Source organism: Ochotona curzoniae, unplaced genomic scaffold (genome assembly GCF_017591425.1).
Source record: "Ochotona curzoniae isolate NIBS_2020 unplaced genomic scaffold, NIBS_Ocur_1.0 scaffold_2587, whole genome shotgun sequence".
NCBI classification, from domain to species: Eukaryota; Metazoa; Chordata; class Mammalia; order Lagomorpha; family Ochotonidae; genus Ochotona; species Ochotona curzoniae.
The window spans coordinates 1,900,305-1,972,072 of record NW_024467096.1 but is presented as its reverse complement, the minus strand read 5'-3'; the positions used below and the strand labels follow the sequence as shown (position 1 = coordinate 1,972,072).

General features: G+C 44.8%; 1 protein-coding gene across 2 annotated transcripts; it reads right to left on the bottom strand.

The window, feature by feature from the left end:
- Window positions 1-15,099: 15,099 nt before the first annotated feature.
- Window positions 15,100-43,900, bottom strand: CASR (calcium sensing receptor). 2 transcript variants are annotated; one of them, XM_041002808.1, is made up of 6 exons: window positions 43,697-43,900; window positions 40,986-41,292; window positions 36,063-36,947; window positions 25,520-25,750; window positions 18,270-18,393; window positions 15,100-16,725 (listed from the first exon to the last, which is right to left on the bottom strand). In XM_041002808.1, the coding sequence occupies exons 1-6, from the start codon at window positions 43,879-43,881 to the stop codon at window positions 15,239-15,241; spliced, it is 3,219 nt and encodes a 1,072-aa protein (XP_040858742.1). In that variant the 5' UTR covers window positions 43,882-43,900; the 3' UTR covers window positions 15,100-15,238. The 2 variants fall into 2 exon arrangements, with proteins under 2 accessions (XP_040858742.1, XP_040858741.1); XM_041002807.1 differs by having other exon boundaries at window positions 15,239-16,725; window positions 18,270-18,419; window positions 25,516-25,750; window positions 43,697-43,881.
- Window positions 43,901-71,768: the final 27,868 nt, after the last annotated feature.

The following is a 71,768-nucleotide window of genomic DNA, read 5'->3' as shown; positions in this document are numbered from 1 at the left end:
TTAAAGCCAAAACGTAAAATGTATCAGCCAGAGTCCAATAAGCTGTTTTAAAAAAAGAAATCCCCCAGATTTTGTTCAAAAATTTTCCAAACATCCAGAAAAATAGTGCTGCACATGTTTCTATACTTCCATTTAGGCTCAGCAATTACGAACATCTTGTCACATATTTTTAATACTTGTCCATATATATATATATATTTTTGTGGGACCGTTAGAAGTAACTTGGTGATATTGTGACCATTTTCCCCCTGAAAAGTTCAGCATGTATCCTTTAAAAATAAATAATTTTTTATTTCTTTAAAAAATTTATTTATTTTTGTTGGGAAGGCAGATCAGATTTATGGAGAGAAGGAGAGAGAAGAAGATCTTCCATCTGCTGTATCACTCCCTAAATGGCTACAATGGCTGGAGCATTTTCTGTGCCTCCCACAGAGGTGCAGGGTCCCAAGGCTTTGGGCCGTCCTCTACTGCTCTCCCAGGCCATAAGCAGGGAGCTGGATGGGAAGTGGAGCAGCCAGAAGGTGAACTGGCACTGATATGAGACCCTGGCATTGCAAGATGAGGCCGTAGCCACTGAGTCATTGAACTGCGCCCAATAAGGAAAATCCTTATATAGCCACATTATCACTCCTAAGAAAACTGATAATATGTTTCTTAATGTCATCCAAAAGTGAGTCGGTATTCACATTTTCCAAACTAAAAGTGCACAAGTGATGTAGACTGTTGTGTCTCTTTTGACTTTTAGAATCCAGAAAGCTTTTTTTTTTTTAAGGTCATATACCATATTAGCTTTTGAAGAGACCAGGAATGTTGTCTCATAACATTAGTATTTTGGATTTTTCTGATTTTTCATTGCAGTGTCACATGATCCCATGGGCATACTGTCAAAGTTAATTTTATCTCCACATGTTCTGGTTATCATGCAAGGGTTTTAGAGGTTGCTGTGGTTTGAACCCACAAAGTCTTCCAGTCTGAGTGATTGTTTTGTGGTTCAGAAAGACATCACCAGAGAGCCAGCACAGGGCAGCTTGGTGAGCATAGCTACCCAGAAATGGTGAGCTCCGTGGCTTCCTGTGGCTGCTGAAACCACCTGCCATCAACTATGGGCTTGGAAGACAGACATTTGTTGTTCTGGAGGTCAGACGTTCAAAGCCACCTCAGCTCAAGGTGTTGGCAGAGCTGCATTCTTTTCTGGAGACCCAGAGTGGGATCGGCCCTTGCTTTGTGAAGCTGCTGGAGGCCACCTGCCTTCTTCGGCTGGTGGTCACTTCCTCCTTCTACCAGGCTCGCACCAGCAGCACCACCAGCAGCAGTGTATCTTCAGATCTCTGTTTCTCTCTGACTGCACCTGCTTGCCCTTCAGCCGTTGGGATCACATTGGGTAACTGTAATATCCAGGGCACGCCCCCTCTCTGACCAAGGCCACCATCCTTCATACAACCTGTGTGTTGCAATGAACACGTAGATTCTGAGCTTTAGGACAAGGGCAGTTCGAGGTGTGAACCAGTGTTATTATCTGTCCTTCACAGGAAGTGACCAAAAATTCCACTGGGCTGCTCAACAAGACTTTTTCTTATTTGCAACCTTTTATATCTGTTTGTCTTAAAATGGAAAATCTGTTATAAGTAATATTAGCTGGACCTTATTCAAGAAAGCTTCATAAAGATAGGCATTGCAAGAATTTTATTTTAAAGATTGTGTTCTGATAGTTGGGCACATCCATGGTTTGGTTCCAGAGTTGGGAGCTGATTTGTGCTTCTGATGTCAGACTGTTTGCTTTTGCTAAGGAAGCTAGTGCCTTTTTTCACTATTATTAGGGAATCCCAGTGACTTTCATCTTAGAACCCACTTCAGTTTGACATCTTACATTTCAAACATCATTTGAAGATGTCACTGCAGGGTGTAGTAAATGAATCCTGAAAGATAAAAAGTGCATCTCCTTGTGTGCTATTACTCAAATCAGATGCAAGGTGGGACATGCCATTGACACCTAGGCTTGTGTGGTGTCGAAGCGCAGCGCAGTCTCTGTTGTGGCCAAGAGCCTCGTTCAGTGTTCACCAGGCCCCCTTTGCTGACATCTTGTTGTAGCAATCTTCATAACTGCAGTCTTAAACAGAAACATTTTCTTGTGGCTTCAAATGGATGTTTTCCCCAGATTGTGTGGATTGAGGAAAGCAATATAAAAGGCAGTCCATCTTGTCCCACTGCTGGTGGGTTTTTCTGAAGTGGGTGGAGCCACTGGGAAAACCTCACTGATTGGGATATGGGCATCACTGGGTTGGGGTTGGTAGAAGTGCAGTGTTTCAAGTTAATGATTTTTGGTGGCTTCTTGAAGGAAATCAGGTGAGAAGAAAAAACTACTGAATCTTGAATAAGCAATCAGGAGGTTAAGCCATGAAGATAACGGGAGCTTAACCAGCGCTATCAGAGGGTTCAGTTCAGGCCTGGACTCTCCTCCCAGTTGCCCTGATTATGGGTTTTCTCTTGGAGGATTTTGTACCTGGAGGAGCCGCAGCCTCCACTTGCAGGGGAGGGTCCACAAGAATTTGTGAGCAGCTTGTGCAGCTGGAGCCCGGGGAGTGATCTTCAAGGGAAAGGTCTTGAAATTACAGCTGTTAAAACGAAAGTTCACCGAAGCACCTGTTGAAGGGGATGAGGTGGACCTATTTATTTAAAGCTGGGGGTGAGGGGTGGGAAGAGGCTTGGTGACAGGTGCGGGGATCACAGTAGCCAGGAACTACCCAGAGGACTCAGCTCTGACTCCTACAGGGGCTCACAGCCAGAGGTGGTGGGCATCAGCTGGTGGACAATCACCAAGAGGAGAGGTCAAGGATGAGGGGCCTTTGGCTGCTACAGCATGCCAGGGGGAGAGAATCTTGAGAGAGGTGGGATAGCAAGGCTGAGAGGTTTCCTCTTCTCTGTCTGAATGGGATTGTTGCTCCAAGGACAAGGAAGGAGGCCCCAGGCTGGACCTAGTCTAGCAGAGGCCTCAGAGACTCCAGTTTGGGTCAAAGGCGAGCACTTCAGTCACAACGTTGCTACAAGAGCATCCTGCACAACTCAGCCAGCGGGCAGTCTCCCAGCCAAGTGGAATGTCAGGGAAAACACGGAGGATTCTTGTGCCTCTGCCTTGGACCATTGATTCTCCCCGATGGCTACTGCTACCTAGGCTAGAACCCCAGGGCAGGGGGAATTTGGAGAGTGGTCAGCTGTGTGGTTTTGGATCCTGTTTGCAAGGGCTTCCTACAGGGGTAAATGGAAACTAGATATGTTGCAGGAGAGTTAGGAGTAAGCAGAGTGCATCTCCCCCTGCAGCAGGGAGGATCCACAATACGAAAGTGCAGGTTCCCCACACTCACTTCCTGGGTTATCTGCTCCAGCCGGATCCAAGGTGGGTCATGTACTGGACACTTTGCTGAAAGGTGTGTCCTGTAAGGAGGCTGCAGGGGCGAGGCCCCCAGACATCGAAGGGCTCCCCTCCACCTGAAAGTGTCTATGGCAAGAGTCAGCTGGAACACCTGCTGGACAGCCAGCCAATAGGAGACTTTTCTGTGCCACTTCCTTTTCTTCCTCCCTGTGCTGCAGCCTTAGTGGGGTGGAGAGAGCACAGCACATGTGGGGCGAATGGAAGAAGGGTTTGTGTATCCTCACAAGCAGGTTGAGATTCCGACAGGCCAAGGAACAGTTCAGAGATGTTTGTGGGGTTGTGACTCCTTTGCTCACAGTGGAGGTGAGAAATACACAGACAGCAGCCACCAGCTTGCGAGGGACGGCAGACTGGCTACATACATGTGATACTGGACTTTGTGATGGTGGTCAGAGATACACTCAGAGGTATGTTCTCGAGTCTGCATATCTACCTCTGTAGGCGTGGATCGTCTATGCACATCTGCACCTCCTCCCACATCATCTACCTGCTTGCATCTGCCAACATTCCCATCTGCCCCTAACCAGCCCTGCCCCCATGTTGCTTCTATGGGCTTATAGAAAGAAGTGACTCAGAGCCAACCACTTACATAATGGGGCTTTGGGCACCTAGCCAGGCAGATGGGCTTGTTGGTTACCATCACGCTGGTTGCCATGGAGGCAGAGATAAGTCGGCAACTTCACTTCACCTTCCCAACAGGCCTGAACACACCCTGGTCCCTCACCACGGACCTGGCCCTCTGTAGGAGGCCTGAGCTGAGGAGTGAGCTGGAGCATAAATGCCAAGTGCTGGCTATAACGGGAAATTGGGTATTGAATCGCTTGCTCTTTGGGACTTTGTGTCACTTGGAGTTAACCAGAAATGCCATACTCAGGGTTTTCCTTAGGAGCAGGGGAACCGCCTCACGCAGCTGATGGAGGCAGGGAGCAGCAGGAGATGAGAAATCACTGTGGGGTTATAGCCCAGGAGCCTTGCTTACCCTGCTGTGGTCCAGGCTGCGGGGGTCTGATGCCTTATTTATCATGCAGGAGAGGGAGAGATAATGGAGATGAAAAGAATAATGCTAATAGTATTTTGCTTGGGTAGTATTTGCTTTAAAGTGTGTTTAATACATCTGCGTAACAAAACATGGTTTTTAACAATTCATTTTTATTTTTGGTTATGTTTACATAGTTGATCAGGGTGGGAACGATCTAGGGTTAGGGAAAATGAGTGTGATCGTTGTTTCCAAATTTTCTATTTTTTCCTGTTTCTGGGGGAAGAAGGGAGATAAGGGAAGATACCATACCCAACCTCCCAACTGTCACAGTACCCAGGGATGGGGAATGGCCACCTGGTATCAACCCAGGGTCCTGATGTGGCACATGCTCTGAGGGTTCTGTCCAGGTGGTTTTGATAATTCTGAAATGCTGCCAATTTTGCTGATCCAAGGATGAGGAAGCCCCATGTCCATTGGCTGACATAGTTGACCTTAGAGTCTCCGTTTACCTAAATTACTAGCTGTCATCATTTTGCTGGGGTAGTTGTCTAATTTGTTCTGTCCTCCTATGGTACTAGATGTCCCCTGTAGATCCCGATGGACTGCCATATCCTCCATGTGCATCGGAATGATGCTGTCAACTGCTCTGTCTTTTCCGCTGAGGAGGACTTTTCTCACAGACGGGGCCAAGGACCCAGGCCAGGCGACTTTGTCCCTGGGGCTCATGGATCTGGCACCCTCCATGCAGGTGGGCCCAGGGAGCCAGGTCAGGTGACCTGGGCCCCACTGGACCCCCCCACCCTCATGGCTCATGGACCTGGCACCCACTGGGTAAGCAGGCCCAAAGACCTGGGCCAGGCAACCTGGACTCTATCAGATTCCACACATCCAGGCTCATGGACCCAGCACCTATTGCCCCAGTCTGGCATAACAATTAATCTTGATTTTTCTCCCCCAAAGGTTTATTTTTTATTGGAAGGACAGATTTACAGAGAGGAGAGATAGAGAAATTTTTCCTGTGCTGGTTTACTCCCAAAATGGCTGTAATGGCCAGAACTGAGATGATCCGAAACTAGGATCTAAGAGCTTCTTCTGGGTCTTCCATGTGGGTGTGAGTGTCCAAGGACTTGGGCTTTCCTCCTTTGCTTTCCTAGGCACAGGCAAGGAGCAGGCTTGAAAGTGGGGAAGTTGGGACATGAATTGGTGCCCATGTGGGATGTTAGCGCCATAGGTGAAGGATTAATTTGCTATGTCACTGTGCAGGCCCTTTTATTGAATGTTTTATCACATTGGGCAATGGGTGGTGCAGGCGATTATCCCTTCCCAGAGCTGATGGTGTTGCCTATAAGAGGTGATTTGAAGTAATACAGATCCTCAGGGTAGAGACGCAGTGAATGGATCCTGGTGGTTTTGTAGGAACAGAGAGGTGGACCTGTGCTACCTCGCCTCTTTGCCAGCAAGAAGAGCATCCCAGGAGCATCCTTGTGAGTCGATTCAAAGCTCTCCTTTATGGCTTATCCAGTCCTGGGTATTGCATTCTAAACTCTTAAGGTCAGGATCCTCAAGGGTAAGTTAAGTTGTTTATAGGTGCTAACTGCAAAAGGACCAGGCTGGATCAGGCTGTGAAACTCCCAGATGCTAGGCGAGACAGGAGCTGGAACCTCGCTGGCCAAACCTAAGAACTATGAGCTCTTTCATAATGAGAACCTGGGGGAAGTAAGGCACCAACTGCTTAGGTTGGGCCTATACTGGCTGACATAAGAGGAATCGGAGAGTTTTGCGATGGGAGGGAGGCCACCCCATGTTAGGAAGTCCTGCTGCTTTTGGGATCAGCAGTCCTGGATGTGTCTAGGGAAGCAGGAGGTGGTGACCTCTGGGGGTCTGTTGGCAGGGGTTTGAAATCCAGGTTTTGACATACATTCTAGAATGTGGACCAGTCTTGCTGGTTTTGAGCCCGGCCTGTATCTGTTAACTCCGCTCATCTCCCTCGCACTAGCCTCCCGCCTCTGTCTTTGAGTTTAGGACAGCTCTGAATTCTTCTAGCATAAGCTACAGAGTGGAGTAAGATGTGTGTTTGGATACAGTTTGTACATTTGCACATCTAACAGTTGTGGACCTGGCCACCACCATGGGATTCTGATGCCATGTGGTGAGCCACGGTCTGGTGTTGAGTGTCTGGATGGGCTGCTGCTCTCCTCCAGGGCCCCAGCTGCTGTTGGTGAGGCCGGGATGCAGCATCTCTACAGCCTGGCCCAGCAGGTTCCTTTTCACTTTGATATGAACAAATATGTTTGTCTCTACAGGCCAGAAGAGAATGGAGTGACATATTCCAGATTCTAAAAGCAAAAAAAATCGTCAGCCCAGGATAACTTTTCCAGCAAAGCTTTCCTTTGTCTTTGAAAATGAAATAAAATTTTTCCACAGTACAGAAAAGTTAAAAGAATATGTCTCTTCCAAACCTGCCCTATAAATGATGGGATGGTGTGCATAAAAGAGAAGCTACTGGCACAGACGGCTAGAAGGATAACTTAAGGATTTTCTTTCTTTCTTTTTCCCCCGGCCCCTCTCCCCGTTTTTAAAAACATTTTTTCAGAGGACAGTCAACCAAATAGAACTAGCCAACAGTAGGTTCATCTCAGGGAAAGGTTAAAATTGCAGCACATGTCTTTCCAAAGCCTTTTGGATGTGCTTAAGGAGTCACATTTTAAACTTTATTGTAAAGACCTTCATTTGATAGCTTCTATTTTTCAGCTGAAATTTTAGCTACATGCCTGATTTTTCAGGTTCTTTTTGTGGGTGTGACTAGCTGACTAACTTTTCTGGTGACTAACAGGACCAAATTAGGGAAATTCTTTTATGTGCTATTTTTGGACATAATTAAAAAAATCCTTAGCTGCTGTTTAATATTGACTTTTAAAAAGTTGTATTTATTAAAAAGCAGAGCCATCCCTCTGCTGGCTCATTCTCCAAATATCAGCAATAGCAAGGGCTACCAGCTGAAGCCAAGAGCCTAGGATTGAGCCTGGGTCTCTCACGGGGGAGGGCATCTAGCACTTGACCCAGGATTGTCTACTGCCTTTCAAGTTGTGCGTTAGCAGGAAGCTGGAAGCAGAAGCAGAGCCATGACCAGAACCGAGGCAATGAAGTACAGGTTGTGGGTGTCCCACACAGTTAAACTGCTGTGCTGAATATCCATCCCAACATTGATTTTTATTATGGAAAAAATTTTAAAGCTCACACAGAGGAAATAGAAATATCAATTATCAGATTCAGCCACCATTTAATTTACTGCTATTCTTGTCTTATTTGTTCCCCCTGCACCCTTGTTTTGTTCTCCATTGCTATTTTCCGAAGAAAATTGTTGACATGATATGACTGCACTCATAAATCCTTCAGTGAGCATCCTGTTTTGTTAACAGACCATGGCACAAATGACAAAGCAAGTGGAGCAAAGCAGTCACCCTAGTCAATCTGGTTAGACTGGGGACTCCACTCTTTGTGCTACTTCTGCAAATTCTCTGTAGGTTCAGAATTAGTTTCAGATAAAAACTAAAAGCCCCTCCCCCCGACATGACTATAATTCACATATCTATTAACCCCAGTAAGAGATTTTTTTTGTTTTGCTATAAATCATAGAACCAAATTGAATCAAACAAATAGAAACCCAGAAAAATATTAAGAAGAAATTAGAAGTCACTGATAACAATTCTAGCCCCCAGAGAGCATCACCTTGAGCTAATTATGTAATTTTTCTGCAGGGTAATAGACACTAACCTGTACCATCCCACAACACACAAACAAGCACATCGTTTCTGTGGTGTTAATGGGCTCTGGCGAACATGTTATCTCCTCCTTCCAGTGCTCACGGCTGGTTGCTCTCCACCGTTCCTGCCACTGCAGCTGTCTTCCACACAAGGGTCCTTCTGATCTACCACAGCTAAGATGAAAGGCAATCATATTTTGCTCATCTGTTTCTCAGCAGACCGTGTTTTCCATTTTGTGTTTGATCTTAAAAATATTTGCCTTGGAGGTAGATGCCAGATGGGCCCTTTCATCATCAACGTTGACCTTCTGGCTCGTCTTTCTCTGATCCCTCTCTGAACTCGCAGAGGTGAGGGTTCTGCGTGGGACGCATGTGACGCCTGGAAGGTTGCTGTGAGTGGGGCCACGTGCACTCTGCCGCTCTGCTGGCTGAGTTCCAGGTGCCAGGGGGAAGGCAGGGAGAGCGAGTGACTGCTTTGCCAGAACACCCCCTGCAGCTGCAGTGGCTGAGTCAACCCTAAGCCAGGAGCAAGGAGCTTCTTCTAGGTCTTCCATGCGGGTGCAGGGTCCCAAGGCCTTGGGTTGTTCTTGACTGCTTTCCCAGGCCACAGGGAGCTGGATGGGAAGCGGGTCCTCTGGGACACAAACTGGGAACCTGGTGCGTACAAGGCAAGGATTTTAGCCATTAAGCTATCGCACCGGTGCTGTCCCCCCCTCCCACTTTTTTAACTTTTGTTTTTTTGTATAAGAACAGCTAAAATCTACTCCTTTAGCAGACAATCCAAAGAGAGTAGAATTTTATTAACTGTAGCACTCCTATTGCACATTAGCTCTCTAGACTTGCTTATCCTGTAAATACTCAGAAAATTCCAAAGAAGCACAAATAATTGCTGGTTAGCCCACAACTGAGCAGCACTCCCTGTTTATAATGTGGATGTTGAAGGAGCTAGGAGAACATAGGAGATAGAGAATACAGAAGGTTTCGAGCAATAGCAAGGTTGTCAAGGAGGACACTTCTTATTTTTTTTTTAAGATTTATTTATGTTTATTACAAAGTCAGATATACAGAGAGGAAGATCTTCTGTCTGATGATTTACTCCCCAAGTGAGAGCAACAGCCGGTGCTTTGCTGATCCGGAGCCAGGAGCCAGGAACTTCCTGCAGGTCTCCTACAAGGGTGCAGGGTCCCAAGGCTTTGGGCTGTCCTTGGCTGCTTTCCCAGTCCACAAGCAGGGAGCTGGATGGAAAGTGGAGCTGCTGGGGTTAGAACTGGTGCCCAGATGGGATCCCGGAGTGTTCAAGGTAAAGACTTCAGTTGCTAGGCCACTGCTAGGCCACTGCACCAGTCCCAACACTTCCTTCTTTTAAAAACATTTCCAAATGCTTTGTTGGGGGGAGCAAATACTGTGTTGACTCCCAACAATTCTTGGGTTTTGATTTATTATCTGTTTTTACTCATTTTTTTAAGATTTATTTTTATTATTTTTTTATTGGAAAGGCGGATATACAGAGAGGAGAGACAGAGAGGAAGAGCTTCCGTCCGATGATTCACTCCCCAAGTGAGCACAACGGCCGATGCTATGCCGATCCGAAGCCAGGAGCCTCTTCTGGGTCTCCCACGCGGGTGCAGGGTCCCAAAGCTTTGGGCCGTCCTCGACTGTCTTCCCGGGCCACAGGCAGGGAGCTGGAAGGGAAGTGGAGCTGCCGGGATTAGAACCGGCGCCCATATGGGATCCTGGGCGTGCAAGGCAAGGACCTTAACCACTGCGCCACTGTGCCACCGCGCCAGGCCCTGTTTTTACTCATTTTGCAAGCATTTGGCCTCCTTGCCCTGAGGTTTTAGTCCTGGCTTAGGACTAGGTTAGGTTAGGTGGTAGCCTCCTGTACTAGTCACTCAGCCAGGTGGCTAAGGCCAGATTTCAGAGGCAAGCAACTCCACTACTCCAATGACACCAGTCTGTGTCGTGTCGTAAACAGATGCCCTGTTGGTCTCTACTCCACCCGCCTCCACATTTGCACAGACCTCAGGGGAGGAGAGGGAGAAGGTGGCCCAGCCCAGTCCCACTGGATTCTGGTCTACTCCCATAAAATTCGAAAGAAGCACAAATGATAGCTGGTTAGCAGTTTCCCATAAGGCTAAAAGCCTCCTCCCTTCCTTTGGAACACACCATATGTGATTCCTGTGCCTGATCCTACCTGGTCCTTGGGGTCTCCTTGGCTTTGACTGCAGTCTCTCTTGGCCTAATGGAAAATTCGTTCATTGTTCTCATCTGATTCCTAGTGAGGTTCCATGAAATAGATCAGGAGCTGTAAGATCTTCTGAAGTACAGTCATCTTTCTAAAACTTCCTCACACCCAATTTCACCCAGGTTTGGGGGATGCCTTAGTCTTGAATGGGTTCCTAAAATGAGGAGCCAGGCTCACACCAGGACAGACTGCCTCCTCCAGTAATCAAAACCATACCCTTTAGTGACCTTCTGTTTTCCTTCCAGCACTGATTTCACATGCAGGTGATGAGCAAAGGGAAGCTGGGAATGTGCAGAGCTGGTGATGTCAGCCAAACCCGAAGGACAGACAACATTACTCTGAAATGTGACTTTGGGAAGCAGGGGTAGGGCAGCCCCAACTTCCCTAAAATAGAAATAAATGTAATCAGACTAATTGTGGTGGTCATAGGGACTTTCAGGGTGATGATGTTATATGCTGGACTTCTAAATAAATTCTGAAGATACTCTAGGAAATGGTGTGATTTGACTGAAAAGCCCACCACCATGTAATTACTCTATGATAATACCAGTTTTATTTTCAAAAGAAGGGAAGAGAGAGCTGATGAGATGGTGTAGCAGGTTAATTCTCTGTCTGTAAGTCCAGACACCCTATATGGGCACGTGTTTATGTCCCAGCTGCTCCATTTCCAATCCATCTCTCTGGTTATGGCTTGGCAAAGCAGCAGAGCATTGTCTGAGGCCTTGGGCTCTTCCCCAGACATGGGAGGCTTGGAGGAAGTTCCTGGCTCTCTGCTCCAGCTCAGCTCAGCTCAGCTCAGCTCAGCTCTGGCCATTGCAGCCATTTGGGGAGTGAACCAGCAGATGGAAGATCTTTTGTCTTGTCAGTTTCTATTTTTCTTTTTCTTCTTCTTTTTTAACTGTCTTTCAAATAACTAAACAAACCTCTCTCCCTCTCCCCCTCTCTCTCTCTCTTAAAGGAAGAGAGGGCTAACTGTTGTAGCCATTTGGGGAATGAATCAACAAATGGAAGATCTTTCTGGCTTTCCTTTCTTGTAAATCTGCCTTTCCAAAAAGCATAAATAAAACTAAAAATGTTTTTCAAAAAAAAAAAAAAAAAAAGGAGCGAGAGGATGACTATAAGGAGGGAGGCCTGGGAGAGAGGGGGAGGGATAGAGATGCAAATCAGAGACGATGGAGACGGATGATACAGATGTATCAGAGAACTCTCTGGAAGGAAAAGCAACACAGTGAGGGTGGGGAGGAGGCACTGAGAAGCCCTGGCCAGGCTCCAGGAAGGAGATGACGATGACAATGTTATCATGTGTTTCTGGAGGCTAGAACCACAAAAAGGGCCTCGCTGGGATATAATCAAGGTGCCAGCAGGGCCATGTTCTAGAGGTTGCCTGCATGCCTGGCTCGTGACCCCTTCTTTACAAAGGCAGTCATGGTCAGTGGAGTTTTCTCATTTTGTGTCCTTCTGACACACTCCTTTTTGTAATTAGAATGTTTGGAAGGCAGAGGAACTAGATAGAAAGCTACAGATAGAAATATCCCATTCACTGGTTTACTCCCTGAATGCCTGTAACAACTGGGCTGGTCCAAACTCAGGAGCCACGAGTTCAGTCCAGGTGGGAGGCACGGCTCTAACTATTTGAATCATCCCCTGCTATCTCCCAGGATGTGTACCAGCGGAGAGCTGGAATTGGAAGTGAAACCAGAACCAGTTCAAAACCAGGCACACCAATACCTGATGTGAGTATCTTAGCAGCTAGGCCAAACACTCACCCCTCTGACAAATTCTTCTGTCTTCCACATTTAAAAATCTTCGTGGTTACACCTGAGTGAACACAGACACCTCAATATATTGTTCCTCAAGGTCAATTTATCGGTGACCTTACACTTACAACTTTATTTCCCTTTGTCTTAATCTAGTAGTAGCTCTGCGAATCAGAATGTAGGCAACTTCAGGCGGCCACTGTCCTGCCTACCAGGTTTGGAGCTATACTTCTTCTATCTTAGTTGAACTTGGAATCTCATTAGCCTTCATGAATTCTCATATTGTGAAGGGGACTCAGTCATGGATGTGGCTGTGAGAGCTACAGGTGTCCACCCCAGTCTTAGGGGTAGATATTGAGGTGACTGAATGAGTTGGCAGGCCTGAAAGGGCCTGACAATTGGGACAGTGATGCATCCATGGAAACCACTGTGCAGCCGTGAGGGTATGGTGCCTCCAGCATGCTAGCACTGAGCATTCCACTCCAGCATCCCAGCTACTGAGGCCTGACAAAGTGGCTCTCAGTAACATCAACAGGAGCTGCTGAAAGCTAAGGAGCCCTTCCCTACCACACCACAGAAACCCTCCTACAAGAGAGGATGGGGAAAAACCCTCTAAACTGATCCCCAAACATTGAAACTGAAACAAAAACTGGGGTTCAAAATAACCTCTGTTTGACCAACTTTCTAAATAGGCTAAATAGGAATTTGAGGTAAAGATCTAGTTGCTCTAGGAAAATACTGAAAGTTCTTGCTTCCTAACCCCAGGGGAGGGCTGGACCCATGTGTAAGGTAATCAGGTATGTTTCAGCCTGAGGAGCTTCCAGGTCTTGACTCTGGCCCCTCTCACACACTCATAGACTAATGTCTGCCCTCCCCCATTGCATGCTGACCAGAAAGCTGAAACAGACAATTGCATTGGCCAGTGTGTGACCAAGGGCCAGCCCCTGTAAATGTTGAGTCCCGCTTCCCATGAGCCACTTGACTGAGGCATGCATGCCCAAGTCCAGCCTTAGGGGATAGATTGGAGGGTATTACTGTGGCATCTTGCTCAGGAGTTTCTATGGGGCCATTTTGACATGTAAACGGGAAGTCATTAAACTCTCAACTTTTTTTTTTTCTTTAACTGAGTGAACTAAGTCCCCAGTCAGTTCCCAGTGTGTGGGCAGGTTGCTGGGTGGAGTGGGGGAGAAGGTGTTCACCAGGCTGTCCACCCAGCCCTGCACCCCCACAACATACGCTGAAGTAACCTCAAAGAGCACTGGAAAAACACTGGTCGGAGGAGGAAGTTTCTACAAGCCTCAGGCAGACTGAAGTGTTGAGAGTTGGCCTCCACTTCAGAGTAGCATTTACAATGACCCGAGGAGCTAATGCTGGAATGGGAATACCCTCCTGTGGTGCCAGAAGTGCAGGTGCTGGCATCATCGGGCCCTCTGGGGCATGATTGAATTTCTGGCTTCTTCACTGTCAACCAGTGTTCCCTATGTGGCCTGAACTGAGGCCCGGAGTTGGTGGATCCTTGATGGAGACTGGCATTCTGATTGGCAGTCATGAAAAATCTGACTCGTCAAGGAAAATCTTTGCCTTCCACTGGATGCCTTCACTGTTTTCAGAAATTGGCCAAGCTGAAGGACACAAGCAGAGATGGTGGGCTGCCCAGGACATGTTCTTGGGGCCTTTCAGAAAGCATGGACCTACGGGGATCCACGAGAATGGGGTATTGCATTCATCAAGGGATTGTGTACTGTCTACAAAGGTAGGATCCCTGCACCTTACCATGGCCAAGCTGGCAGCATCTGCTGTGTTCCCAGTGTGTGGGTGGCATTCTTGTCTAACCCACTAAGGAAAACGGCTGCTACACCTGGCACACCTAGTCCATGGGAGAGAGCCTGGGCTGCCAGGCTGTATGTTCCTGGTATAATAACTGTTTTAGAAAATCATAGATCGCTGGACTGTAAGAAGTAAATAGACGATGGCTTCTTTATATAGTAAGCAAGAAACAACTAATAATCACAAGACACAATATTATCTAATGTTTATTGTGTGCTTATTACGTGCAAGGCACCGCGCTAGGATACATACATTATCTCAGGTTAATTCTCGGAACAACTCTGAAGGAAGGGGGTGACTACTACCTCCATTTTAGAGACAAAGAGGATGGGGCTCAGAGGTGATAGTTCCCTGCCTGTCCTCACCCAGCATGCAAGGGATCAGTCTAAGGCTTGGATCCCATTCTTGCTGGCCCTAGAGTGTGCATTCTCAGCAATTCACATTTGATGCCTTCAACTCCACTGGCCTGGAAGGGGGAGTGGCACTGGGGGCGTGGTGCTCTTTCTTCCTCAACAACAGATAGGTGGCCAGCAATTCAAGCTCATTCTCTGCAGGGGTCACGCATGCAGCTTGCTTCTGAAAGTTTTTGAGGTGAGGAAAGGGGAGCTTCCGGATTTCCAACACCCTGATAAAGCTCACAAGGGGCTCAGTTCATGTGGGTGAGGGTGGCATGGAGGGAGGAAAATAGAGCTTGATAATACTGTCTTGTAGAAATGAGACTGTGACTTCTCCACTGGTCATTACAACAGAGGGCCACTTCCATAGCCAAAGCATGAACTATAGATACAGCTCAGAGGATCTGTGCAACCCTTTCCCGGCCCCTTGCGGTGGCTCACACTAGCCTGGATCTAAACCAGAGGTCACTGTCCCATTCCAGTTGCTCAGCTGCGGCAAGGGGGAACTCTCTCTCCAGCTGTCACAGGCTAGCAGCAGCAGGTCGGAGGTCCATGCCAGACATCATGAGTGGTTTAAAGCCTCGGCCTCATCATTCCAGGGGTTGGGTGTGTGCAGGGAGATGCAGGCACAGGGGTGCAGCCAATCTGACATTGTTCATCCGGACTCGGACCAATGGTGTCACAGGAACACGTGGCTTTTCTTGTATAAGTTCATCCGCTGTCATGGCAAAGGGGGCGACTGAATTCTGGGCACTGTCTGTGTCTGTCAGGGCTTCCTCCTCTGTGTGGCTGGGATTCCACGTAGGCTCTCTGGACACCTCCTGGACAGGCCTTCTCCTTCCGCCTTAGGAGTGCAGTCTGTTTTCTGCCACAGCGCTGCCTCCACCGCTGATGACAAAGCTCCGTGAATTGGACACCACGAGCCCAGGGGACATCTCCTCTGGGGCTTCCGTGTCTGGTCGGCGGTCCCCACCCACAGGCCCGTGCACGCCTTCCTCCTGGTCCATCATCAGTTCTGCCTCGGTCTCTCCGCACTGCAGCGGTAGCAACGCCTGGTGCCTGGTCAGGGTCTCGTTGCTTTTCTGGGCCTCCGAGGGGTTCTGGCGCTGGGAATTCCTGGGAGTCATGGCGTTCTTCTGGGGTTCATCGAAGCTCAGGGAGAAGGTGACGGTGCCACTGCCGAAGATGACCTTCTGCTTGCATCTGGGCTGGTGTGGCGGCTGTTGCTGCTGCCGCCCCGGCTGGGGCGAGGCCAGCGGCGGCGGTGGCTGCTTCGGCCTCTCGGGCTGTGGGAAGGGGTCTTCGCTGTTGCTCTTGCTGCTGATGGAGGACGAGGGTGTGGAGCCCGTGGAGCCCCCGAGGCTGCTGGAGCGCTTGCGGGAGACGTTGCTGCGACGCAGTGTGGCCCGGGCCGCCACCTTGAAAGCGTGAGCGGCCGTGCTGCAGCGCACCTCCTCGATGGTGTTGCGGGACGGCTTGACCAAAATGATGTAGACCTTGTTGAAGAAGATGCAGGCCAGCAGGCCGAAGCTGGCGGCCAGGATGGCGATCACCTCCACTGCAGAGACAAACTTGCCGTAGGTGCTGGCGTAGGCGGGGATGAAGGAGATCCAGACGATGAAGAAGATGAGCATGCTGAAGGTGATGAACTTGGCTTCGTTGAAGTTCTCGGGCAGCTTCCTTGACTTGAAGGCGAAGAAGAAGCAGACAGCGGCCAGCAGGCAGGTGTAGCCGATCAGGAAGCCCAGGGCCATGAGTGAGCCCTCGTGGCACGTGATGAAGATAATCTCATCCTCCAGCTCGTGGTTGCGGTAGCTGGAGGGCGGCGCCGTGTAGAGCCAGATCCCGCAGATGACGATCTGCATGAAGGTACAGAGGAAAACCAGCAGGAACTGCAGGTTGAGTCCCCACCACTTGCGGTGGAAGCTGGTGGGGATCTTGGCCTCGAACACAAGCAGGACGCGGTTGGTCTTCACCAAAATGCACGAGATACACAGTACGAAGCTGATGCCGAAGGCCGGCTGGCGCAGGCGGCAATTCCAGTCCTGGGGCTCACCGATGAAGAAGAGGGAGCTGGAGAAGCAGCAGAGCAGGGAGAAGAGGAGCAGGTAGGAGAGCTCGCGGTTGGTGGCCTTGACGATGGGCGTGTTGCGGAACTTGATGAAGACGCCCAGCACAAAGGCGGTCAGGAAGATGCCCAGCACGGCAAAGAGGGTGAGCGCGATCCCAAAGGGCTCCGTCCAGGCCAGGAACTCGATCTCCTTGGCGATGCAGGAAGTGTGGTTCTCATTGGACCAGAAGTCATCTGGGCACTTGTCACAGGCACTGGCATCTGCAAAACGTGCGAGGGAAGAATCCGTTACTGCGTGGGTTAGAATAAAATCCGTGAGTGGCCCGTGGGAGCACACAGTCAGCATTGCATGTGGCCACTATGTTTTCTTTGTTGACGAAATCATTCTAACTTTTGCATTACCCACAATGTACTAAGCTCTGATTTCTGTTCACTAACACGAATATGGATTTCAGGTGCCTTTGATGATTCTATCAATTGTTTTGCCTTTTCACCTGGGTGGACAGTAGGTGCTTCCTTTATCTCCTGATTGTAGCAGACACTGCCCTGGCCACCAGCGGTGTAGCATGGTTCCTCAGCTCTTCACAATCTGATTCTGTTCTGCCTGCTGTTTTAATGAGTTGTGCTGTGTGTATCTGAGGTTTACACCATGCTGGTACGGGATACCAGGCAGTTATGATGGCAGTGCAGACCAGCTCAGCTACCACCTGGCTGCAGGCTCATTCAACCCCAACATGGTTATTAGGTCTCTGCTATGTCCCCTGCTCTGTGCAATTTTGGATAGCAAAGGGAGTTTGGGTGTAGACAGCCAGCTACACAAGACCCTAGCCATGTTGCTTGCTGGCTGTGTGGCTTTGGGTTTTCTCAATTGTAAAAGTGGAAGCAATAACAATCCCATTATTGTCACAAAGATGAAATTCAATGACAATTATAGTTAACATTTTAGAATGCTTCCACTATGCCACAGTTTTATTTTTTTTTTTAACAAAGACTTATCTAGGACTCGTCATGTGCTTTACTCATTTGTTTAACTCTCAAAGATCTTTGAGATAGGTTTCATGGTTATTCCTATCTTAAGAAGACTTGAGGGTCAGTAAAAATGTCAGACAATATACACAGTGCCAGACACCAGCAGTCAATCTTATCCTGACCTCTTGCCTCTGGAGTTGGGGGCAGCTGGAACTTTCTCAGCTCAGGGCCACTGAGTGCCAAGAAAAAAACAGCATTGGAGAGCAGCATCAATGTTAAAAACAGAAGGTAGATGCCATGGCATACAGGTTAAGCCTCTAGGTGTCAGCATCCCATGTGGGATTGGGTTGAGTTCTAGATGCTCACTTCTGACCCAGCTTCTGCCTACTGTACCTAGGAAAGCAGCAGAGGATGGCCCACATGCTTGGGCCCCTGCACACACATGGGAGACCTGGAGAGAGCTTCTGGCTCCTGGCTTTGGACTGACCTACCTCAGCTTGTTATGGTCATTTGGAGGAGTGAACTAGTTGGTGTAAGATCTCTCTCTCTCTTTCTGCAACTTCTCCTTTCAAAAAAAGTCTTAAAAAAAGTGAGAAGCAGGGATGTAGCAGGCATGTCTGGGAGCTCTCATGATATTCAAACACCTAACATTCCTTCCTGCTCCCTCTCAGTACCCAGCACTGTCCAGTACTCAGACATAATTTTGTCAGAGGAGAAACCAGGTTAAGTACCACCTCAGTCCATCCCCTCCATGGGTTTCGCTGTGTCAGGCACAGGTGCCCCTCCCTCTGGAAGACCATGTACCACACAGTGCTGGCATGGGGCAGTTCCTTTACCGGTCTCGTCGCTGTACTCCCCATCAGGACACTCCACACACTCAAAGCAGCAGGTGGGCTCCCCTTCAATGATCCCCTTCCTGGTCCCTGCCAGGCAGTCCCGGCTGCAGTTGGAGAAGGGCACCTGGAAGACAGAAGGTACAGGAGTGACTGTGGCTCCTCAGACCTGGGTGACAGGGAGGAGTTAGGCACAAGGATCCGCGTGGCAGGCAGGGGCCCCTTCCAGGCAGAGGAGGGGTGGGGTCCTCGATTTTGTTATTTGTGAAAGGGAGTGATCTCTGTGGGGATTCTGTGATGACTAATTTTTGAGAGTCTACACGTGGTCAATTTCTACTTAAATAATTCACTCTCCCATCAGTGTCTCAGTCCCAGAATGAAACACCTGTTTGTTCTTCATGGATGTAAAAGCTTGACACACATCATAAGGTACGGGAACATGAACTGCCACTCAGAGGAACAGTCACCAGGGGAGAAACTGAGACAGGGGAACTTTGCTTGAAAGTGGGGCTCTGAACTTTGTGGTGAATTGCAATTCCTGTATTTTTATTTTAAGCACTGCAGGGTAATTTCTGAGACCTTGGCAACAGCCCAGTGAGGCACTCGGGAGAGGTATAGAAGGATGTGAAGTAAATGGGTCAGAGAGCAGTGCCGAAGGAAATGCTGTGGGAGCTGCAGGAAATCCTGATTACAGGTTTTATGTACAATTTATAGAATTATTTATATTAATGGAATTCAGGTACACAGTTTTGGTCAATTATAGTCCTTGCCTCTTTCTGTCTTCACTGGCTCATGTTTGGATAAATTTTATTTATAATTTTTATTTAAAAAATCATTATGCATTTGAGAGGGAGAGAGAGAGAAAGAAAAGAGTCAACTCTCATCCATTGCATCACTTCCTAGATGCCTGAAAGATCCCAGGGCCAAGCCAGGAGCTCAGTTCAGGTTTTTCACGTGAGTGGCAGACCTAGTGACTTGGGCTAACACCGGCTGTCTCTCAGGGTCTCAATTAGAAGCTGGAACCAGAACGCCAGGCACTCCAGTGTGGGATGGATGCAGGTGTCTTTCTTTATTTCTTTTAAAGACTTATTTGTTTATATTGGAAAGGCACATTTACAGAGAAGGCGAGACAGAGAGAAAAAAATCTTCTGTCTGCTGGCTCACTTCCTGAATAGCTGTCACAGCTGTAGCTGAGTTAATCTGAAGCCAGGAGCTTCTTCTTGTGGGTGCATAGTCTCCAGGCTTTGAGTCATCCTCTGCTGCTTTCCCAGGCCATAAGGGAAAGTGGGGGCAGCTGGGCCATGAACTGGTGCCCCTTTGGGATGCTGGGTTATGCATGTGGAGGATTAGCCAATCGAACCATTGTGCCGGCTGTGGATGCAAGTATCTTTATGGCTCCTTAAGTGCTAGGCCAAAAGTGCTTGGATCCTTTTGAATTTTATTTTTAATCTCTGCCATTCAAAGAGAAAGCCAGACCCAGGAAAACAGTGTATTGTCCTATAACCAATAACTAATAAGCAATAATCTATAACATCTATCTAATTGTCTGTTTTACTCCATCTCTCACTTCCAGCTCCCCATCACATATTCACACCTAAGAGGACCATTGTTCTATGCTCATTGCAGAAAAGTGGCAATACTAGAGTTTTAAGGAAGAAGTCAATGTGATCTTATAAAAAAAATTTACCTGAGGAGAGGAAAAAGGGCAGGAGTGGGTGGGCATTCTATTACTCATTCGTGTCATTTGGTACAACCCTGCAGAACCAGACAAGAATCATATGGAAAATGAAAATAGCCATGCTTGCATCTCACTGTCTTCACAAGCTGACACTAAGGATTCACCTGTAAGCAGGGGCTCCTGCTGCAAACAGGCAATGGAGGACACAGGACCTATGAAGGGAAAGGGACAAGTGGGAGAGTGTTGGAGAATCAGCAAGGTCCCTTAGAGAAGGGCTTCTGCCTAGTTCCACAGGGGAACTCAGGCCTGGAAGTTCTGCCCTGTGTGCCCTGACTTGATTTGTTCACATCACTCATGCGATAAGATTGTCTTAGGGCATATAAATCCCTAGGTTCTGATACCTTCCTGAGTCTGCAGGCAAGGTGGGATCCCCTGGACCTTAGCTAGACTTTTGAAAAAGACCAGCACATTCCGGTTACTGAAGGCCAAAGTATCCAGGAGCCCTGGAACCGCAAAGTGTGAGGAATATGAAGACTTGTGAAAAAACACCACCACTTTCCACTTTTAAAAGAGATGGAAAGGGCCTGGCACAGTAGCTTAGTGGCTAAAATCCTCACCTTGCATGTGCCAGGATTCCATATGGGCGCTGGTTCATATCCCAGCTGCTTCACTTCTATTCCAGCTCCCTGCTTATGGCCTCAGAAAGCAGTAAAGGATGGTCCAAGGCCTTGGGACCCTACACCTACGTGGGAGACCTAGAAGAAGCTCCTGGTTTTGTATCATCTCAGCTTCAGCCTTTGTGGCCACTTGGGGAGTGGATCAGCAGATGGAAGATCTTCCTCTCTGTCTCTCCTTCTCTCTGTAAATCTGCCTTTCCAATAAAAATAAATAAATCTCTCAAAAAAGAGAGATGGAAATGCTACGAAGATATACCCTGACCATATTGGTCGTGCACCAAAAGAATAGAAAACCTATACATATTATTCATGACATTAAAAATAATTAACAGACACAGGTCATATGGTCAGCAATTGATTTTGATGAACTGCAATGTAAACTAATGGCAAAACTTGGAGAAAAAGGTGTAGGAAGAAATAGCTGTAACTGAAATGGGGTAATATAAACCTTTTCTTATAGGAAACATCATTCTGTATGTGAGAACACCAACAACATTTCCTTGAGAGCAAAGATGTCCACTATCATCACTGCTATTTAGTATTGTGCTAAAGGTGCTAGCTAGTAGATTAAGACAAAAACAACTGCATATATACTGAAGCAATGGAATACATTTGTATTGTTTGCAAGTGATGTGATTGTCAATACAGAAAAAAAAACTCAAAAGAAAACCAACCAATGTATTGGATATAATGTCATAGATGACCACTTTCCCTATCAGCTACATTAGTTTTCCTAATATACACACACAAACAAAACTTGAAACTAGTTTTGTTGGGGGCTTTTGCTGATTTTAAGATCCCTGAAATCTTGGATGGTTTTACTCAGTTTTTTCACTTTTTCCTCCAGTTCTAATTTCTCTGTCATTCTTTCATCATGCTGAGTAGTTAAGTGCTGTAGAAATTTAGTAGCTAACAGTTTATCACATTTCAGAGATAATATGTGGCAAGAATGAGTGTTGATCTCACATTTATAATGGTATGGAGCAAATAAATGTCATTCATCTTTGTAGCTGCAGTGGCATAACGTGTAGCTAAGGCTTAATATACACCAGGACCTTTACTGCTTCCAAGTCTCCCCTCTACCTAATTGCTTTAGGGCATGTCGCAAAATTGAAAACATATAAGGCAAGCAAGCAACTGTCACTATTTCCAGCAGAAAAAAGAAATACTGACTTGACAGAGGAGTTCCAAAACCTGTGAACAGAAGGTGTTCGATATTGTGCTCTAACAACAGCAGAAGAGGGACTTTCTCCCATTGTCCATACCTACAGTGTCATGATACACTGAAGCAACCGAATGACGGACTTGGGCTGTGGCTGAAGAACTATACTACTGTAATAATGTGGAGGAAACAGCGTGGGGGTGGGAGAAATGAGGAGGGGGAAATCTCTCAGCCTGTGGAACTGTATCATGGAAAATAAAAATTACAAAAAAAAATAAGGAAGTAGGTCTTGTGGTTGTTAAGACCCTGGGAACCCTGGGAAATGAAGGAAAGGGTGAAAGAATTCACATGAACACATTCAGTCCTGAAGACCAGTTACCACATGGCCCAGTTTTCAGTCTTTCTTTAGTTACCAACCTGCTTGATTGTGGAGTGAAAGCAATGGATCCTGCTTCCTACACCTGCACCAGGAATGGTTCTAAATTTTTCCTATTAAAGAATGATGGTTGTTACAGCCTTTATCAAGGTAAGACAATGCAAGGTCTGTTTTGTTACTATATTTATGAAGTTTTGTTTTTAATCTGAAAGTGTATTCAATGTTATCAAATACTTTCTCTGTATGTGTTGATGTTATAGAACTTTTTGCCTTTACTTTATTAATGGTGATAAGCTACATGTAGGAACTTTGCTATGTTTGGCTATCATTATATTTATATAAATTCACTGTTTACTGAGTCATGACACACTATTTTATACATTACTGACAGAGGGTTGCTGATATTTTATTTAGGATTTGAACATTTATGTTTATAAACAGCCTAGTCCTATAACTATCTTTGCTTGTGCTGCTTTAGTCTCTTTTTTATATCAATATTTATTTAGTTTCACAAAATGAGTTTTGTTTTCCTTCTTGGCACCAAGAAGGTTGAAATGCATCTGTCTTTCCTAGAAACATTTGTGGGTGTGGTCCATAGTGATCTGCCCCCACCCCCCCATGGTACTGGAGACCTCGACCCTTTCATTTTGCTATTTGGACATGTTTGGTCTTTGCCTCATGGTCCTTTGAAAGAAGCATCTGGCTTCCAGAAAAAAAGACAGAGGTAGGAATGAAGAAAGCAGGAAGCATTATATTTTAAAGAAGATTCCTGGAAGCCATCACACAGCATTTCCACTTACATCGCAACTCACATTTAGCAGAAAAGGGGGCTGGAAAATGTCATCTTTATTCTGGATGGTCATGTGTCCAGCTAAAACAGAGTCTTCTCTTGAAAGGAAAAAGGAAGTCCAAATACTGGGGGCTTTCAGCAGTCTGTGCCATGCTTTTAAATTTCTCTTCTTTATAATGTTTAGGGAACAGGCTCAAGGTCACACAGTGGTCTGGGCTGGAGAGCTGAGATTCACACTGACCAGTCTTTAAAGTCTGCATTTTTCATCACCCCAAGCTCTGTTTCATCCTGGTCAAGGATGAGAAGAATGTCTCCCTCTGCATGCCCTTCAAGTTCAGCATCCATGAGCTAAAGAAAAACCCCATCACCACAGGAATGGGCTGAGGCAGCCACTGGCAAGATTGATTTTGTAAGTATCTTTTAGTCTTCTGCAGCCTCAATAAAGATGCCTGCCTACTTCTGGCCTAGAAAGCACATCCAAATTCTAAGTCTCTGGTTAAAGTGACTCCTATTATCCTGATTTTTTTTTTGTAGCACAAGAAGAAGTATTTGCAGTACATTCTAAAAGATGGAACACTAAGGTTGGGGTTGGGGCATTTGGTGTTTGACCTGAACTCTCACAGTGACCAGTGTGTGGTCCAGGTAGTAACCTTTGCCTCTCTAAAACTCAGTATCACCAACTTCTAATTAGACAGCTGGAGACAGATCTTTAATAAAGAGCCAAGTCTAAAGGGGCCCATTTGTAAGTAAATTTGGCTAAGCTATAATTGCTCTGTCAGTGACAGTTTGCATTTATATAGTAAGATTCAGTTTATCTAATTTTTTCATTATCAGCAATAACTTCATGAGATAGAGAAGCTGTTACTATAAAATTTGTAGTTAAACACAGATGATATGATTGTAATCAGTTCTACAAAATACACAGGAAAGAAACAGTAGACTTGGCCTGAAGATTGACTGGGTGCATCATGTGTGCTGGGCTTCAGCTGAGGCTTCTATGGAAGACCCAGATTTAACCTCTAACTGGGTCAACTGGTCCAGGAAAATAAGAGATGAATTTATGAGGATTCTCTGTATTTTCTACTAGTGTTAAGTCTATGATGTGCATAGCCTGGGAGAAGGCATTACAATTACAGAGAATTGTACAGGAAATAATTTTCATGCAGGAGGGAAAATATGTCCAATTAGAGACAATAAATTATGCACACCAATGGAGGTAGGAGATAATCTGGATAATCTAATAAGGGTAAACAGGTGATATTACAGACGATCAACTTAGGGCTCAGTCGAAATGTGTGATGGTTTAGACAAGTCTGTAATTAGTGGCAGAGGAATACCATCAGAACATTCTAGAACATGCATGTCTTAGAATGGACATTCAATCCATCACATGTCTTTCCTAAGTGCACATTCACTGATTGATGGGCTTCTGGTTGTTAATCAGGCTTCAGGTACAGGGATCCTAAAGAGGCAGGCATGACCATTGTCACAGGCAGTCAGCAGCCTTTGCTTTGTTATAAGTCTTCTGTGGAGTGAGAACAAATTATCCCTCTGCTTTATCAGTCAGACCTGAGCTATCTGGAAGACAGGGAACTGCCTCTGTGTGAATTGTCCAGGGCCAAGGGTAATATCACTAAATGGCTCATCCAGATAATCCAGCTTTGTATTAGACTTGATGGTCTTTCAACAGTTGCTCTTAACAACACAGGTGGGATCCATTCTTTGTTACGCAAAGAAGTACCGGACACTTAGTGCTCCTGAGTACTGAAGGTCATTCGTATATCCTGCTAACTGTGACCATCTGTCCCCAAAGCAGCCCTCTACACCGCACAAACTTGTCTCCCCAACCCCAGGTAAGATTCTTTCCTTGGTTCCAGTTCAGAGCCCTGATTTGAGTGATGTTCATATTTGCCTAACTAGTTTTCTCTAGCTGTGGATAGTTTTAACAACAAGAAAATAAAAACCTTATTCTTTGCAAGGGAATCATATTTGTGAAAAGTAAAACTGTTGCATTTTTTTTTTAAAGATTTATTTTATTTTTATTGGAAAGGCGGATATACAGTGAGGAGAGACAGAAAGGAAGATCTTGCGTCCGATGAGTCACTCCCCAAGTGAGCACAACGGCTGATCCTATGCCGGTCCGAAGCCAGGAGCCTCTTCCCGGTCTTCCATGTGGGTGCAGGGTCCCAAAGCTTTGGGCCGTCCTCGACTGCTTTCCTGGGCCACAAGCAGGGAGCTGGATGGGAAGCAGGGCCGCCGGGATTAGAACCGGCGACCATATGGGATCCCGGGCGTGCAAGGCGAGGACCTTAACCACTGTGCCACCGCGCCGGGCCCAAAACTGTTGCATTATTAACAAAAAAGCATTGGCTCAGGTTCGGAGGGATTCTCTTCTCTATGTTCTACACTTCTTGATTTCACAAGGAGCTCCAGAAATTCAGCATTAGTGAGTTGAGGAAAGTGGATCCATCACTTTGGAGGTCCAGAAGTGTGGCCCAAGGCCTTGCAAAGCCCAGCATGGTTTCCTGGCAACAACAGAGGTGTCTGGCATTGTGAGGGGCAACACATACCTCTCTGGAGAGCCCGCTCCATAGGATCTTCTCCTCGTTGATGAAAAGCCTTTCTCCCTTCTTGGCATAGACATTATAGTATCCAACTTCCTTAAACATGATGGAGCCGTCCTCTGGGGAGAGGTGCCAGTTGATGATGGAATAGTTCCCCATGAGGTCTCCACACTCATCAAAAGTCACCTGCTCCCCCATGTTGTTGGTGAAGTTCAGGTGTCGTAAGTGCTTCAGAACCTAAAGAGGCAGAGAGATGAATGAGTATCAGCCACGGCTGGCCACCTAAGGCTTTATGTGTGCTGCATGGTGGAAAGACTGCAAAGAGATGAAACTACCTTGTTCCAGAAAGTGGGAAGATAATGATGTGAGGAAGAGACCTCTTTTTTAGCTTGCACCAAGGTACTTGAATGTCTTAGCAGGGACTTCGGTAAGACAGGGCTTTACTTATTACACAGATTGTAAGAGGAATAGAAGCATTTTTTTGAAGCTAGGAAAGGGAAAGGAGGAGACCTAGTCTGGCCATTGGCCCAGTGAAGGCTTCTACAGGGGCACCATCATTCTGTGGTGTTCAGAAGGGGTGGGTTTGTAAGGCAGAACCCATTCCTGGCAATGGGTAGAAAGGATGGGCTATGGGGGAAGCCAATGAGGAGCAAGTGGATGTGCTCTTCTCTGCACCTTCTCTCCCTGTGGTACTGCTTCTGTGGAGGTGTCTGGCGGCCAAAAAGCCTCAAGGGTGGGGTCAAAGGACTAAAGAAATGAGGCTGTGAGTGCAGCATGGCTGTCACTGTGTATCAGAGTCATAGTGAATCCTTGAATATGTATCTATAGTTAAAGATTTAGCTATGGCCACAATGACCAGGCCTCAGTGGCCAAGCTGAGAAGGAAACCGGGACAAATTCACTTCACAACCAGACGATCACCTTTCACACTGGTCAGTCTGGAAAAGTGACTCAGAAATCATCATGAGCTACAAGTGTTAAACATTGCAGATCCTAACTTGAACAAAGAAGGAACCAATAAAAATGTATGTAAAATTTCCATGAAAAGGTATAAAACCAGAAGGGATTGACATGCTATTGGTAGCATTCCTCCAACCAACTAAGGGCATCTACAAAGGTTATCATCAGGCCCTGTGGCAAAAGGCAGCATGTTTTCCCATTGTGATTATGAACAAGACAGGAATGTCTGTTCTTATATTGTTTGTATGCCTTTGTGCTGGAGGTTCTAGCCAGTGCCATTCAGATGAATCATGCTGTTTCAGACTGAAAACATAAAGATCTATGTTCTATATTGAAACAAATGCAAGCAAAGAAGTAAATCAAAGGACCAAAATAATTTTGAAAACTAAATTATTAGCACATATTAGACTGATGAACTTGTTTCTGATAAAAGAGTCTCAGGAAGCCCACATCAATTAAATATTAAGAATAATTTAAGATGCAATGGTTTCTGGATCTTTATGCCTCAATAAGCCTGTTTATATTCTTTTTTTTTTTTTAAAGATTTATTTTTATTATTTTTTCATTGGAAAGGCGGATATACAGAGAGGAGAGACAGAGAGGAAGATCTTCCGTCCGATGATTCACTCCCCAAGTGAGCGCAACGGGCCGATACTATGCCGATCCGAAGCCAGGAGCCTCTTCCGGGTCTCCCACGCGGGTGCAGGTTCCCAAAGCTTTGGGCCGTCCTCAACTGCTTTCCCAGGCCACAGGCAGGGAGCTGGAAGGGAAGCGGGGCTGCCGGGATTAGAACCGGCGCCCATATGGGATCCCGGGCGTGCAGGGCGAGGACCTTTAACCACTGCGCCACCGCGCCGGGCCCAGCCTGTTTATATTCTTAACATACTTTCTAAAGAGTTATTTTCCTTTCATTTTTATGTCTTTGCTAATGCATAGGTTAAGCTTTAGTCCAAATTTGTGAAGTCAGAATTGCCGTGGTTTTTATTGGATTAGATATCCCAGTTGCTCCACTTCCCATCCAGCTCCTTGTTTGTGACCTGGGAAAGCAGTAGAGGATGGCCCAAAGCTTTAGGACCCTGTACTCGCATGGGGGACCTGGAATAAGCTCCTGGCTCCTGGCTCCTGGCTTCAGACTGGCTCAGCTCTGGTCATTGTAGCTACTCAGGGAGTTAACCAACAGATGGAAAATCTTTCTCTCTGTTTCCTTCTCTCTGCAAATGTGACTTTTTAATAAAAATAAATAAAATTTTTTAAAAAAAAGATTTTGACCATTTCTCTGAGACCACTCACATGCAATGCTTTATTGTAACCTTAACCTCATTGTTGTTCAGTATTTACCTTTGTTCTATTCTCATCCTTTATGTATTTATTTATTTAATAAATATTTATTAAGAAACTACTATGGCCCAAGCAAACATTGTTCTAGGGACACAATAGTAAAAATATTCAAGACAAAGAGGCATTTGACATACTCCAATTTGGTTGGTTGTGGCCATTCTTCATTACTTACACCCTACTCTTTGTGTCTGTACGTGAACCAGTGTGTCAGGATTCTCTGGCAGAATCCAGAGCTCAATGCTGTGAACGTGTGTCTTCTCTAGGAACCACTGGTGGACCAGTCAGCCAGGATCTAAAAACCATGCACTGAGAAGGAAAAACTGACCATCTGATTCTTTCAGCTCTTACATTAGCCCCATAAGGGAACAGATACCTGGGTAAATGTGGGCAGTCTAAATCATGAGATACATGGCTTTGGGAAAGCCATTTGGGCCCCTCAGGTTTTTTCTTTCCTCCGCCACAAAGGCACAGTACCTGAGGTCAATGCTTACTGAATACTTCTTACGTACTGGCATCATTCTGAGCATTCTATAGATATTAGTTAAGGTTATCTTTGTACTAAATTGAGGAGATATGTGTCATTGTTTCCACTGTTTGGGTGCAGAGAGTGAGGCACAGGGACAGTAAATGACTGCTAAGGTCTTAAAGCTATTAAGTGACAAATTAGTGTTTCAACCAACTCAATTTGATTCAAGAGGATAAACTCTTAACCGTTACACTCTACCACTTATGCATGCATCATTGTGCTTATTTAAAACAGGCAAGCTAGTGTAAAAATTCAGTCCAGCAGATGGATATATTTCAAAATGAAATGGATATATTTCTTTTAACTGAAAAGTGGTCCAACAGAGTGATATCCTGATCTTTACACACAGCCTTGTGCTTTTGCATTCCAGTGACTTTCATTATGTAAGTTCATTGATATTGAATTCACATAGAATACAGTGAATATTATTTAATTCTGTAGTTTTCAGGTTTTATGAAATTTTTATTTGAAAGAGCAACAGAGAGAGAGAAACAGAGAAATCTTCTATTTGTTGGTCCACTCCCTCAGCAAAGGCCGGGTCAGCCAGGCTGATGCCAACAGCCCACAACTCCATCCTGGTCTCTCACATCGGTGTAGAAATCCAAAAACGTAGACTGTCTTCTACCACTTTCCCAGGCCCATGAGCACGGAGCTGGATTGGAAATGGATCAGTTGGGACTTTAACTTTTGCCCATAAGGGACTCAGGTAATTTAGTGGGTGGCTTAACCCACTGAACCACAAGAAATATCTTAACCTTTGTGCCAAATGTACACCCTCAGGGGACTTTTAAATTGAGAATCATTAACTGCCCCAAAGCAATGCTAGTTAAAAACTAATTTAGACATTTTTCCTAGAAAGAACACTTCTATAGAATGTTAAAGGCAGGAACTGATGGTTCTACTGAAAAAAAAAATTTCACTTGAGATTATAATCCAGTATCATAGTCTTCCAAATTGTTTATTTAGGAAGTAGTAAGAGGAAAAAGAAAAAATAATGAAAAAGAAGTAGAAACAAAAATGCTATAGGAAGAAGACTTACGTATGGAAGATGACATACAGACACAGAAAGACTGTTAGGCTCACAAAGCTGAACACTAGGATAGACATATATCAAGGAGAGGGACAAACACACAGGCCATGCCACATACCACTTTTATGTGGTAATGTTCCCATCTTGTGGATTTTTAGGGTATTTCCTCTAAAGGATTCCAAAATTAAATTCTTGATCATTATAAGCATAAATGGGAATGACTTCTTGGCGTACATTTGTGTCCATTGAATCCACTGAATTCAGCCAAAGACTAGAGACTAAAACACACACACACACACACACACACACACACACACACACACACACACACACACACCCCTCAGTGTGGTCCAGGACTCCTAGCACCTACACTTGGCACCTTTTCTCAATACAGTACATCGTGACTATGCACACAGAGTGGGGAGGTTATCATGGATAAAACCTTGTTGCTTCTTACCTATTTCCAGTGCCAAATCTCTTCCCTAGACTCAGCCTTCCATGTCTCTGACTCTCACTCCAATTTTTGCATCTTTCAGCATCCAGCAGTATCAGCAGTTGTTAGAAGGATCAACTACCTACTTTTGTGCTGTTCCATTCAAACTTGATGGTGGACATAGAACCCAGACTTGGCCAATCAGAGCCTAGGGTACCATGGCACTATGGTTGGTTAAAGAATGGATTGTTAGATCAAACAGTTCTCTGTAAGGGAATCTAAGTAGTGTCAAATCAAATTAACTAGATTGCTTCTCATTCATGCATTCCATTAATACACTGGTGTCAGGCATTATGAACAAAAAGCTGAGTAAAGGTTCTAGCTCTTAAGAAGCTGAAAATTCAGAAAAGACATCTAGGAGAATCAAGATGGCAGAATAGGGTAAGGACATATTTAAAGAGATGGAGAATCATTATTCAGCATGAAGCAGAGAGGGCACATTCCAGGAAATAGAAGACAGGCCAATGGCAAAGGAGACTGACGGACACAGGAAAGCAGCAGACAACAGTGTGGTGTTGCAGTAACCAGACACCCCAGGGGCAGTCGGCGAGCAGTGCTCTGAGCTCTACCAGCAGCCAGGTGGGAAGGGGAGTTCAACAGGAGCACAGGAGGTGAACTCAGGCAAAGAACTGCCCATCCTGGTGATTTGTTTGATTTGACCAGGAGCAGACACGTTAGCAGACCCCAAACAGATGGTGCAGGAACAGGGTGGATTTCACAGCCCATACCCCCACCAGAGCCACTAAGGTACCATCTTGTTGTGGAGGAAGGCAAAGGATGTAGTTTAGGACTGTGCATGCAATGACCTGAGAGCAAACTCAGTGCATTGGACTAACGTGGCATTCTACAGGTTCCATGTAATGTAGGTCTGGGTAGCCCCCAGGCCTAATGGCCAGCACATCCAGAACTCCACCAGTGGCATATCAGGAACCATTTTATACAGTGTGGCAAAGACTTTGAGACTGTAGGGACAACAGTGAACTGTGTGTGTGCTGAGTTGGGAGTGAACGCACTTCCAGCTCAGTGCATTGCGCTGGTCTCACAGGAAAAATAATACTGGCTTTGGCATCTTATGGGTTAAAACAGGCCCAGGTAGCCCTCAGACCTAATGGCCAGCAGGTTCCAGCAGGATCAACACTACCAACAACCTAGTTATTTAGCATGCCTGGTGTCTCCCTGATCTTGGGACCTGCTTGAACTGAAAGAAAGGTTTGAGAACTTGAACTTTGAGAGAAAGGTTGTACAGACAATGGTACAGCCACAGTATGGGATCATAGGAGGTGAAGAGTGGTAAGCCATGAGCTGGGACTACGGAGACCATGGTGGAAGCCTAACACAAGAATCCATGCCTGAAACTCACTGGAGGGAGTGGCACAAGTGACTGCAAACAAAGAACTGGGTACCAAATGCAGTAGGTAAAATGGAACTGCAGACCTGTGGGTGACACAGCTTAGAAACCTGCCCCAAGGAGAAGAAACTGCTAACCAGAAGTGCGATGACCAAGAGCCAAAGAAGAGACAGAGACACAATGAATATTACCGAAGACTCCCCTGCAAAGGAGCAAAAGCCTTTACCAAACTCAGAGCTAACTGAGGAGATAGGGGATACAGAATTCAAAACACTTCTTATAAAGTTTCTTGTCAACAATGAGAAGCACATACAGAAGTTCAAAGAATTTAAGGAACATGTCACACAGGAAATAGTAACACTGAAACAAAATCAAGCAGAATTATTAGGCATGAAGGACACAATGGAGCAAATTAAAAATGCAGTGGAAAGTCTCCATAATAAAATGGATGAGGCAGAAGATATTTCTTGCCAAATTGGTGAAACAATCAAATAGCTTGAAGAGGAAGTGAGTCAAAGTAAGAAAAATATTCAAGAATTAAAGGACACTATTAAAAAGCCAAATATAAGAGTTATGGGAGTTCCAAAAGGCACAAAAAGAGAAGCTGGGTTTAAAATGTATTTAATGAAACAATAAAGAGAAATTTCCCTGATCTGGAGAAAGAATTGGGAAACAGAATGTAGGAGGGGCAAAGAACTGCCAACACGGTTGACTAAAAGTGGTTTTCACCATGACACGTGATAATCAATCTCTCTTCAGTTGAACATAAGGAAAAGATCCTTAAATATGCACATAAAAAAATCAATTTACCTATAGAGGAATGACAATCAGACTGCCCTCTCACAGCTGCTCTCTCACAGGAAACTATAGGCCAGAAGAAAATGGAAAGGCATATTCCAGATTCTAAGAGGAAATAATTGTTGGCCCAGAATAAGGTACTCAGCAAAGTTTTCCTTTGTCTTTGAAAATGAAATAAAATTCTTCCACAGTAAAGGAAGCTCAAAGAATATGCCTTTTCTAGACCTGCCCTACAATGATAAAGATGTTCTCTTGACAGAGAAGATTAATAGCACCCACTAAACCCAAAAGCAAATATGAACAATATCCTGGTAAAATAACAACAGAAGACTAAATCAAGCAATGAACAACCCATTGCTAAAATGGCAGGACCAAATTACCACCAAATTCATATTAATCCTGAATGTAAATGGCTTAAACTCATTACTCAAAGGTCACAGATTAATGACTGGATCCAAAAACAAAACCCATCTATCTGTTTCCAATGGGAGACACATCTCACCAACAAAGATCAGTGGAAACTATATCTCATGGATTTTGATGTTTTTTGTTTTTAGTTTCATTTCTTCAAAACACTTTTTTTTCTCATTAAATTCTTCACTGATTCATAGGTTATGTAGTAGCATCATTTTCTGCAAGAAGGATCTTGATTTTCTTTTTCATTTCTTCAGTGATACATTAGCCATTCAGTAACATATTATTTAACTTGATGGCATTGTAAATTTCTATTTTTTCTTCCTGTTGTTGATTTTGTTTTGTGGCTTTTCACTTAAGGGAATGTATAGTAACTGTGTAATGGAGACTATCATATCCAGATGTGAGGCTACAATGCAGCTTCTAAATCAAAGACTCCCAATGAAACTGTTAACTATATCCTGACAATAGGATGCTGGACTTTCTGCTATTGTCCATGCCTGTATTGATATACTTAAGTCTGTTTATGAAGAACTCTACTATTGTAATAATACAGGGGAAATCAGTGGGAGGTGATAGGGGACTTGAGGAAGGGTATGAGGGAAATTCCAGAGCCTATGGAACTGTGTAATAAAATAATAATAGTAGTAAACTTTTTTTAGACAAATAGAATCTGGAAATTCAGGGGAGGAATCAGGGTGAAGAAAGCATCAGAGAAGGGTATGAGGAGGGCTTGATTGCAATAGGGAGGCCAGAAAACAATTATGTGTTATATGGTATTAAATAACCAACATGTTATTTCTTAAGGCATATGAGTTGATTGACACACGTTAGGGGGAAAAGTCAACAAAGGAAAAATACCATGATTGATGCTCAGCTAAACAGAAGTGTTATGGTTTATTTTAGCCCGTTGAAGAACTTAGAAGCTTAGTCTGAATGTGTAAACAGCTAAAACAAAGAATAATGATGGGAAAGTGTCTGTGTATGTGTGAACATTATTTGAAAAGACTTCTAGGAAAAAGCGAACTTTGAAATAACAGAAAAGTTCAAGGTAGATAATGTTGATAGAAATGAAACTAAATGGGTCATATGGTGTGGGGATTTGGCTTAGGCAAAGATGTTGTGGCCAAAATGTAGTCAGGTGTTTTTTTTTTTTTTTTTGTATGTGTGTATGTGATGAGCTCCAAGGTAGGTTGAATTAGAAGCAAGAAAGCCCACAAAAACAAAAAACAAACAAAAACCACAAAAAGCAAGCATGAAATTATAGGTTGAGTTTCCTGAACTAGGTTGAATAGGTAAATGGCTTTCATATGGGTCTTAATCAGAGTAAATCATCACCAGTGCATCTCCTGCTGGAGACATAACCATGATTTTAAATTCTGGAGTGTTCACCAAAGGGTTTGAGGCCCAGAGGTTTAACGGGTACTCTTGACAAGTACAGAGGACATCTTGGCCATTGCTCAGGTGTTACTCCTGTCTCCTCTCTGGGATGCACTGTGTCAGATCATGTCTGAGTCAGGAGGACGTGTGCACCTGGACACAGGTCCCAGGAGATGTCTATGTACTGGGCATTTTACCTTTTGGTTGCTTTGCTTCTGTTTCCTCCTCTTCTTCCTAACAGTGTCCTAGCCTCCCTCTGGGGAACCTCTCATCTTTGCTCTTGGTCTGTGTAGCTGGGACGGACTCCTGCCACTGGAGAGGGATAGGTAACTCAGGACTGGTCAATGAGCAGGAATTCTGGGACTTTTCCAGGAGAACCTAGGGAGTAAGGAGATCCTAGCACCAGAGGGTTTAGGGCATACACTGCAAATTCTGAGTAAAAAGGAATAAAAAAGACAGAGACAAAATAACTGGCACCTAGAATATTTCTGAGATTTTTTAGTAACACGAGACACTAAATTTTCTTTTTTAGTTCTAAGGCATTTTGGTCTGGATTTTCTATTGAGCAACTGAAAGTCCCAATATCAACTACAGCCCAGCCCTTGGTGCTTTCCTCACAGGCTCCAGCTCGGGCCTTGACCATCTGGATCTTAACTCAGTGGTCTGAGAGATGAGTTACACGAGAAGAACTCCCGTGTTTCCACTGGAAACTTTCTTACCCTTCAGTCTCACTCTGGTCTTGGCAAACTTTTCAAGGGCCCTTCTTCCAGAACAATGGAAGGTAAGACAGGAGAGACAGTAGTATGTACTATGTAAAGATTATGTCTTTATTTTTCAGCATCGTGGCTCTTGAAGTTTATAAGTTAGACACAGTAGGTGCTGGACAACAATTAATAATATACTATCATAAAAGTTAGATGATGTGGTCTCTCAAGATGTTGCATCTTAGCATGATGTGAGATGAAATAATGCCTACATGAGGAAATGAAGTTAATGATATAGGCATTGTGACATAGTTAGGCTGTTATAAAACAAGTTACTTGAGCATAACATTGCAATTCCATGGCAGTTGATCTGATAGCTCAGATGGCTTTAAGTAACTAATGGGCAAGTGCTATATTTGGCACAGATCTGCTCTTTAAGCAGATGATCCCCATTCTAGGAGGGATGAATCTAAGCTTTCACTCATTCTACTTAGAAATGAGCATAACTTAAAGTTCATTAATTATTTCTGGCAACATTCACGCATCTTTGGATTGTGGTTGACTATGGGTACCTTAAATTTTGCAAATGCATTTTGCTTTCAAAAGAACCTTCGATGGACAGTCAGCCAGACATCATGTCCATTCTATAGGTGAGGAGATGTGACCTAAAGCAGTGACTTGCCAAAGATCACACAGCTTGGAAATGAGGGAGTTGGAAATTGGGGAGTCAGAGGTTGTGGCACTCAGCCTAAATGCAGGCATCCTTCCTCCTGCACTCATGCACTCTCTCCGACAGGTCAGTTTGGAATGGAAGGAATACAAAAGGAGACAACAGGGGCATATGCAAGACATGGACTGTTGGTAAGGTGTGAGTTGGACCAGACTATTTCTTTTAGAAGTTCCATGAAGTCAAAACAGAACATGATGTCTTTCTTACATGTGATTCAAAAACACAAACAAGACTGACTTATACAATGAGGGTGGCAACTCCACTAACATTCTTGGTTTCTTGGTGAGCACTGTGTCAGGGCTTCTTTTCAAAACCTTCTGCATCAACTAAAGCTGTGCCTTTGATTAGCATGTGTCCCAAGCTTGTGTCTAGTTGATCTGCTGGAGGTTCACCAGCATTTGTAACATAATGGCAAAGATGTGGCTGGACACAATAGCACTAGTCTTGGGCCCCTACAGGTATGGGACACTAAAAAGCATGCAATGTGTACTTGTTATTCATGAGGGAACCATCTCTTTTTATTAAGCCATTAGATAAAACACTCCACTCAGCACCAAGTCTGTTTTAGGATATTTAAAAATGTTAAGAGTGTATCCTTTAGGTATTCTGAACTACTGGATGAAAGGACAGTGAAGGTTTAAGAGATAATCAAATGAAATCACTCTCCGTTTTGCAGAAGTCAGTTGCTCGGACATTTGAAAGAACACCCTGAGTCTAAAGCTCCATTTCGTGGTTTCATTTGGATACTACCAGTCTGAAGTCACCACTGTGAATCAGCCCAGTTCTGCTTCATGACACACAGAATGGATTATCAAAGTGAAGGACGTACCTGCCAAGCCTCAACCTTCTTGATGTCTGCGCAGGAACCGTTGGTGAAGAGTCCTCTCCCAGGCAAGCAAGTGTATATATCCTGAAGGGCATGAGCGATGGAGTAGACTGCTAGGTACACGTTGTAGGAGATTCGTAAATGTGTGTAATCCATGTATGGGGTCTCCACGCTGCTGATGTTCTCAGCCCCTGTACAGAGAGGTCGGAAGGCAGTGGAGCTATTGCTTACCATGCTTCCACCCTCTTCGTGGCCTCTCAGGAAGGTGTCCACGGGCAAAGGTCCTTTAGCACTTTCTTGCAGGTGACAGTTAAATGTTTCTTCCCAGAACTCCTTGGCAAAACCATTGTGGATGGACTTCCTGGGATGGACTTTCTGCAGGAATTCCCGGAACCCTGGGATCTGACCAGCCTTCAGAGCAAATCCAATGGTGCCTCCGACCACATGGAAATATTCGGGCATGGCGATCAAGGAGGAGCTGGCCCAGGCCTCGCTGGCCAGCCAGATTCTGCCTGTGATATTGCGTCGGACAATTTCCTTGATGAGGGGTTCCAGGTCTGGGCCACTGGAGAAGACCACGATGACCTTAGCTGTGGAATTCTGGATCACCTCCACCACTTGCTGGATCTCTTTGTCATCAGAATATTGAGAGATGAGCTCACTGAAGTCGATGCAGATGTCCCGTTCCTCTGCTTCCTCTCGGAACTTCTCGATCCCTGGCCGGCCATAGTCGTCATCAGCTGCGATTGTGCCCACCCAGTTCCAGCGGAAATACTCAATAATGTCTGCCATGGCTGTGGCCTGGTGTTCATCGTTTGGGATGGTACGGAGGAAGGACTTGAACTGATTTTTATTGCTGAGGAGTCTGCTGGAGGAGGCGTAGCTCACCTGGAAAGAACCACAACACAGAGTGACTGTGCAGCGGAGCAAGGAGTCCAGCAAGTTTCAAAGCTGCTGTGGGGGCTGTCTTTTGAGCCACCATAGTCTCACACATCAAACATGCGTCTTCTGTGGAGGGGACGAAAGGGGGCAGGTAACTGGCATTGTGGAGGGGATGAAAGGGGGCAGGCAACTGGCATGTGTTCCATTGCAGCCTGGATACCCCAGCCCCTGTTAGTCTCTTCTGGAGCACCTATATTCCCAGGGAGTGGGTGATTCTTCAGAAATATTGAGGGTGTGGGGGAAGGGTCTGGCCGTAAACTCAACCCAGCCATAGTGAGACCTCCTTCCTCCTTCAAGTTTGCATGCATTGTTTTCTTCTCACCTCCCCTCTGCAGCCTCAGTGGTCATAACAGATCCCACTACCCATTTTCTGTCTAGTTCTGATCTGAACACTTGACTTCTCCCCACCCTAAGGAATACTTGGTTTATAACCCATGTGTGCAAGAACCTGTGCCTCACAAGCTTGAGGCTCTTCAGAGAAGCCCTGAGGAGCTCGTTTTTATTCCATCTCATAGCCTTCTTCCTATCCTCCAGCTTTCCCTCCTCTTCCCCTCCCCCCCAGTGCTTCAGAATCACCCTCATCACAGTCACTTCTAGAAACTTTTCATCTCTTAGGCTCACTTAGCTATTTAGGTGGATGAAATTCAGTTCCCCTTGCACCTCAATGACAATGACAGGCATTACAAAATGCCTGAAAAAAATTCTTTCTTGTCCTAAGAAGGTTCAACTCCCATCCGGAGCCATTTCTTTCCATTCAGTTCCAGGTGATGGCTGATCTGGTTTGACAAGCTATTCCTATGGATTTATAAAACCTTACGCAGGCTGAACAGAAGTCCTGTGAAGCTGTCTTCAGAGGTCCTCACTCTCTAGGATGTGGCCATTATCAAATCATCATTAATGTGGGCCACCAGGGAGAGCAAGCTTTGCCATATCTGTCAGAAGACATTGTCTAAAGAGGCTCCTCCAGTTTCTGCGAAGCATTAATTGGTACTGAGCTCCCCAACTCTCTGTTTTTGACATTATGGCAAACACATAAGATGTGTAACTGGTCAACCCTAATGGGGGTTCTCTGATTGTCTAGCATCTGCAGAGTCATTGGCCCAAAGTTTGGAGGTGTGCGAGTGTCCAGATCTTCTATGGGACAGGCGTTGGTCCATTCACAGCACTCAGTGTGTGACTGTGACTCAGCAATTAGGAACACATTGTTTCGAAAAAATAAAATTATATTTTATGTATTTGTTGAGAGTTACAGAGAGGGAGGAGGAGACAGACATACGACACGAGAATATGTACACATACACACACACAGAAAGAGGAGAGAGAGAGAGAGAGAGAGAGAGAGAGAGTTTGAGTGGGAGAGAGAATCTTCTCTCTCCACGGGTTAGAAGATCACTCCCCAAATGGCCACAGTAACCATGGCAGAGCCAGGTCAAAGCTAGTGGCCACAAGCTTCTGGGTCTCTAACATGGGTTCAGACACATTAGCAGGAAATTGGATTGGAAATAGAGCAGCTAGGTCTTGAACTAGCACCCATATGAAATGTTAGCAACTTAACCTGCTGTGACAAAGCACCAGCCCCAAGAACAAAACATTTCTGCACTCAACAAAATCTTTTCTAGGAAATGAAGTAATGTTTAATATCTTGTGCTCTCCAGAGAGCTTTTAAAACATAGTTTTTTTTTTTTTTAAATACAACTTGAAGACATTTGGGGGAATGGCATTTTAGTGTTTATCATAAGTTGATAATTTTTCCATAGACTGTTTCTAAATGGAGTTTTCCCAATATGCTGCTTCTTATCAGTGAATAGCTTCTTCATTAAAAACACAAAAGGCATTTTTGTATGGGAAACTGGGTTTTACTTGGCTAAAGGGCAAGTAAGATCTTTCTTTGGTGACTAGTTTTAGATCTGTAATCTGGAATTGGCTATTTTTCCTTTGATCTGAATAAAGCCTGTTGTTCTTCCACAGACATTTATGAGGTAGATGGTTAAATGAAATAATTGGTCTAAATTCTAATATTTTTTAGAAGGTTTAGTTAACATGTGCTCCTGAATCAGGGTTTTGCAAATGCTAAATCTACCATCTCATAAATTCACCCATTATTTCTTGCTTCTAAATTTTTTGGAAAAAAAAGGCCAGAAGAATTTTAGAGATATAAAAATTAAAACAAAAATATTCTCCTTGGATATGCTCCCTTCAAAGATGCACTTAAAATATTTGTCATATTTTCCAATAACAACCTAAAAAGTGGGGTAAATACACCTTAGGTGCTTTGCTTTTATCCTCCCCATAAAAAAACTCTTAAAAAAACACAGAAACACAGAACTCTTAAAAATTATTAGTACAAAGAGGGAGATTTCCATGGATGATTCAGAAAATTTCTAACCGGCTTGCTCTAGCTGCTCTGCTTCTCCCATCCACTGGGTGGCATAACTGGCATTAGAAATGCATTGGTGTCTCACCCTACCAACAAAGAAGGGATTCCCAGATTATACACAAGATCCTACAAAGGAGCTTTCAAAACTCCCAGTACCCAGGTTGCGTCTCAACTCAATTAACCTCAGATCTCTGGTGACACTCAGGTATCCATACTTACAAAGCCTCCACGTGATTCCAGTATGAGCTGGACAGCCCAGAATGACAGTGCTGGGGATGAACTCGCATCCTGTTGCTGGGTTTATCACTACAGTCTTCTCTGCACTTCTCTAATTCACGTGCAATGCTCTCTGACCTTTCACCTGTACCTCCACGGATGAAAATCTGTTCTTCCATCAGTTGATGCCAATTTTGTCTTTTGCCTATTGGCTATGAGGTGATGGCAGCCTACATTGCATTTCAAATTGTACTGGGCAATTCAGAAATGTAAATATGCCCAACACATTTGCTCACGTGGGATTTGTCACTCTGGCAGAAAGTGCCTAACCCAGGGTTGCCCCACGGGAATCACCTTTAACTCCCTGTGGTAGGATTCCGTGAATGATGACAAGGCTTTCCTCATCGTGATGTGTGTGTAAATGGATAATGGCCATTCCCAGGATAGAAGCAAGAATCGATTGAGGGCACTCTTAATTGATTTTAAATATAAACATGAAAAAGAATACATTTAAAGTAGTCTTTATAATTTAATTTAAAATTTGACATAAGGGGTGTGCCACCATTAAGTCATGGAAGCATCCATGGGCATTTAAGTTATTTTTAATTCTCCACTTTCCAACATTATAAAATGATGTCCTTGATCTCTTTCTACATTTTAAACTGAGAAAAGAGTTTACCTATATAGTGCTAAGGGGAAAAAAAATCAGGCAATCAAATGATAGCTAGAGTTTACTATCATCTTTTTTTGTGTGTGTGAAAAACGCAACTTTGTTTATCAAAGAGTTTATTGTAGCGAACAGTTAGTATCTGCTAATGCAATCAGCTCTCCACCTAGGCTGAGCTCCTGCATGCCGAAAGTGGTTTATTCATATGCATTCTATGCAAACATGCCAAATAACATGGAATGTTCTCCATTTCTAGACTAGGTGATGCCATTTTCAAGCTCTGTTTTCCTTGAAGCTGATTTTTCCTCCAGACAGCAGAGAAGCAGAGAGCTTTAAGGAAATAGGACTGGGGATAGATGTTTTGCATTTGCAAAGTCTACAAAGCAGGGTCTCATTCCTCTGACTGAAAGTACAATTCTTACTAAAGGATTTAAGTGGGAAATGTGTAACTCAACACTTTGGAAGAAAAAAAAAAGGGCAGAGTTGTATACAAGGCGCACTTGAAAAATTTGGGGAGATTAGTGAAGGGACTTTACTGACATTGGAGTTCTAAGAAATTCCACATGGTTATAAGGCAGTGCCCCAACTTAACACAGGGTCTTTTTGGCTGACATAAAGCCAAAGGCAGGAAAACAACAAATTGCAAGGATATTGTGGCTCTCTCCCCTGAAAGCTTGCTTCTCCTGCCGCCTTCCCCAGCTCCCCATCTACAAAAGCTCAGTACCTGGGGAATGTAGAAGAGCCCCAACAGGTTGGCCACTGCCGTGGAGACGCCTGAGCCAGTGGCTCCCACCACTGCGATAGTGGAAGGAATGTGCTCTGAGCAATTGCAGAACTCATCAAGGTTCAGAGAATCGATTTTGTTCTGGGCAACAAAACTCAGTGTGGCCTCCAAAGCCTTGGAAACGGTGTTGCAAGTGTCGAAAATCCTGTATCCCAGCGTCATGTTGGGAAGAAGGGCTGGGCTGCTGTTTATCTCCTCGATGGCGAATATCATGGCTTGTAACCAGCGAAAACCGCGGAAATTATACCTGCAAGAAAGAAGGGGGTGTGAATGGAGGTTCTTACGGTAAAGACTGGGAAAAGCTGGGTTTCAATCCTGACTTTGTTACTGCTGGGCTTGATGGCTCACTTTTGGAAACTCGGCTCTTTGTAAGAGGGTGATAGAGTGCTTGCTCATAAGGGGGTGGTGAGGCTGACACAGCGATGTGAGAATCCCAGTGTGTGCTCCACACGGAGTTCAGTGACAAGAGTAACTCAAGATTGGTGCTGGTAATTCACTGCATTGTTTCTATCTGTTGACTGCAGCAAAGGGTTTGCAGTAGGAGAAGTGGGGTCACTTTCAGAAAAGTAATATATAGATTTAAAGAGGAAAGGTATTAGGAAAAATATGAATGGATTAGGATAAGAATATGTGGGGGCTGAAATAGTCTTGGACTTGTAGAGTCACAAATTTAAATGACAACTTTACAGGTCAAAGGAGAAGGGGAAATGAAACAAAATGAATGTAAACAAAAACAAAACAGAGGGGGAGAGATGGAAATGGCATGCTTTGGCTTCTTTATATTTAAAATTAAAAAAAAATGTTACATGCACTGATTTTCAAAGAAGAATGGTAAAGATCAAGCAAATGGAAAACCAGGATCAGCAACATCATTTTCCCTCTTCTAGCATTTGGCTTAGAGTAAGGGCTCAGCGAATGTGCTGAGTCAGCGTGCCAGGGTCCAGAGGGAAAAAGAGAACTGCCCAGAAGGTTCTCCCTTCATACTCTGAGCTGCATATTTGAGCTTGGTAATATGAGAAATAGGATCCATTATACTTCATCATATTCTTCAGATTTCCAAAGTTCCTGGAGTAACCTTAAAAAATATTCATTTATTTGAGAGAGATAACTCACTTCAGATCTCCCATTTGGTGGCAGAAACCCAGTTACTTGTGCCATCACCAGATGCCTCCTGTGGTCTGCATTAGCTGGCAGCTGGAGTGAGGCATGGAGGGTGAATAGTGGACCCTGGCACTCTGAGATGGAAATGGGCATCTTATTAGCTGGCCAAATGCTTGCCTCTTGATCCAACTTTTAATGTAATATCCTCTCTTCAGTTTCCCTAAGCTTCCTTCATATGTTTGTCTAATTATTCATTGTAATAACCTGCCAAGTTGTTCAGATACATTATAAAATTTCTCTTTACATAAAATACCTATATGGCTGAGCTGATTTTACTTAGCTTTTCTGCATTCATTGCACTATGAATGGAAATCCAGCTTGGCTTGGTCAGTCCTAGTGTTTGTCGGTCAGCCTCAGGAAGACTGAGCAAGTTCTGAGCCTTTTCAAGAAGTCACAAATTTCAAAAAGTCCTACTCCTGTTCAGAAGTGGATCAGGACTTGGGGTGCAGTTCTAGTCTTTGGTGTCCAAATTCCGGGGGTGACACCGAGTTTCACTGCCATCTGTCAGGGGTCAGGTACTACTTGAAAGGACTGCACCAAGAGATCATGACAGATGAAAAAGCAGCAGAGGTAGGGCTCCAGAACAGGGAGGAGTCTAGAATTCATGTCCTGGAGGAAATAGTGCAAAAACCGACTGTCTGGTCTGGACAGAAAGACATTTTCTAGGACATAGCAACTCAGAGTCCACTGAGAGAATTAGGTTCTGTGCTGCTCCATCTGTGTCAGGTGTATTCTGTGTTTGCAGAGGTGGGATGGAGATGCATGATGAGGGTGGGGTTAGATCCAGTCTGCTATGAGACTTTCTAATGTGCACAGTTCCAAACACTGTGGACTACAGTTTGAAGTTTCCTGGATCATGCCAACAATTGAGGTTTCTTTTAACTATAAATTACGTTATTATTGTTGTTGTTGTTATTGTTGTAAGTGAGCTGGGTGTGTGTTGTGGCCCAGAAGGTTAAGCCACTGTTTGGGACACCTGTGTCTCCATATTAGAGTACCTGGGTTGAGTTCCACCTCCGCTCTAGATCCAGCTTCCTGCCAATGCTTCCTTCAAGGCAGGAGGTGATGGTCCAAGGATTTGGGTCCTGGCCACCCACATGGTAACACTGGACAGAGTTCCCAGTTCATGGCTTGGGCCTGGTTCAGCCCACGCTGTGGCAGGCATCTGAGGAGTACCTAGTGGATAGAAGATTTCTCTCCTTCCCCCTCATGGCTTGGGCTTCCATTAATCAATGCTGTTGCCAGATAAGCAATGACGGTGAATTGGCCGCCAAGTGACCAGGCCTGTTTCAGGGACTTTCCTACTCTGTATCCTTGACATTTTAGTTTTGGGAAAAATTCTTTAGAAAATAAAAGCAAAGCAGTGAGAGAAACAATAAGCCCCAGGATGACCACCAAGCCCTGGTGGTGAGAAGAGAAGACCAAGCCTGACCCAGCTGCTTGGTGCTTGGGAAATGGAGCAGCCCCGAGGATTGGGCTCCTTCTCTTACCTGATACATTCCACAGACTCTGGCCGGGATTTCAGATCTTGGTCTTTGGCAGCTACTCCAAAATGAATAGGGAAGAGCCCCCCAAGGATAATGTCTCCCTTCTTCTGGGCTCGCTGATCAGGCCCATAGGCAGAGGAGTGCCAGGCAAGGGCGAGGAGAATGAGACAGTGGCTGTGAAGTGCCATGACTCTGCCTTCTCTCCAGCAGAGACACACGCGTGCCAGGGGCCTGAGGCCCTGCGAGGCTTCCCTGAGTGCTGCTGGCTCCCTGCAGTGGAGGCGGTGGAGGCGCAGAGCCTACAGGGAGATTAACGACAGAATGGAAGCCGTGCTGTCTGCATCTCTGTCCCGTCCTCCGCAGCGGGTTTGTGCAGCAGGTGGGCCTTGAGTCTTTAGAAGTTGCATTATGTAGAGATTGTGGGGGATGCTTTCTAAAACAAAAAAGAGACAAAACAGATTCAAACAAAATGAAATCCCATCTTCTTAGGATGCCCACTTCAGAGGTGCCTCAGAATTTCCACCTGGAGGAACTTGGGGGATGGTAGCTGACAGGGAAGACATGGCTTAGAGGCACATTTAACATCTCTTTATGTAAATACAGAGAACACCAACGGTCCTGTTGGGGGAAGAACTGGGCTTGGTTTTTAGAAGGCACATTGGACCTCACTGATAGTGTTGCTGGATTGTAATCCATTCATCCCTCTACATGAATGATGCATAGGATTGGCACTATAGTTCCAGCTTCTTGTATTATGTAAATATTAATGATATTTTATTCAGCACACACATTTTTATAGAATACAGAATGAGTGATACTTACATTCAAATTTGACTTTGAGCTATACAAAAAGGTCAGTAATGGCAACTATTTTATTTTTTAATTATCATGATAGCTATGATAGCTTCTCTCTGCCTTTGTTTTTTGTTTGTTTTGTGTTTTGGTGAAGATCAAAATGACACTCTACAAGCCTCTTAAGAATCAAAGGTTCAGATAAATCAGGGATCACAGGATAGTTTATAAAACCCAACCACTGGATCCAGAGGTACGAGCTCCTACTATATAGCATGACCAACTTGACTAGCTTGATAGGAACCATCCAATCTCCTCCCTCTGCACCCTGATTGGTAGTCCAGTAATCAGAAATACGGCTAAGCCCATGGCCTCTCTTGAGGTTTAGGGCCCAGCATGAGAATGGTCAACTGTTTATCCCCATCTGCACATCCTACAAGTGCTTCTACCAAGTAGATCTTCACTGATTCCCCTCTCAACATTGTTCCTCTTTCATTGTTTACAGAAAATAACCTGCCACCCACAAATTCACAGAATGAGGAGCCAACCTTGCCTCTCCTCACTCTCGTTGCCCTCCTTGTTCAATCACCAAATCCCATAGATTCTCCCTGGCATCTAGCCACGCCTCCACACTTCCAAGGCCATTATTTCATACCTGGATTTCTGCAATTATTTCCTAACTGACCTTCCTGCTTCCTGGCCTTAGGTTCTTTTGGAAATCTTTGGATGCAGTAAAACAAGTGGTTTGGACTCTGCAGTTGGACCTTTGTGCTTTGAATTGCAGTTCCACTTTGTGGGACAGTCACTTGACCTCTGGGATCTCAATAAAATGACACTGGATGTGCCATCAATGCAGTGCAACTGGTCAACTCACAGAAACTTCTGGCTATAATACAAATGTCATGCAAGTCTCACACTAGGTTTGAATTCCGTTCTGTAGCTTTACTGAATCTCTTTTGGTTTCTTAAAAACCCTAGAATTTGTAAACGCCCAGACCTCACACATGCTGCTTTCCCTACTTGTTCCCACTGGCCTAAACTTGGCTGGAAAACATCTGCTTGCCTTTGAGCTCTCAGGTGTCCATGATTGTGGGGTCTTTGTGTGATGAAAGAAAAGATCTCCCTCTGGGGCAGACACAGCCTTGCCCTAAGGTGCACAGCTTGAGGAGTGGAGCACAGGTTCAATTTCACTCCTGTTTGACCTCTCATTTGTGCAGTAAGCAACTTACAGGACTCTCCCAGGAACTGTCCCTGAACGCTCTCAGACCCAAAGGGTCCAGTTGGAAGAACACAGCATTTTACATCTCGAATGTGGGAGAGTCCTTCTTACAAGACTCATGACCTTTTCTTAGTTATGCGTGTGTTTGATTCCAGAGTCCGAGCTTTTAATCACTGTTGTATATTTCCTCTTGTCTCTTAAAGTCCCACTTCTCCCTCCAATAACCATTCCAGCTAAGGGTTTTGGGTCCCCAGGGAAACAGCACCCCAGAAGGCACCTGCCTTTTCTGAAACTGCCTTTAGCAATGTCTGGATATCTATAACCTATGTAATTTTCTGACTCCAGTTCTGCTTTTAGATTTGGGAGTCCTTCTTTGGATCTTGGTCATATGTTTGTTTCTGCCCTTGATGAGTTCCTGTGCTGAGACGTGGAACTATACAAGGGACAAATGCATGTTCCCATCCTCAGGGGCTCCCAGTCCAGTGGACAAGTACACTGGCATAGAGATAATGGATGTATCTCCACATTCAGAAGTGAATGAAATGGGGGGAGGGGTTAGGGGAATCCCAGAGCCTATGAAACTGTGTCATCAAACGAAATAAATAAATAAAAAAGAGAAGAAGAAGTAAATGAAAACAACTGTTACTTTCTCTACTTTCAGTTTTGGCCCCCAACACTTAGTACAATGTTGAGAAAGTAAATCTTGAGTAAATGTTTGTTGAATGGATGCGGAAAGAAACCAAAATTAGCATGTATCCATCTGGGTATTTTGTTATGTGTTCTATATTTTAATCCTCTCAACTGTTTTGTAAAGAGGAAAAGACCAACTCAACATTCTAGATGGTGAATAGTCTCCATATTGTCAGCTTACTCAAATAAGAAATTCTGGCACTTAAATTAAGAATGCTTCAAGACCTCAGCATTTTAAGGAGCCCACTAAATCAGGCAGAAGAAAGGACATTATAACTAATGAGGCTAAGTCAGTGGGACCTGTTAAATTTTTCTAGTGAAAGATTAACTACATGGGGAAAGTTTATTAACTTCATTACTCTGTTCAACAGAAAATTCATGGTAAGAAGTAATAGATGAAGGAAGAGATCATTTTACAAGAATTAACTCCAACAGTCTAAGGTCATCTCCAAACCACCCTTTTTAGCTCAGTTACCAGGGTCTAATTTGCTTTCAATGTTGAGAGTCTGCTAGATATCCAGTCTCTCTTCTTTGCCGTCCTATCTTCCTGATTCACTCATCACTCTGTACTCTGTCCTCTCAGCCCCATTCTGTTCCTGTCACCATTGCCGATGTTCTTCTTGATTCCTGCTATCTTTGTTACTACAGCTTTCTTTCCTACCTACCTCACTCCTCCTGCTCCTTAGATACCAAAACCCAGGGCATTGCCAAGTGCAGTACCACTACAGTGGCTTAACAGCTGAAGTTCATTGTCATGATTTTTACAATAATTAAAATACAGAAGACCTTGTATACTCAGTATCAACACTTCAGTGTGGGAGCCTGTAGTAGAGATTTCTAATTGCACCCCGTGTACCTACAACTCTTCCTATGCCTTGTTATGACAATTGTTAGCTGGACAAGCAGTTGTCCAAAATAGATTAGTCTTGCCTGCTTCTTCTTTGTATAGTCATATGACTGGGTTCTGGACAATGAGGTGTAAGTGGCAGCGTCCTAGATCAGCTTCTAGAAGCCTTAAGCTTAAGACAGAGTTGGTGTTTGCCCTCTGGCCCTTCAGCCTCCTTCCTCCTTCTTCCATTCTATGTGTGGAGGTGCGGCAGCAGTCACACCCTTGGGAATGATGGTGCCCAAAACTAAGGATCTTAAGAGCAAAACCTCAAGTAGTGGGCTGCTCCTGAACTTGGATATGAAAGAGAGAAGGGTTTGCTTATTGAAGCCACTGCCATTATGATAATTTTCAACCACAGCTCTTTCTAACCGTATCTAACAGTCACTAACTCATTTGTTCTCCTTACTACAGATTTATTTCACTTAAATCATACGTAATCATGTTTGCTTTCCTGCCAGAATGTATCACACACAAATCTGAAGCTAATATTTGCTCTTTCTTTCAATGTCGATGGCAGATGCATCTTGGGAGAAGAAATGAGCCGTGGACCAGCTGGATTTGTGTTTTGAAGGTCCTTGACATCAGTAGGCAGGATCCGTATGGACAGATGCCTGCTCATTGAGTTCTTTATCCAGGAGATGCAGGATGGGGGGTGAGGGCATCCCATAGTTCATGAATTTATAAATATGGGTTATTATTTAGTAGTTTTAAAACATTCATTGAGTTCTTTTATGTTCAAGACATTAGATAGAGTGGGACACGAGGGAAATAAAATTGTAATTCTTGTCTTCAGGATGCCATGGTTTAAAAGGAGATGGACAGTGTAGTGTACATACAGCAATAGAAAAGCTATAAAGAGGCATGGACTATGTGTTGAGAGAGAGAGAGACAGAGAGAGAAAGAGAGAGAGAGGAATGGTGCCCTCTATCTAGTGATTGTCAGGAGAATTAAATCAAGTTGGGGCCTGGGAGTTACCTGAGGACAGAGCCTGTCTCTTTTCCTCGCCAGGCTAGCTGAGCATCAACCAATCAAAACACCTGGAAAATTAACAGATGTTCCAAAAATAACTGTTGAATGAATGAGATATGACCAGTAAAGACCAGGGACTGGTTGAGCAGTTCCAGGCTAGGCCAGGGAAGGAGTCATCCCCATAAGAATAAAGATGGCTGTTGGGGGGTTATACTTCATCAGGATCATACTTGCAATATCCAGCAGTGAACAAGGAGCCTGATACTAAATGGATGTTCCAAGAAGAGCTATGAAGCTTGGATTTGCCCACACACAGATATATGGTTCAGCCAAGTTTCAGGGCTTAGGATGTGTTAACAGAGGATAACAGCAAGGCAAGGGTAGCAGTCAGCCTTACAGCATTTCAGTATCTGTCCAAGTTAAAAACCACCCCTGCTCTTTCCACTTTGGTTTTGCTATTTCTTGGAAACTTGTGCAGCTTCAAAGCAGAATCATCATGTCGGTACTTTAACGGGAGAAAACCAAGGCGTAGATCTTCTGAACAAAACCCACCCGGTAACACAAAGGCTCCACCAGCTCAACTTCCCTACTGAGCTCCACTGTCTCAATTCCTGGACTGCAGAAATAAAAACTGTAGGGAGTCCAGAAAAGAAAAAAAAAAGATGGCTATGAATTCAGATTCTGTCTCCAATAGAATCCATTTCTCTTCATGGGGTAAGCCCACAGACATCTCCCTGGCCTGCTGCTTCATCCATTCATGATAACAAATGCTCCCAGTGGGGCTGGATGCCACTGTGGCATAGTGTGAAGTATTCAGGTGTGACTGTGGATGACCAGGGAAAACACCTGGGAAAGTGTAAGCTAATCATCGCAAAACCCATGTTCCTAACTTGTATGACTGCTTTCTTTCTTCCCCTTAGCTGAGGCCATCCCTGCCCCTCACCACATGGGTTTCTGTGCACATCATGCCAAATATTTGAGGACCTCTTAGCTACCATTGCACAACCCTCCCCCTTCCTACGCCAGACTTCATGCCTTCCATATAAGAGCCAGGTACACTGTGTTTCAAAACTGGGCCCTCTTTCAGCACCACAGGAACCCAAATGGCTGGGTCACACTTGGCTGCTTCCTTTAGCTGGCCAGTCTGACCTGCTGACCTCCCACCCCCCTCACCCAGCTCCCTAAGAAACAGGTGTGACTTCTAGAGATGCCATGGCTCATTTAGCCCTGGTAATGGCTTAATTGAGTTGAAAAATGCAAGGACAGGAACGTGATAAAAACCAGCTGAGCTGGGTTCCTGTTAGGCATTGGAAAAAGCTATCAGGGAATGGAGGAAAGAGATGAGTAAGACTAGAGAGCAAGAGCTCAGAGAAGCAGGAAAGTGCGGGACAGGGAAGTTCAGCCAGGTCTTTGTCCTATTGGTGGGCTGGTAAGCAGAGTGGCTCCACAGGTGACTTTTGAGTACAGTGTGCTGGTGTGGAGTGCAATTTGACAGACAGGAGTTACCATGAATTATCTCAAGAAATCAAAGACTGATGACAATTTGAGGTTAAACTAAAGACAAGGAGAGCTCCTTCTTCACTCTAGAGTCTTGTGGTCCTAAACTGGGTACTGGCTGTGGGCTTCGATGTTGTCCATGTCTGGTGGTGCACACTGAACTGAGTTGCTGGAGACACAGGTCATGGGGTGAAGGCATTTCTTATCCTGAAATACTCTATGCCTTAAATAAGCTCTGCTCCTGGGTGTATGGATGCTTACAGGACCAATGAAACAATTGTTTTGACAATCAAAGGAGTGTGACAAATGAGCCAGTAATGTTCCGGTCCTATAAGGAATCACTACCAGGGTGGCATGTCCTAAGATGCAAGGAGTACTCTTTCAGGAAAAACGTTTGGCAAAAGTATTTGCCATTGGCACATGTGCTTCCAAAGGCTCTGACAAGGTCCACAAGAAACATAGCTACTTATTGCAGGGTGAACACACTTTCCCCCGGGGCAGGATCATGCTTCAGAACCTGAGCTTGGAAGGGCTTATTTGGTGGAAAGTGTAGCATCCCCATCCCGAGCTTCTCTCAGGCTCTCTGGAGGCGGGATTCTATAGGGGACTACATCTGCTCCTCTCTGGGTATGAACTTCCCAAAGGCAGGACTGGAAGGAGGAAAGGCTGAAGTGGGCTGGATGAAAACTGATGTCTGATGCAAAGGAGCTCTCTGGTTGCAGGTTTTATTTTCTTTCTATTCCTGGGGGTAGAAGATGTGACCAGTAAAGACCTGGACTGGTTGAGCAATTCCAGGACAGGCCAGGATAGGCCAGGTGTCCTTGCTGCCCCCCAACAAGCTTGCACTCACATGCAACTCTCCTGGGCTCAGTGTCCCTACACAAGGACCATGGGGACATTCTGTGGGAGTAGTAAGCCAGTTCTGTGAAGGCAAAAAGAGGACCCCAACTTGTATTGTTTGCTGACTATTGGCACTATGGTCAATTTCAAGGTAACAATAGTTTTAACAACTAATCTACAAAATTCTGTATATTTTATTGTCTGCTCTCAGTAGCAGAAAGGAGGCATTTTGTAGCAAACGGTTTTGTAGTTGCTTTTGTTTTTGGAAAAATTGGCTCAAATTATAATGTACTATGGGGTCATCTTCAAAAAATGCTTATTACCAAACACAAAAGTTTAGCGCTATACAACTCTGAACCTGCCCGATCTCGTCTGATCTCAGAAGCTGAGCAGGGTCAGGCCTGGTTAGTACTTGGATTGGAGACCAAACACAAAAGCTTGCATATATATCAATCTGGGTTTAGCTGTGGCCCTAAGGAGTCCCCAGAAAGAGCTCCTGGATCCAAGAAAAATCATTCTTGATCACTGAATCAGTGGGTGGATTTTAGCAAACTTTGGCACACCAGGTAATTAATATTACATCTTTAAGATGTTAGCACTAGAAGGGACCTAGAAAGTTTATCTAGTTTATAGTGGCACCTTCTGTCAGGGGCATAGCGTGCTAAGCTGCCATTTGACACTGACATTGATATCAGAACTCTGGCTAGGATCCCAGTTGCTCTGCTTCCAATCTGACTCCTTGCTAAAGTGCTTGGGAAAGTCATGGAAGATGGCCCAAATGCTTGGGCCTCGACCCTCACGTGGGAGACAAAGATGGAGCTCTGGTCTGTACTTTAGCCACTTTGGCCAATTGAGGAGTGAATCAGAAGATAGAAGTGAACTCTCTGTTTCACTCCGTCTCTCTCTCTTTCCTATCTTTCTCTCTCTCATTCCTCTCTTTCTTCCCTCTTTCCCTTTCAATAAATAAATAGATAAAGAAAAAAAAGTTAAAGCTGTTGCCACATAAATATTTGAATTATGTTGGCCAATTTTATCACCAATAAGAGTTGGAGCTCACAACTCAATGACAAAGTTGCATGAGCTTTAGTGGTCACAGGGAAAGCATTTGTTTTTGTGTGTGTAAGTGGAAAAAGGGATCATTCCCTGCCCCTTCCTTGGTCTGTTAGTGCACAATGTGCATTAAAAATACACTTGGGAGCCAGTGTGGTAGCCTAGCGGCTAAAGTCCTCACCTTGTTATGTGCCGGGATCCCATATGGGCACCGGTTCTAATCCTGGCTGCTCTTCTTCCTATCTAGTTACCTGCTTGTGGCCTGGGAAAGCAGCTGAGGATGGCCCAAAGCCTTGGGACCCTGCACCCATGTGGGTGACCAAGATGAGGTTCTTGGTTCCTGGCTTCGGATCTGCTTAGCTCTGGCCATTGAGGCCACTTTGGGAGTGAATCAACGGATGGAAGATCTTCCTCTCTGTCTTTCTTCCTCTCTGTATATCTGATTTTCCAATAAATATAAAACAAGACTTTAAAAAAATACATTTCAGCTTCCAGAGACCTAAACTTATTTTTAATTATAGTATAACATCCATTTGCCATGGGAATTATTTTAGTTTTAATTAGACCACAGGTGCACAAAACTGGATTAATCATAATCCTTGATTGATTACACATCCATATACCTGGTCCATTTTTTATTTTTTTATTGAATTATTTTATAATCATTTTGTTATTGTGAACCTACCATTAAGAGTAAGGATCTCCTAATGGCAACCCATCCAAAGGTTCTTCACTGGCACCTGCTCTCCTGACACTTCCTACCAAAAGCCACCGTCCCGAACCACATATTCGACACTTATTGGCTTCTCGTCCCTTTCCATGCTTGAAAACATTTTACAAATCATCACAAGAAGTGGTTTGGAGAATGCACCCCAACATGTTAAGAGGGATTATATCTCAGTGATGGAATTTAGGTGTCTTCCTTTACAAAAATCTTTAAAATCCATTTTTATTCATTCATTTTTAAAGATTTTTAAAATTTTTATTGAAAAGATTTACCAAGAGAAAGAGAGACAGAGAAAGATCTCCCATCTGCTGGTTCACTCCCAAGTGGCTACAAAGCCCGGAGTTGAGCTACTCTGAAGCCAGGGCCCAAGAGCCTCCTCTGGGTCTCCTATGTGGGTGCAGGGTTCCAAGGCTTTGGACCATCCTCTACTGCTTTCCAAGGCCACAAGCAGGGAGCTAGCTGGGAACTGGAGCAACTGGAAAAGGAACCGGCACCCATGTGAGATCCTGGTTGCTTACCAGGTAAGGATTTAACCATTGAGCCATAGTGCCAGGCCTTTTTAAAATCAACAGTTAAGAATATATTGCTTTTAAGCGAGAAAATGTTACTACAAAAATGCTATAAAGAGGATGGTTATATAAATGTTAAATATGCAGGATAAATACTGGCAAAAATATTTGCCGAGATTTTTACTATCTAGTTATACTGTACAAGCTTTGGAAGATATTTTGGAAAATATATTCGTGGATACTCCTTATCACTTAAAATATGTCTTTTTAACCGTAACCTTCTATTTAACCTTCTTTCTCTATCTCCCTTAATGTTGTTTCCTTCTCAAAATATTTTTAAGTGAAGACACCAGTCATGGACAAATTGTAAGTGAATTTTCCTAATGTAAACACAGCCATACAAGCAGAATATAAACTAAGAGTTAGAAGGAATGCCTGGAGGTCCCACTCACTTCTCTCCCAATGACTGCCTTCAGTCATTGCTCAGCAGCACTCTCTCTACCATCACCAATGGATTGGTTTTCCCTGCTCCTGAAATATGTATAAATTTAAATAACATACACACAGCCTTTGTATTGGCTTTTGTCCAAGGGGATGTTTGCAAGATCCAGCTACATTGTTATGAGGGACCAGTTTGTTTTCTCTCATTGTTGCATGATATAAACCTATGTCACTTAGCAACTGTAACAAAATCTTAGAGGTGGGCATCGATTTTATCACTGTGTAAGCAAGGTTAATTGCTCATACACAAACCTACATGGTAATAGGTGCTTACTCAACCCTACCTCTTCACGCAATCAAAAGATGCTACAGACCGGAGATGCACGAAGCTGCTGCTGCATAACACAGTGTCTGGTTTCACATTGCAGCTTCTTTTTTAATAAATGGAAAACATGAGATGAAGCTTTGTCCTCCCGTCTTCCGAGGGCCCAGCTCCAGGCATTGTGGTCATTTGGGGAGTGAAGCAGCAGATGGAAGAGCTCTCTTTTTCTCTCTTCAATTCTGCTTTTCAAGTAAATAAATAACTCTTTAAAAGGTTTTTTTTTTTTTTATCCAGGAAGAGTAACATAGAGGAATAGGGTGAGATGGAGAAGGATGAGTGGAAGAGAAGCAAAGAGGGCACAATCCTACGTAACAGAAGTCAGCAGGCAGACAGCAGAGGGCATCTATGGATCCATGGACATGTGGAAGCAGCAGAGAGAGCAGTAAAAAGATATCCCAGTGATGATTGGAGCTCCACTGCTGAACAAAAAACAATAACAACTTGGTATCCCGTGATTCCATCCAAAAAAATGACTGGGTTGCCCCCGGACCTAGCTGCTAGCAGGCTCTAGCAAGAAAAAAAAAACATGTGCCTCTATCAGGGATGGGTGCCAGTGACAGCCTTGTGATCCAGTTTCAAGATGCAGTTGGTATCTCCCTAATCCAGGCTAGTGCTGAAACTGTGAATGGGAGAAAGGCTGAGCAGACATTGATGTGTCCATGACATGGAATCCCAGGGGGATGGCATGAGACAATGTAGGTGCCCTGACTGTGGAGGCCATGGCAGGAGTGCAGCAGAGGAGCCTGGAACTGAAACTCACTGGAGGGAGTGACGCAAGTCACAAACCAAGAACCCCCACTGAACAGAATCAGTGAAGTCAGCCTATAGGCCTGTGGATGACACAGGTAAAAAATCTGTCCCAAGGAGAAGAATCTGCAAATCTGAACTGCAATGACCAAAGGCAAAAGAAGTACAGGCACTGTGAAAGAGGTTATCAATGTCTCCCTCACAAAGAAGCAAGAGGATATTTCAATCTCATAATTAAATGATGAAATAGAGGAACTACCAGAAAAATAATTATAAAAAATATCATTATACAGCTGCTTAAAAGTACTCATAAGCAGATGCAGGAGTTCAAGTAATGCATTACATAGGAAATAACAACACTGAAACAAAATCAAACTGAAAAGAAGAGTTCAATGGGGCAAATCAAAAATTCAACGAAAAGCCTCAATAATAGAACGAATGAGACAGAAAGAAGAATTTTTGAGCTAGAAGACACCTATGGGAAAATGCTGAAGCAGAAAGCTGGGAGAGGAACTGAGTAAAGCTAAGAAAACCTTATACGCAGTAAGTGACACCATCAAAAGACCAAACATAAGGGTTGTGGCTGTTCCTGAAGGCATGGAAAAACATGTTAGGTTCAAAGATTTACTCAATGAAATAATAAGTGGGAACTTCCACAATATGGAGAAAGAAAGGGGAAACAAAACATAGCAGGGGCAGAGAAAACAAAACAGATTTGAGCAGAAGTGATCCTGACCATGGTACATCATATACAAGTTCTCTTTCGTTGAACATAAAAGTCCTAAAATATGCACGTGAGAAGTGTCAATCAACTTACAGAGGAACCCCAATCAGACTTAGAGCTGACTTCTCAGAGGAAACATTTTATGCCAAGAGAGAATGGAGAGACATATTCCAGATACTAAAAGAAAAAAATTGTCACTCCAGAATAACATACTTAGCAAAGCTTTCTTTAGTGTTTGAAATAAAGTGCTTTCAAAACTAACAAAAACTGAAAAACTTCGCTGTGAGACTTGTCCTTCAAGTGTTTTTTAAAGGTGTACTACAGAGAGAGAAAAAGAACAACACCCACTAAATCCAAAGACAAACATGGATAACATTTTATAAAATCAAAAACACACAAAAGAATTCTAAATCAAATGATGAGAAACTCAAAGCTGAAATGACAGGACCAAATCACTATCTGTAGATATTAACCCTGAACACAAATGCCTAAACTCATCAGCTAAAAGGCATAGATTAGCTAACTGGATTGAACAACAGGGCCTTTCTGTTACCTATAGTAGACACATCTCCCTAACAAAGAGATATGGAAACTGAAAGTAAAAGAGTGGAAAAGGATATTCCAGACCAATGGAAAGGAAAAATGAGAGAATATTGCCATTCTATATCAGATAATTTAACTTCAAGGTGAAGTACTGTGATTTTCTCACAATGTGAGAAATATTAAAAGACATGAAGAAGGATAGCACATGATTAAAGGATTAATTCAGCCACAATAAATCACCATAATAGATGTATATGCACCAAATGCTAGGGCATCAAACCACAAACAAGTATTAATAGATTTGAAGGGAGACACAGCCTTTAATACAATAATAGTAGGGGACCTTAACACCCCACTAATTTCAATGGACATATCAACGAAACAGAAGCTCAGCATGGAAACAGTAGAGTTCATCCCAATAGGACAAATGGGACTTCGTTGATATCTACAGAACTTTTCCTCCCACAGACACAAAATAGTGGAGAAGAATCTTAAATACAGATTAAATGTGATACCAATCAAAATCCCAACAATATTCTCAGAGCTGGAAAAGATGATACAAAAATTCATCTGGAAACACAAGAGACCACAAATAGCCAAAGCTATCCTGAAGAATAAAATTCAAGCTGGAGGAATCATCATTCCAGAACTCAAGACATACTACAGGGTCTTGGTCATCTGGTACTGTAGTGCATCTGATACTGGTACAGCAACAGAGAAGAAAAATCAGTGGAACAGAATAGAAACCCTGGAAGTGAGTCCAAACAGGTACAGCCAACTAATCTTCAACAAGAGTCCTAAAAATAACCCAGGACAAAGCTCATTCTCTTCAACAAACGCTGTTTTTTGTTATTAATATCATTTTCTATTTTCCATTTATTACTATCAATATCCAATAGAGTGTGAAGCATGTGGGAAGAATAAATATATAAATTTGTAAAAGTAAAAAAAATATAGTAAATACATGTGGCAAATGCATACCTAAAACATAAAATATATAGCAAATATATCAAGTAATATCTGTGGTCTATCACTATATATGCCATAAACCCTCATGCACCTAGCAGAGCAGTAGGTTTGTTTACACCAGTGTCATCACAAACATGTACTGCACTGAGTTGTGACAGCGTGACAGCTATGACAGCACCACATGGTAGGATTTTTGTTATCTGAAAATTATAAGATTACAGTCTCTTTTTTTTAAGAGATGATTTTAACTAGGTAGAGTTGCAGAGAAATAGGGAGAAACAAAAAGAATTAGTTCTTCCTTTTCCTTTCAAAGATTTATTTATTTTTATTGGAAAGTTAGATATACAGAGAGGAGGAGAGACAGAGAAGGAAGATCTTCCGTCTGATGATGCACCCCTCAAGCGGCCGCAATGGCTGGAACTGCACCAATCTGAAGCCAGGAGCCTCTTCTGGGTCTCCCACATGGGTGCAGGGTCCCAAGACTTTGGCCCGTCCTCAGCTGCTTTCCCAGGCCACAAGCAGGGAGTTGGAGGGGAAGTGGGGCCGCCAGGATTAGAACTGGCACCCATATGGATTCCCAGTGCATGCAAGATGAGGATTTTAGCTGCTAGGCTACCACACCAGGCCCAGAATTAGCTCTTCTAACTCTGATTCGCTATCTTAAGGGCTGCATTGGCCAAGGGCAAATCCAAGAGCTTGGAATTTCATTTTGATACCTCACCTGGATATAGGAACCCAGGTGCTTCTGCCATCTGCTGTTGCTTTGTCAAGCACATTAGCTATCAGCTGGGTCACAAATGGAGGAGTGGGTATGCCTGGGAGGGCAGCAGAAGATACCCAGAGTCCTTGGGCCCTTGTGCCCACATGGGGGACCCGGAGGAGGTATTGGACTTCTGGCTTCAGATGGTCCAACTCCAGTCATTGTGGCCTTTTGGGAAGTGAACCAGAAGATGGAGGGTTTTTCTCTTTTTCTCTCCGTCTCCCTCTGCTTTTCAAATAAAAATAAATAAATCTCCTTTAAAATATGAAGTGGAGCAGCCAGAATTCAAACAGGAACCTGCATAGGATGCCAACATCAAAGGTGGCAGCTTAATTCTTCATGGCACAACACTGGCCCCGTGATTATAGTCTGAAGGATACAGTCCATTGTATATGTATGTCCATCATTGATTAGAAACATTATGAAGTGCATTGTTGTATTTTATATGATTTTTATCACATTATTCATTCTCTAGTTATTGCTGTTTTGGATTTTAATCAGTAATGTTTCCATGATTATTCTCAAGCACATCTTTTGGTAATTACATATTGAACATATTCCTGAAAGGAGAGTTGCTGGATCGTAGTTTGAATAGCTTTAGCTTCACTAGATAGTTCCAAAGATTATCCCCCAAGGGCTTGGAACGGTATATGAGAGTTTCTATATGATTTCATATTCTGACCTGCCCTTGATATCTCAGCTAATCTCCCTGCAGTCATCTGCTGTCTGCCTTACATATGGCTAGGATGTATCCACCTTTGTTCCTAAAGCATTAAAAATACTTAATTGTCTTAAACCTTCACAATTTTATTTTTGGATTCATCTATATTGTGTGTGACTATAATTCATGCTTTTGATGGCTGTGTAACATTCCACTGTGTGAATGTCTCTATTTCCTTTCCCATTAATGGGTGTTTGTGCTTTTCAGAAATACAACAACTCATCAAGTTTGCTTTGGGATTGTAGAATCACTAGGGAAGAACCCTATGATGTTTTCAGGACATTTGAAATGGATAATTGCTATTAACATCTTACAACTTCCCAAGCCTTGAAATGACATACTGTCAGTGTTTCATCACAGCATTTTAAGATTTCCCCTCAAATGAACTTAAGTCTTGTCTACTTGTAAAGCAAACCTGTTTTCTCATGCTTAGTTTATCATGGTAATGGAAGAGCAGTGGCAGGCAACTGACTCGGCATCTAGGACAGTCACGTCCATGTACCTTCAGGCTTACCAATGCAAACCCCCTTCAAAGCTTTCTGCTTGGCTTTCTCATAGTTTTCAGAAGAAACTTATTGAATCTCTTTTCTGTCTTTTTTTGGTCATTTGGTTACATTGAAACTGGAGCCATTCTTTAAGACTAACCTGTGCAAGGTGTGTGTGTTGCCCACAGCACCATGGATGGCTTCCTAACACTGTGTTCTGGCCATGTAGGCCCTCCTTGTTTTTTTTAACTCAACATTGTTTGGGTAGCCTTTTCAGAACCTATATTTGTGTAATTTTTAAAAATTTCCCCCAACATATCACATTGCAATTATTCAAGTGAATTTTTCTTTCTTTTTTCCTTCCTTTCTCTTTCTTTCTTTCTTTCTTTCTTTCTTTCTTTCTTTCTTTCTTTCTTTCTTTCTTTCTTTCTTTCTTTCTTTCTTTCTTTCTTTCTTTCTTTCTTTCTTTCTTTCTTTCTTTCTTTCTTTTCTTCCTTCCTTTCTTAAAACTACATTTGTGCATTAACCCATCTTGAATTTTGTTTTTATTTGTCAAGGGACATGTCTGTCTGTCAGGAACTATTTGCTGATTTACCAGCTGGCCTCTGCAGTCTTTTCCAGAGGGGAATCAGGAACCATGACTTGGAAACAAATCCTGGACCATGGTACATACTTAATTGCCTCTAAGAGAGGACTCAGCATTGCTAAAGATAACCCCTGAAACTGTTCTAGGGAAGACTCTCTCCTCTCACAAAGCAAGCCCATGGATGCTTCTCTGAGCCTGACTTTGGAGTTTTTACCTCTGTAGTGGAAACTTATTCTGCTGCTTCCCTTGAAAGTGGAAATCCCCAGGCAAAAATTCAACAAAGCTCCTGGGGAGATATTCAGTCTAGCAGCTAAGATGTCTGCGTTCCACCTTACTACAACTCCTGGGTTTTATGCTCAATTCTAGCCTCGTTCTCCAGTGTCCTACCAGCACAGGCCATGGAGGCAGTGGTGATGGCTTACTGAGTCAGAGTCCTGCCATGCACCTAGAAGATCTAGACTAACTCGCCAGCTCCTTGCTTCTCCTTAGTGCAGCTCCAATTGCTATGGGCATTTGGGGAGCAAGTCAGCAGATGGAAGTCACCTCTCTCTGTGTCTGTCTCTGTCTCTAAGGAACCCTGCATTTGCACGCCAGTGTGTCTAAAGGCAGAACTTGTTAAAAATACAGATTTCAGGGCCCTGTGCAATGGCTCAGTGGCTAAATCTTTGCTTTGTATGCCTGAGATTCCATTTGGGTACTGATTCATGTCCCAGTTGCTTTACTTCCTATCCAGTTCCCTACTTGTGGCCTGGGAAAACTGTAGGGGAAGGCCCAAAGCTTTGGGACTCTGCACCCATGTGGGAGACTCAGAAGAAGCTCCTGACTCCTGGTTTCAAACTGGTTCAGCCCTGGCCATTGCAGCCTCTTGGGGAGTGAGCTGGCCGCTGGAGGATCTTTCCCTCTGTCTCTCGTTCTCCCTATAAATTTGCCTTTCTAATAAGAAAATAAATCTTTAAAAAATTACAGATTCCCAGATAGCATCCTGACCTCAGGGTGTGGCCCAGCCACCCTTGCTTTAACCCAGCCCTCTGGGAAACTGACGGACACTCAAGTTGGGAACCAAAGCTAGGCTGTGATATATCTGCATTAGCTCAGGGACGTAGTCTGTTCTTGACCCTGAACATTGTGTTTTCTAAGAACTGCTTTCAAGATGCATCTTCTTTTCTTCCAATTTTTTCATATGCATAAGCCAGCCAAGCAAACATGCATTTTGAACAGAAGGGCTTCCTGTCAATGCCGATTCAGTTTCCCTGAATTCATTCTTGTGGGATCTCTGTAAACTTCTTATGAAGCCAGTATTCCAGGAAACACAGTCCAGGACTCACTGCTCTGCACATGGGTGACTTTCTGAATCCACAATCAGTATGCATGGTCTCTGAACTAGAGAAATGACCACACACACACACCCCTTCTCACTTCTTCTGCAGCCGAGTGGAGGGACTTAGCTACGTGGTTATCGTCCTTTTCTCCAGCAGAGTCTTACTTGCAGTACTTCAATCTTCCATCACTAAATTATTTTGTAAAACTTGCAAAATCAATGCATACCCCTCTTAACCAATCCATTGCTTTCAGAGGGGACCATATAGAACTCTGTTCACAGGTGGCAGCTATTAGAAGTCACCTTCACAGCCCCTCTCTGGCCAGCAGTTTCTGCTCCTTGCTACTCTCCTTGGAGCCCCCTGTAGGGACACTGAGGGGGCTCTTTGTAGGGCCTGGATAGTCCTCAGCATTCTCCAGGGTGCTCAATGTCCTCTGGCCCACTCCTGAATTTCAACCTGTGGCCTCCACCAAGCTATTCAAAGTAGGACTAGAAGCCTGTGGTCAGCCTGGCAAAAGGCTCTTTCTAGTATGATTCCTAATGCCTCATTTGAAATACAATTTTCTTATTTTTGCTTTATTTCCCACCTTTCTCCCTCTTCCTCTATCATGTGACAGAACATTACAGCCTGGTTTTAAAGTCTCCTGAAATGATGAAGAGTTAGCCTTCTGAAAGCCTTGGCAAAAGGCTGGTGCGAGTGGAATTGCATCAGGCTGGCAGGGTAGCCACCTGTCTTTGTAAATTAAGTTTTGTTGAAACAGAGGCTAGTCTAGTTGTGGCATCATATCCATGGTTGCCTTTGGTGCCGTGAGGGTAGATCTGAGTAATTATGGACCACGAGGTCTCCACAATCTCCTATTTGAGAGAGTCTAGCAGGTATGAAGCCATCTAGCCCAGTGGCTGAAGAAGGCTCATGAAACCATTCATTCTGGCTGGGTCAAGACAACAACAGAGGGGACTCAAAATCCCATAAATCTATAGCAGGTGTTTTAAAGTTGATCATTTTGTGCAGCTCATGAATATTGTTATAAATATCCAAATGGCCCATTTAGGCAGGGATGGTTCCCCAGCCCCAAGATCCCTGCATTGAAATGGGTACAAAGAAAACCCGACTCTTGACAAGGACTGGAATCGACAGCATTGGAGACAGCCCTGTACTTGTGATGAGCCATCGTCTCTGTAGGTTTAAAGGCGCTGACTTCACAAGCTTTCTTCAGTCAGCCAGGGGACTAGGAGCCCAGCTTTTGGTGGCCAGAAACACGAGTCATTTATTTCTTTCTCTTGGTCACCTTGTGACTCAGGGAGCCCAACTTTGTTTACCACTTGTTTGCACCTGCTCACATGACCAGAAGAGAGTGGGTTATGTGGTAGGGACTCCCCCTGCAATGCAAAACTTAAAGCTAAGGGTGGGAAATCTATGCTGGGAATGTGAATCATGAACAAAATGCTGCCCGATGGGCTGGTTCCACTGGGCACTGTTGACTTCCTGGGAAGATGACATTAAAGGGGGTAAGACCAATGTGGTTTGATTGGGAAATGGAAAAACAAATGTCACCTCCCAAGGAATCCAGGCACCATCTGGGTGGGGTGGAGACACGAAACGAGGAAGCTTCAGGGAGGGAAGCGATGTTTGAGGTTTGCCCTGGAGCTGGGTGCGAGAAAAATCCCCTGTGAAGTTGCCTTCACATGTTTCTCCATGGTATCCTCCTTCACTTTAAGGCTGCACTTCTGAGGCTCACAAGCAGGGGATTTTTGGAACAAGCAGTTAGAAACAAGAAGTCAGGAGCTAAGGTCAATGCCCCCCGTGCTAGCCCACCAGGACAGAGCAGGCACTAGGCAGAGGCCAGAGACGCACCTGTGGGCTGGAATTGTCCTGGTCAGCCTCTGCATGGACACCACCCTCATCCCAGCCCAGCACCAGGGGCAACACCATGCTCACCCCAGGATGGCTGAGTTTTTGTTGCCATGGTAAATAAGGCAAACATAGAGGGGTGCCAAATTTAGATGCTGCTGGAAGGAATTTAGAGGATTTGGGGCTTGCATTTGGTGATCTGGGGCAAGGTTTTAGAAAGGGAGGGGTTTTAGAAAGGGAGGTCTTTGCCTGCTGTCTGAAGTGGGGTAATTCTCTTACATGGCATCAGACTGAAATCTTATCCACATGGAAGGCAGACTTGGTGATTAGAAAGCTGCAACTGCCGTCTGAGTGAGCTTACAGCCATAAGTGGGGAGCATCTCTGTGGATGTGGCAGTGTTTATGTCCCCCTGGAGTGCACAGTCATGGTGGGGCTGCTCCTCCTTTGGTCCTTATTTACTGCTGGCACAGAGTGATCATGCTCAACACTGAGTCTCTGTGACCTCAGTGCTGGTCAAGGTGCCGAAGCACCATCCACATCCAGTTACGAGGCTGGCTTCCTCTTCCTCAGCCACCACTTCCTCTGAAGTCATGAAAGCCATAGATCATGGGGTCGACAAAGCCTTTGGAGACAAGCTAGCTCTAAACTCTCAGGCTTGAGTGAAAGAAGATCAAGGAAGTCTCTGCCTTGCCAAGGCTCCACAATCCTTTAGCAACACAGCTGGAGATGCTGGGAGCCCTGCCTCCGTTTTGGGCTTCACCTCCTAAGCCATTCTCCTTCTCTCTGTCCTCCAGCCTGACCCTCCCTCCAGCTGCTCCACTGGCTCCAATTCCTTCCCATTCCAGGCCTTCCCCTTAGGCTGTTCCTTTGCTTGGCATGCTCTTCTGTCTTCTCCCCCATCATTCCCTGCCAATATCTCTGACTTCATTCATTCCTCCAGGAACTGGTCCAAACAGCATTTCCCAGGACAGCTGGCCTTACCCTGCAGATCCTGGTGTTACAGGGCTCTGGACCTCTCTCTATGCAACATTTCCTGGCCAGAGCCCCGCCCCCAAAGCCACCAGGCTCCTGTGTCCCTCAAGGTGCAGCAGGTGCTCAAGAGCCGATGGCCTCTTGACCCCAAGGCCATCAGAGGTTGCATCACGAGCATCCTTTATAGGAAGAGGCTTCTGATCTTTTCTTGGGGAGTTCCATGTAAGCTCAGAGCCTGGTTACCAGTAAGAGCTGAGAGGCCAAGGTGGAAATGCTGAGGTGTTGCAAGGACATGAACATGAGTCTGATGACCCCATCCCGAGTTGGCCTCCGTGTGATTGCTATCTGGACATGCGGGTGTGCTAGAAAGGCCAGTGCATGGCCAGGAGCCCTTCACACCTCTGGCTCAGGGGCAGCTTTGATCTGTGGCTGCTACTGCCAAGCCTATTATCAATCCTGAAAGTGTTAGAAGAGGATATGTGGTAGATGGCTTAGCCTGAAAATACAGGAAATAGTCTGCAGGCAGTTCCCGTTTGTTTGGGGAATGGCAGGGGGGCATCAGAGGTGGATCACAGGTTCTGCTGAGACACTGCTGGAAACTGGCAGCTCTTCCTAGAGAAGAAGCACATAGGCAGAAAGAAATTGATCCATTCAGATAGTTCCTGCCCCTTGAAAAGCAAGGGGAAGGGAGTTGCAGATCCCACAGAAGCACAGCAGAAATGGAAGGCAAGTTTCCTTATTCCCATTGTAGCATCCTTCTCCTGAAACCACAGTGCTTTTTCCATGGTGAGAAGCAAGAGCGCATGAACGCTGTAAGCACTGGCTCAACAAGAACCCAAGCATATCTCTCTCCATGTTCACAGCTGCCTGGGCAAAGGCTGAATTTCTGGGTCTTCATCTGTAACACAGGAATAGTGGAAGTAGGATTGCTTTGAGGACTTTTTGACAGTGACATTTAAGATTTACCCTATGGGGCCCGGCGCGGTGGTACAGTGGTTAAGGTCCTCGCCTTGCACACCCGGGATCCCATATGGGCGCCGGTTCTAATCCCAGCAGCCCCACTTCCCATCCAGCTCCCTGCCTGTGGCCCAGAAAAGCAGTCGAGGACAGCCCAAAGCTTTGGGACCCTGCACCTGCGTGGGAGACGCAGAAGAGGCTCCTGGCTTCGGACCAACATAGCATCGGCTGTTGTATTCACTTGGGGAATGAATCATAAGCATTTATTCTTGGGGCCAGAAGATGGCCAACTGGTAAACCCTCCATGTGTAAGTGTCAGCATCTCATATGGGTGCCAGTTCATGTCCCAGAGGCTCTACTTCTCATCCAGCTCCCTGCTGTGGCCCAGGAAGGTAACAGAGGATGGGCCAAAGCCTCAGGATTCTGTACCTGTATGGGAAACTTGGAAGGGGTTCCTGGCTCCTGGCTTCAGGTCGGCTCAGCTCTGGCCCTTGCAGGCATTTGGGGAGTGAACCAGTGGATGGAAAATGTTTCTGTCTTTCCTTCTCTTTGTAAATCTGTCTTTCCGATAAAACTAAAGAAATCTTAAAAAAAAAAACACCTAGATCTTAATATTGTAGTGATCTCCCAGCTCTCCCCTGCCAGGGCAGCTGCTGAGTTGAGCAGGACTTGCTATCTCCCCTCTGGTCTACAGGGTTATTGGTCTGGTTGGCCCTGAGCTGAACTACCTCCAACCCGCAAGTGTGTAATGGTGACACAGTAAGAGCCAAGTGAGCCTGGGGAAGGTGGGGGCTCCCGGGCAAGCATCCTGTTCTCACAGTGCTTGGCACTTGCTCAGTGACACCCTTATAATGGAATCATAATGGTGCCGCTCTGGTGTCTTTAAAGCGACTGCAGGCGGGATTATGGCTTCTCTGGGACTGCAAAGAACCCTAGAATGGGTCAGGTCGCAGTGGCCCCCCTCAGTCCTGACTCCCCCATCGTGCAGGGGACGAGCTGCAGCTCCACCTTTCCAAGGCTACAACATCTTTGTCTGCATGAGCACAGGGGTCCTGGGTTCCAGGAAACCCCATCTTTGCAAGGAGGACCTAGGTAGGAGGCTGGGCTTCATGAGAGGCCCTCACTCTTTCTTTTCCCCTCCCCTCTCCCTCCTCCAGTGATGGGAGCGTGCGAGGTGAGGCCGCCGCTCGGCTGCCAGTTCCTTTCTCCACAGTCAGCAGCCCAGGCCGCCCCTGTACAGGGCTGCGCGCTTCCGCCCGCGCAGCTGCCGCGCCCGCATCCACTGAGCGCAGGGCTGCAGCAGAGCAGAAAGATCGCAGCTCGATTTGCAGTGGCAGCCAGGCCGTGGCGTCAGCAGGTATGTGCGGCGTCAATGGAGTGGCCTTCTGGGCCCTCCTTCTGGACTCCTTTGCTGGCCCATGAACATGAAGTTCCAAGGTGCTAGGTGTCACTAGGGGTTATCCATCCCTTAACACCCGCGAGACAGTTCTGTATAAATGCATAATTACGTTAAAAAATGTGGGAGTCGGAAGGCATCCCCAATTACAATCAATATAAATCTCCCATTTTACAAACCAGCAGACTGAGGTACAGGAAGGAGAAGCAGCTTGCCAAGGTCACACGGGCAGATGCCGGCAGCGTGTGGACGTGCTCGCTCTCCTTTTGTGGTTTCCTCAGTAAAGACCTTCTTACTCATTTTTAGCGCGCAAAATTTACAAAACAAACTAAACCCCCGATGGAAAGCTCCAACCTACTGGAACATCCAGATGTGTCATCATCCAGATGATACAGAATCCTAGATTTAGAAGAATATTACAAGTCCCAGAGCACTGCTGCGTTTCCGTTTGCCCACTGCTAGGACAGACTCCTGCCTGTGGACATCCTTATGATCATACAGAGAATCGCACCTTAGTGGAAATGCAGGTGAACGCAAACACATAGCAAAGCTGGAAGGTTGGCTGTTTGTGTGTCCTGATTTTGGGGTGGGCAGGAAGAGGACGGAAGCTGGTAAGAAGTGCTTAGCAGACTTTGAGAATAGATAGTTTAAAAAGTGAGCCTTTACACTCAACTCTGCACTTTGAGTTATTGACTTATTTTAAAACCCAAACGGAGTTTTTGATGTCTTGAAGGTGCTTAATAGAGATCTGTGTCCTGGAGAAACTTGGAAGGCTCAAGCTGCAGGCCATCTGTGGGCTGGATCTGAGAAGAGTGGAGTGCAGGGGGCCGGATTGTGAGTCTACGCTTGTGCCTGCGCAGAGGGGGCACCACAAGGTGCAAAGGAGGAGGGAAGGAGGACGCTTAGTTCTCGAGCGTGGATTCAGTTCAGCCCCAGCAGCAAGTGTGCTGGAGCCAAGCCTCACCTCCCCTGTGCCCGTGGTACACCAGTCCCCAGTGAACCAGTACAGCTCCGGTCCTGCTGTCACCGCCCCCTCCCCCGCCCCCTTCTGAGTTACTAGTTCCTCTATTTGAGGATCCCAGTTCCAGCTGGATCGCAGAGGAGCAGGTGCCTTGCTTGTCTGGGCAGCTGGCAGCACCGCTTCTATCAACCAATACTGGAATTCCATGATTCAGAAAAGAGAATTGGAATGCCAAAAAGATGAAATGTCAGAATAGAATATTATGCAGTGTTTAATGACATGGCATACAGCTACTTAAAGATACAGGACAACACTCATGACATGGTTATAGCAAGAAACTTACAGAATAAAATGACCAGTAAAACCAATTTGCTTTAAAAACATGAATGGAGGGTGGGTATTCTGTGGGAGGTGAATCCATGGCTTGGGACACCTGCAAGACACACTGGAATATCCCAGGAGTAAGTCCCAGGAGTAAGTCCCAGGAGGGCTATTTCCAATCTAGCTTCCTCCCAATACATTCTAAGAGGCAACAGAGGATGGCACACATACTTGGGTTCCTGCCAGTCACACAGGACAGCTGGCTGCTCTGCTGGGCCTGGCTCCTGGCTTCTGCCTGGCCCAGTCCTGGTTGTTGCAGGCATCTGGGGAGCAAACCAACAGGTGGAAGATTTTTCTCCCTCTGTGGCTTTGCCTTTCAAGCAAATATATAACAAGAAGATATTTTTGAAAATGTAAATATTTATGAAGAAAATATGGTACATTATTTACACCTTTGTACACTAGACTGAGGAGCCATTATTAGTATTAGTTCCATGATGCTTAACATAGACAATGGAAACAAAAGATTTCTGGAGACTCGGGCTGATGAAGTGACTCATTCACGGTTACACAGGTAGTAACTGGCAAAGCCTCCATTAGAATCTGTTTTCAGATTCCCAATTCCATGTTCTACTCCTGAGCCATTCTAATCCACACCTCCCTCGAAACGCTGGTGGTCCTAGTGGGCAGATAAATTTCAGATAATATGTGCCATTTTGATGTAGCCATCTTGATGTGACTATAGGCTTAATCAGATGGCCTTAGGAAAACAGAAGCGGGGGGGCTGTGGTTTTGCTCTTTGTTATAAGAATGATGCAGCAGTACACCCGACAGACATCATCCTGCCCCCTGAATCTTCTGTGAGAGAAGTGGGATGGCCTGATGCCAGGCACTTTACGCACATAACCTGTGTACTTAGCCATTAGAGAGCTGCCGGGTGCTGGTAAATGAGAAGATCAAGGGTCGGAAACAATTATCTTTGCCCTCAGTTGCTCAAGATCAACAAGCTTCTTCCAGTCCTTAGGATCTCATTTTGCAGAGTTGACTCTGCAATGATGACACTGTCCATTAGAGGCTGTTCCAGAAAAGACCAGCCCTGCCCTCATCCCGGAAGGGAGTAGTCAGCTAAGTTCTTCCTTTCCGGTAGCATTGTGGGCCATGTGCCCTGGCGAGAAGGAAGCATTTTCATAGATGTGGATCTAGGTGTTGGTGTGACAGCTGTGGTAGCTTAGCGACTGAAAAAGGAAGTAGCAGGATGTGGGAGACATACAAAAAGTTAGAGGGAGGTGAGCAGTGGCTCAAAGTTACAGCTGCCATCCTTACTCCTCATATCCTCCCAACAACCTCCACAGATACCATCCCCACTCATGGGATGATGATCTGGAGAGCCTCAGGTGGAGAGTGTGAACCACTGACACTACAATCCATGAGGGAGACAGTGTGAATCTAGATTGCACTGTTTATAAGAAACTTTTCTTGACTTACTGGAGATTCCTGTTGTTGTTTTTGCTGTTACTGTCTTTCCTAGGTCATTGAAGATTCTTTTACAGGTCTAGTAACCAGTCACTGCGTCTGGGGTTTGAGTTTCAAGGCAGCATTATAACGGCTGCAGAAATGGAACCTTTTCCACTTCACCAGGTTCCCTCTTTTTTTTTTTTTTTAAAAAAGATTTATTTATTTTTATTGGAAAGGCAGATATACAAAGAGGAGGAGAGATAGAGAGGAAGATCTGCCAATGGTTCATTCCTCTAGGCGGCTGCAATGGCTGGAATTCAGCCAACCTGAAGCCAGGAGCCAGGAGCTCTACTGGGTCTTCAACTCTGGTGCAGGGTCCCAAGGCTTTGGGATGCCCTTGACTGCTTTCCCAGGCCACAAGCAGGGAGCTGGATGGGAAGTGGGGCCCACCAGGACTAGAACCAGCGCCCAAATGGTATCCTGGCACATTCAAGTGAGGGCTTTAGCCACTATGCTATTGTGCTGGGCCCAGGTTCCTTCTTCATCTGTTCTGGGTGAAGGATTAATGAGTGTTTCAGAAACCATTCTCTATGGATCCAATTCTGCTCATAAAGCTGAGCTGGTGATGGCTGTTCAAGTGCCTGAAATTGAGTCTTTTTAAACACGAATAGGATGCTGTGGCTTTTGCCCTCATTTTTACAAAGATAACTATATTTTAAAATATTTCTTCCATTTTTTTTTAGAGATGTGTTTATTCTTATTTGAAAGGCAGCTTTTGCAGAGAGAGAAGAAGAGAAAGAAAGAGGGGTCTTATATCCATTGGCTCACTCCCCAAATGGCTGCAATGGCTGAGCTGAGCAGATCCAAACCAATGAGCCCCGAGCCTCCTCTGGGTTTCCCATGTAGGTGCAGTGGTCCAAGGACCTATATAGGCACCCAAGGACTTGAGCCATCCTCCATTGCTTTTTTAGGTCACAAGCAGGGAGCTGGATGGGAAGTGGAGCATCCAGGTCACAAACTAGAGCCCATACGGAATAATGGTGCTGCAGGTGGAGGATTTTCACGTTATGCTGCCTAGGTAGCCCCCCTTTTTCCCCTTTATTATGTATTTATGGGAACTCCTGTGAAAGCTTCCAGATCTGAGATTTCCCCATCCTCACCCCCACTCCCATCTCCTGAAAGATGTTTTGATAAGTTTTAAATGTCTAAAGAATTTCAGGCAATCAGGAAACTGACCAGATCCTTCTAAAATTCCAAAATAGACAACTAGACTAAAACCATTCACTGTGCAGGCTTCAGGAAGCTGGAAACAAGGGTGCTGGCTCCAACAGTGTCCCTCCGGCTTTCCTTGATTTGCTTTGACCACACAGTCAGAGAAGTCAAGTCGAACGACCATCAAAGCCAAGATGGTCTTGAAGGGACAGACCTGGAGGCCCAGGAGAGCAGAAGAGGAGAGAACAGCCCCTTTCAATCTGCCTTGGATGACGTGACTGTCTGCAGGCAGACTCTGTTTGCAAGAGGTGTGCCCACCAAGAAACAAGATTAATTTGACAAATTCACCTAAATAATAGCGCCTAACATTTGTATAGGGCGTGCCAGTGAGCAAAAGAGCTTTCATGTCCCTGACCTAATTTGATTCTCATAACAGCTTGTGAAAAGTGGACATTATGAACATCCCATTAAAGATGAGCAAACAGAGGCTCCATCAGGCCAAGGACCTGACTGAAGCCCACAGCCCTCCAGAGACACAAGCCAGGCTCAGTTCCAGATGGCGTGGTCTCCCTGGTGCTTCTGCAGCCCGACCAGTTCATCCTGCACAGGGAGTATGTCAGAGAGCAGAGCTTGGGGTTTGCTTCCGAGTGGGCCCCAAGAAAACCAATTACAACCGAATCGGCACCAAGATCGCATTACTCATCTTAATCAGTTGCTTACTCACCCGGCTTAAATGGCTGCTGGCAACTCTGACCTATTTTTTAAAAAGCGAATCCTTGCTCAGAGGTGGAAATTTTGCCAAAATAAATGGCAGTGGAAAGAATGGACAATATTTTTTACATGTCCTTAATAATGTGCACCACAAAATTGTGTTGGACTTTTAGGTAATTTAGTAAAAAAGAAAAAAATAGTCTTTAAATTGTTAGCCTTTCTTTTGGTATCTGAAACTTAAAAAGGGGTTTCTTAAATAAAAATGGTGGAAGTAAATATGCCAAAATATAAACAACAGCTAAATGGTTTCACTTTCTTTTGCATTGTTCTCCTTTACTCAATTCATAAACAATCTTTTAGGCAACATCATGGAATAAATGAAAGTGAAAATATATGTCTTTCTCTTCTTTCTCTTTCTCTCTCCCTCTCTTTTTAAAAGGAGAGACAGAGAGAAAGTTCTTCCATTTGGTGATTCATTCCCCAAATGCCTGTAACAGCCAGAGCTGAGTCATTTTGAAGCCAGGAGCTTCTTCTGGGTCTCCCACACAGGTGCAGGGGCCTAAGGCTTTGCACCATCCTCTGCTGCTTTTCCAGGCCACAAGCAGGGAGTTGGATGGAAAGTGGAGTAGCCAGGACATGAACTGGTGCCTATATGGGATGCTGGTGCTTGCAGGTAGAGGATCAGCCTGTGAGTCATTGTACCAGCCCCAGTGAAAATGTTTTTCAAGGGGCTGCACTTACAAGGAGACCACACTCATTCGCTGAACACACACCCCAACCCAACAATTCATTATGTGTCTCATTCACAGCTCATCTGACTATGCCCTTGACTTTCTCCTGGTCACAGAGGGTTCTCATCACAGCAGGGTCCACTCGTTCATGTGCACAGACATCTTTAGACAAGGTGCTGAGGCTCTGTGTTTGGGAGAGCAACAAAGGCGGGGATGAAACAACTGCCTCCTTTCTCCCTTCCCCTTTGTGACCCTGCCAGTGTGGAACAGAGCAGTCTCAGTGCTTTATTCCACATCCTCAGGGTTGATCAGTGACTCTGAAGCTGAGCAAGCTGTTCATCATGAGCTTCTGTGTGACCCTTGTTTCTGCCCATGAAACAGTATTGGTTTGAAAGTACTTTCAAACCAACGAGTTGCTTCACTACCTCTTTTCATGTGTCTGTTTTGGGCTCCTATTCCTTGTCACTTTTGTTCCAAGGACTCCTCAGAGCTAAGACAATTTTATTCAGCTAATTAGAAGCTGGACATCAATCATTCCTATGCTGTCCAAGTACAAAGTGAATGACGGGTAAATTCACAGTGGTTCACCTTTCCTGGATGGGCTGGCTGGTGCTGGGACTCAGATGTGCTCAGCTCATAACATTGGATC

What these genes read in the sequence shown, in the direction of transcription:
- CASR (XM_041002807.1), bottom strand. Translation starts at nt 43,881, where the DNA reads ATGGCACTTCACAGCCACTGTCTCATTCTCCTCGCCCTTGCCTGGCAC. An exon ending in AGAAGGTTGAGGCTTGGCAG is followed by an intron (nt 25,751 to 36,062) that starts GTACGTCCTTCA and finishes CTGCCTCTTTAG; the next exon opens with GTTCTGAAGCACTTACGACA. An exon ending in GGAGTACAGCGACGAGACCG is followed by an intron (nt 16,726 to 18,269) that starts GTAAAGGAACTG and finishes CACGTTTTGCAG; the next exon opens with ATGCCAGTGCCTGTGACAAG.